Genomic DNA, 72,089 nt, shown 5'->3' with positions numbered 1-72,089 from the left:
AAGACAGTGAAGATGTTTGAAAAGCTGGCCAGGCCTAAGGTACAAAAGCAGAAAGCTTATTATCCTTCCTTTCTCCAACTCACTTTCTTCTTAGGCATGAAACACTCAGCCCCATCCTCTCCTGAACTTGACCAGTTAGCTTTACTTGTTTCTGTTCTATTCCCCTTGTCCAGTCCAAAATTTCTGCTCCAGTACATTCCTTTTATTTCCTTTACTCAAGAATGAGATTGCCCCAGCCTGTCCAACATGGTGAAACCCCATCACTACAAACAATACAAAAATTAGCCCGGCATGGTGGCACACACCTGCAATCCCAGCCTCTCAGGAGGCCAAGGCACGAGAATCGCTTGAACCCAGGAGGCGGAGGTTTCAGTGAGCCGAGATCATGCCACTGCACTCCAGCCTGGGTGACAGAGCAAGACTGTGTCTCAAAAAAAAAAAAGAAAGAAAGAAAGAATGAGATTGCCTCTACACGTTACCAGAAAGTAAAATAAATGGAAAAAAAAAAAGAAACCCACAAACTTCTTATTTGTGTTCCTACTCAAGACGACAAATGTCATTCTTGCAATTCTGAGCCAAGTGCCTAAGACAAAATGGAGTCCTCTTTAAACATGAGGGAATCTGGGGTGCCAGGTGAACTAGACTTCACGACATTCCTAGCCTACTCTAAGCAAGAAACAAAACATATAAGTTTCCCAGCAAACTAATGTGCACATGACAAGAGCTGTAATCAATAAGTAACTTGATAAAGTGGATAAAAATTGACTCGTGGGGAGTGAAACATCCTATTAAGCAAATTCAACCCAGACCACTTTCAGTCAGCCATACCAAGCTGCAAAACTCAACAACCAAAGTCTTTGTGGGAGAAGCTAGATCAATATTTTAAACCCAAGCTCCTTAACGTTGTACTACCAACAAACCAGGGGGGAAAAACATGATGCCTTCTAAATCCAAAGACAGAAAAAAGGATGGGGAAAGCAGGGGAGGGGCCAGAAATATGTAGGTTGTAAGTTACACACAACTCCCAGGGAATAAATCTGTCTTTCCTGAACTACACAAGTGCTTAAATCCACCAGTCCAGTCGCAAGCGATCCTTCATGAATACTGAAAGAGGAGAAGGAAATATTCAGGTCGCAAATTTATCTGATTGAAAGTCAGCAACTAAGTGAAGCCTGCAAAAGTTTGATTTCTTTTTCATTAATATTGGGGGAGGAAAGAAAATACTCTGAGACGCCAGGCACAGGAAAGGGAAGCATTGCCTGCTGCAATTTTTTTTCAAATTGCATGAATACCATCATATAAATATTTTCATTTGTGAGGAAAGTGCGATTCTGTGTAAAAGAGTTCTCATGAATAAGTACCAAGCATTCAAAGCAGATCTCCACTGGAATTCCAGAAGCATTTCTGCTGCCCTACCTGAGCACCAGCCTCTTCTTACCCAGCCACAATAGCCAATCAAAAAAGCAATTCTCAAAATTATAGTCTGCTGACAGAGGATATCAAAGGGCTAAGTTTTGCTGTGCTTTGACTGGATTCCAACTTATGGGGACCAGCGAACATCTGCTCTTATAAGGCTCTGACAAAGAGATGAAAAGAAACAATGTCAGCATGATCGCCAGGGTAAATTATTTTATAGCCATTTCTCCTCCACCTTGGTCCCCATCCAAAAGAAATCACCTAATCAAAACTACTTCCAATTGTTTTCATTTGCAACTCAATTTTCTGTGAACTCATTGAGGGCCTACTATGTGTGGAGCACTACAGGGTATGTGGGGGTGGGGGAATGCTTATGACAGGTCCCTCAGTCAGGTGATTCCAAAATTATCCAGTGAAATCCAGGTGAAAGAGAGGCAGCTGGTAGCTCCTAGAGGCCCCTTGCAGATGGGCAGTGGAGGGTCAGCCTGCCATCGGACATCGCCATTCAAACCCTAGGTGTTTGTAAACGTGGCTGAGTAGAAATGGCAAGGGCTTGAATGGGAGTCCAAGTCCTGGCCGTGCCACTGGATTTTGGCACGATACTTAATGTGTCTGGGCCTCGGTTTCTTCATCTGTAAAATAGAATAATACCTATATCATGGGGGTGTGGGGAAGATTAAAGTCATAGGTAGAATGCTAGGAAAGTGCTCGAAGCCAAGTAGGTGCTGAGTAATGGTCAGCTACTTCTCTTTTCATGAAGAAAGTCGTTAGCAAGGGCTCAAGGCTGGCACAGAGAAAACATGAACTCTATTCTCCCCGACCTCATGTCTGGTACAAGGACACCTGGAACAATAACAAGGCAGACAAGCTCTCCAGCCTACTCTGGCCCTGTCAGCTCACCTGCTCACTGCTGTAGGGCTGAGCAGAAAGACAATTACCTCAGAGTGGAGAGAAATTGGATCCAACCCTGAGAAAGATGATGGAGGCATTTCAGAAAGTGAAAAGCTAATGTGAATAGACAGTTTCCAAAGCCATTCCTCCCGCTTTGTAACTGAACTGGACAGCCGGCCGATCCTCAGGGAAGGGGAGGGTCTCTACAAAGGGTCCCCTACTTCACCCAGACTCCATGGAAACCTATGGGCAAAGAACTGGGCTAAGCACTTTTGTGGATAAAAGCATAGTCAAGAAGTGGTTCTGTCCCCCAAGGAGACTACAAGTAAGTCAGGAAAAGGAAATAGATATGGATTAAAAGTTATTTGTTTGGCCGAGCACAGTGGCTTATGCCTGTAATACCTGCACTTTGGGAGGCCAGGGCAGAAGGATCAGTGAAGGCCAAGAGTTCAAGACCAGCCTGGGCAACATAGCAAGATCCCATCTCTACAAAACAGCTTTTTAAATTTGTTTAACGTTATATGTTTTGTACACCAATGTTTGTAGCAGCACTATTCACAATTGCCGAAAGGTGGCAGCAACACAAATGTCCATGAACAGATGAATGAAGAGACAGAACGTTGCATATATGTGCAATGAAATATTCTTTAACCCTAAAAAGGAATGAAATTCTGATACATGCTAAAACGTGGTCAAGCTTTGAGGACATTATGTTAAGTGAAATAAGCCAAGCACAAAAGGACAATTATTGTATGATTTCACTTACGTGAGTTACTTAGAACAGGCAAATTCATAAATAAAATAGAGGATACCAGGGTCTAGGAAGAGGAAGAATGAGGAATTATTGTATTAAACCCTCTAAGGGTGCAAAGTTTCTGTTTGGGAAGATAAAAAAGTTCTGAAAATGGATAGCAGTGATGGTTGCACATGCACACACTGTAAATGTATTTAATAACACTGAATTTATACACTTAAAAAATTATTTAAAAGAAAATAATCCTGGGGCCAGGTGCGGTGGCTCACGCCTGTAATCCAGCACTTTGGGAGGCCAAGGTGGGCGGATCAGGAGATCAGGAGATTGAGACCATCTTGGCTAACACAGTGAAACCCTGTCTCTACTAAAAATAAAAAAAAGTAGCTGGGTGTGGTGGCAGGTGCCTGTAGTCCCAGCTACTCGGGAGGCTGAGGCAGGAGAATGGCATGAACCCAGGAGGCAGAGCTTGCAGTGAGCCAAGATTGCACCACTGCACTCCAGCCTGGGCAACAGAGTGAGACTCTGTCTAAAAAAAAAAAAAAAGAAAAAAAAGAAAATGATCCTAAAATTTGTGTGGGACCACAAATATTCGTGTGAATCTCAAATAGCCAAAGCAATATTGAGCCAAAAGAACAAAGCTGAAGACATCACACAACCTGATTTCAATATATACTGTAAAGCTACAGTAATCAAAACAGGATGGTACTAGCATGAAAGCGGAAATATACATCAATGGAGCAGAATAGTGAGCCCAGAAATAAATCCACACTTTTACAGTCAACTGATCTTCTACAAAGTTTCCAGGAACACACAATGGGAAAAAACAGACTCTTCAATAAATAATATTGAAAAAAATTTATCCACACGCAGAAAAATAAAACCAAACCCTCACTTTTTTTTTTGAAACAGAGTTTCACTCTGTCACTCAGGCCAAAGTACAGTGTCACAATCATAGCTCACTGTAACCTCTAACTCCTGGGCTTAAGCAATTCTTCTGCCTCAGCTTCCCATGTAGCTGGAACTACAGGCATGCACCATCACACCTGGCTATTTTTTAAAACATTTTTGAAGAGGCAGGGTATTGCTATGTTGCCCAGGCTGATCTCAAACTCCTGGCCTCAAGCAATCCTCCTGCCTTGGCCTCCCAAAGTGTTGGAATTATAGGCCTGAGCCACCATTCCTGGCCAAGAAAAAGCCACTTGACATTGATCTAGGAAATGATTTTTTTGGATATGACTCAAAAGCGCGGGCAGTAAAAGCAAAAACAAACGTGGGGTTGCGTCAAACTAAAATGTTTCTGCACAGCAAACAATCAACACAGTGAAGAGACAATCTGCAGAATGGGAGAAGATATTTGCAAATCATACATCTGATAAAGGGTTAATATCCAAAATATATTTTAAAAACTCAGACAATTCAATAGGAAGAAAACAAATAACCCAATTTAAAAATGGGCAAAAGGACCTGCATAGACATTTCTCAAAAGATGACATACAAATGGCCAATGGGCATATGAAAATATGCTCAACATTACCAATCATCATGGAAATGCAAATCAAAACCACAATGAGCTATCATTTTACACCTGTTAGAATGGTTATTATCAAAATGTCAAAAGATAACAAATGTTGGCAAGGATGTGGAGAAAAGGGAATCCTCGTACACTATTGGTGGGAATGCAAGTTAGTACAGACATTATAGAAAACATATGGAGGTGCCTCACAAATTAAAAATAGAGCTATCATGTGATCCAGCAATCCCAATTTCGGGTACATATCCAAAGAAAATAAAATCACTATCTTGAAGAGATACCTGCACTCTCATGTATATTGCAGTATTATTAGCAATAGTCAAGATATGAAATCAATTTAAGTGTTCATTGACAAATGAATGAGTAAAGAAAATGTAGACTACACATGCACACACACAAACATACACACACACACACAATGGAATACTATTCAGCCTTTAAAAAGAAGGAAATCCTGTAATTTGCAACAACATGGATGAAACTGGAGAATGTTGTGCAAAGTAAAATAAGTCAGTCACAGAAAAGCAAATACTGCATGATTTACTTACATGTAGAACCAAAAAAAGTTGAACTCATGGAAGCAGAGTAGAAAGGTAGCTACCAGAGGTAAAGGGGGTGGGAGATGGGGGGAGGATTGGGGAAACGTTGGTCAAAGAAGGGTACAAACATTCAGTTAGACAGGATGAATAAGTTCTCATGCCTGTAATCTACAGGCATGTAGATTTTATATACTACAATCTATTTTTATATGCTACAAAATTCCCAGGAGAGTAGATCTTAAATGCTCTCACCACAAAGAAATGATTGGTATTTGAGGTCCTGGATATGTTCATTAGTTTGAATTAATTATTTCACAATGTATACATATAACAAAACATCATGTTTTATGCCATAAATATATACAATTTTAAATTGTCAATTATACCTTAATGAAGCTAGGAGGAAATGGCTAAAATGGTAACTTTCATGTTATATATATTTTAGGACAATTTTTAAAAGGTATATGTCCACTACAGCATTTGTCAAGACCACTCCCTCACACAGCCCCCACCTCACACATTTTGTGCTATGTTACTTCCACCATCCCTAGCCATAAGAGATGAAACCAAGAGTGTTGAACAAATGAGCCAATTTATAGGTGTACAAGGCTTGTATGACGTGGCCCAAATGTAAGAGCAGGCTCTGAGCTTGTGATGGTTAATACTGAGTGTCAACTTGATTGGATTTAAGGATGCAAAGTATTGATCCTGGGTATGTCTGTGAGGGTGTTGCCAAAGGAGAATAACATTTGAGTCAGTGGGCTGAGGAAGGCAGACCCACCCTTAATCTGGGTGAACACCATCTAATCAGCTGCCAGCAAATATAAAGCAGGCAGAAAAAATGTGAAAAAGCTAGACTGGCTTAGCCTCAGAACCCACATCTTTCTCCCATGCTGAATTCTTCCTGTCCTCGAACGTTGGACTCCCAAGTTTTTCAGCTTTGGGATTCAGACTGGCTTCCTTGCCCCTCAGCTTGCAAACAGCCTATTGTGGAATCTTGTGATTGGGTGAGTTAATACTACTTAATAAACTCCTCTTTATATATACATATGTATACAAATATATCTCCTATTAGTTCTGTCCCTCTAGAGAACCCCGACTAATGCAGAGCCCATCCGATACTTGCTCTAAAAATTTAACTGGAAATGCAAAGGAATGGAGGTCCTTAGTAGTAGGAGCTAAAGCTGAAAAGTCATAATGCAGAAGACAGGACCATGGCAGACCATGTGCAAGCTAAATTTTGGAGGATATAAAAAGTATTAATAAGAAGGCAGAAAAAAATTAACCACTGTAGGTTGTACCTGTCAACCTACCTGTCAAGGTCCTGGCAGGCAAAGGACTGCACACTCAAACCAAGTAATTGAGAAAGGTTAGATGAAGAGCTCATGTTCAGAGCAAGGGGCAGGGTTTAGGGGAACTAATAAAGGAGGATGCAGTACTTGAGAGCTAGTCACAGCAAGGTCTGTTACCACCCCTGGGCCTGAGGGGCCAGGCAGGGAAGAGTATCAGAACCATGAGAGAGGAGCTGAACTCAGAGAGCTGCCTTAGGCAGAGGGCTGCAGCTTACCCACAGCAACCCCGCAGGAAAGGAGCTGGGGGAATGCCGCCTCAACCTCACCCTCCTCCTGCCTCCTTTTCTCCTGCCCTGCCTCTATTGGTCAAACCAAACCAGAGCCAGTGGACAATCCATTCAAGTGCGTCCTCCTTATAGTGGCACTTTGCAGAGGAGATAGCAAAACTGGGCTTGAGTTGTATTGCAACTGGTTCTGATGAGCTGAAATGGAGAATCGACTGTGAATTTTGAATGACTCAGGTAGGCCAGGCCCTTACTGGACCCTTCTACAGGTTCCTTCTTCACCAATGAACAATGGGACTTGTTTTAACCAATCGGGCCCACACCTAACAAGAGTGGTAGTTTTCCATCCTTAATTGAGATAACCACCCTGAAACCCTCTTCCTAAGTCAAAAAAAAAAAAAAAAAAAAAAACACTTGACTCTTCAATCTCTGAGAACAACTCAGTGGATTTATTCACTGGTGTGTATTCCTTTGTCTGGCAAGTTAATCAACTCAATTTGCATGTCTTGGCTTCTAATGGTCTTTGTTTTACATGGTCCAACCTCCCAGACACAGAGCAGGAAGGGAAAGGTGAAAGGTGGATCTGGAGGGCTAAATGAAGTTATTCAAGCGAACAAAGAGAGCCACTAAATGAGCAGACTGTGCGAGGAACAGAGTCCCCAAAATGATGGTGCACAGGTCCGTGTTTACAAATGCTTATAAACACCTTCAGGGCTCTGAGCTCCATCTCCAATCCTGCTCTTCTCAAGGCCTGGCTCTTTGGTCCCTGCCTGGGTTCCCATGACATCGTCCCTTAAATACCAAGATATCCATGATGCATGAGGTCACCTTGACTGCCCTTCTGGAGCTCCCTCCAGGACCTCTCCTCTCCACCTGAGACTTTCTCACCCCAGGACTCAGTGGGCCACCACTTGAGGGTCCTATGCTTTTTTCCTGCCCCCTCCCCACTGAAGTCTCCAAGGTGATGAGGTGGGGAGCCTTCCTGCCCCTTCACACTCTGTCCTCTCTCTCTCCTAAAAACCTCTATAAGGCTGGGCAGGGATTTGTGAGGTTCTTTACTGAAGAGTTAGGACAAGTTGCAAAAGGAAATATGACACAAGAGAGGACCAATTTAAGTTCTTAATAACTTAATCTTTCCCCAGCATCATCCAAAAAGAAATGCAGGAGGGTTTCTTCTCAGCTCCATCTTGGGAGCCAAACTCAAGAGGAAAGGGGACTTCCTATCTTTACATGGCTGCCCTTGGTTACCACAATGGATCATTCTAGAAAGGTCAGGATTTAATTTTCTTCCAGTGACACTTAGAAAAAGGCCCAGGATGTATGAGGACCCAAGAGGAATTTGGCCCTTGCAACCAAAAAGCCAGACTCAAACCGTGAGTTCCAAGGAAAGAGAGAGCACCATGGATGACAGGTGTCCAGGCCAAAGACCCTGCTAAATATGTCACGTTAAATCACCCATCATCATCCAGGCAGCAAGCAGGGGAAACCAATAACACAGCATGGTTGACTTGAGGATGGAGGGCAAGGAGGATAAATTTAAGTAGACACGTACACTATTTAATCTGCAACTGCAAATACTATGGCCAAAACATGTGGAAAGCAGCTCTGTGAGCAACATTTCACAGGGTTTTCATCAAAGAAACTCTGCTGCCTACTTCTCTTGGGCTTATTTCCTAGGAGAAAAGAAAGTAAAAGAATGCAGAATGCCCTCTGTGTCCTTGGCATTGCATATGTGTGTGTAAGAGACTGTGAGTGTGTAAGAAGGACAGGGCAAGAGAGTATGTATAAGAAAGTAAGTATGTGAAGACAGTGTATAAGAGAACGTGTGTGTGAGAGCAAGTGGAAGAGCGTGTGCATGAGGGTAAGAATGTGCAAGAGAGAGTGTGTGTGTATTTGGTATGTGGTACTTGTACGTATGGTGTGGTGCATTTGCACATTTGGAGACATGTGAGGGTAGGAGTGAGAACAATTTCAAAGAAGGCAGCTCCAAGAGGGGACACATTCAAGTCATGCTGGAGAATTAGGAGGAGTGACAGGAAGGAGCATTGGCTGTGGGTGAGCAGTGCAACCTGCTCCCTGGGGAGCCCTCTCACCCAGCTGCTCCCCTAAATTTTATCTCCTCCACTGACCTGCTGCAATGCCCAAATTCCCACCAGGAAATTCATCTCTGCCCTTAGATGATTTCCTCTGTTTCACAGCAAATATCGCTCCTAAAAATCTGTATAGGTGGTTCTCGAACTCCAGGAGGAATCGTCAGAAGGTCTGTTAAATCTCAAGGTGCTGGGCCCCACCCCCAGACCTTCTGACCCAGTAGATCTGAAGTGAGGCCCGAGAATTTCCACTTCTGCAAGTTCCCAGGTGGTGCTGATGCTGCTGCTCAGGGACCACAGTTTGAGAACCACTAGCCCACACTGATAGACTCCGATGGTTTCACTGAACTGGCTTCTGCCATTTGGCATGGGCAGATACTGCAGGGACTTGTAGAAGTGGAAATTCTCGGGCCTCACCACGGATCTACTGAGCCAGAAGCACTGGGGGTGGGGCCCGGCACCTTGGATTTAACAGACTTTCTGATGATTCCTCCTGGAGTTTGAGAATCACCCACACAGACTTTAAGGAGCAATATTTGCTGTGAATATTGCTCCTAAATATTGACGCTGGTGCTGTAAATTTCGACAGTGGATGCCAAGAAAGGTAGACTGAGGGAAGGTGCTGCTCCAGCTCACCTCATGACGCTCAAGGACCCAACCTGCACCAGCCAACTTGAGGGAGGAGGAACGCACTGCGGTATCAGGTAGGAAGTAGGGAGACTTCTGCTTCTTTTCCCTGCCAGGAGGCCACACTGCGAGCAAGCTCCCGGCATGGGAGCAGCCTACTGTTGCTGTCTGAGGACTCAGATTTGGCAGGTGTGGAGTGATCCCACGGTGGGGCTCCAGGGCCACTGCTCCCTTCTTGTTTGTGTTTACTGTTCATGTCCAAAGCTGCTTCTCCAGACTGGGCTCTGTTTACCCGAAAACTGCAAATAAGAGCTCTGCATGTGACTTCGAGACATCTGTTTTCCCTTTGCGTGTTTCTCATTCTGATTCTCCTATCCCGCCTCTTGTCTTTCTCTATCACAATGTAGTTTCCCAGAAATAGAATTTCGACAAGCTCCAGGAAAGTCCGAAGGGTAAACTACAGTCGAAAATCTTCCTGCTTGATTCATCCACTTTGAAACAGAGAGAGCACGTGTTCCTCAGAGTTGGAGACAAAAGGGCCACCCCGTCCCCCAAACCATACGACTCTGCAGGATTGTTTCAGGACTGCAATTCGAAAGGACTCTTTCGATTTTAAAAGTGGATTTCTAAATAGTCCATATGGTACTTTCTTTTTTTACAGACAGTATAACTTTCAAAGATCCAGCTAGCTAATCCTTTGTATATTAAAAAAATTTTTTTTAATCTATCACAGATATTCTCTGGATCAGACCAGGAACAAGGTTAGAAACTTTAAAGATGAGGAATAACTGACTGACCAGTGAAAGATAGTCATCACAGCTCAATACCTAGACACAGAAGGCAGCATTGCTGTACAATGCATAAGGCAAGATTGTGGCCGCATAGGGTAATGGAAGCGCCTGGGACAGGAGGGGCCAGATAAACTTACACCTGTTTCATTCTGCAGCTCTCTGGGGACCCAATTTTGTTTTGAGCAGCTTTTCAAGTTGAACACTAAAGCTATGAGCCCAAACTCTCCAGCTCCCACTTTCAAACCCCACATACAGCCGTTCCATGACCAAATGCTCATCTTGTCCCTGCATATGCCCTTGTAGGGGTCTCCCTTTATAGCCCTTTCCCTACAACCACCAAATCAGTCTTGCTCAAAGCAGCATGAGCCAAGTGAATGCACCTCCCACCTACACACATGCAAACATGTACACACATACACACACAGCAGCTATCTTTCCCCATCCTCACTATAGTCTTCATGAGATGTATTCCAATAACAAAATCACTGTGCTGTGTACTTCTTGGCATTTATAGCAACACCTTGTCAGGTTTCCCCAAATCCATAAATACCCTATCACAAAAGTCCCCCTTTATAGCCCAATATGGAGGAACTCAACCATCTGCTTTCAGATTTCAACTGTTTCCACTTTGTTTTATGGGAGGGGATTAGGCCTGGATTTCCTCAGGTGCCCGGGTTTCATTCTACTGCCTGTCAGTTTTTCCATCTTTAGCCACATGCGCAGGCTGATAAGCAGAGCTAGACACTCATCCCACCTAATGAATGGTCTTTGTCAGTGAACTTTAACCTCCTTCATGTTGCCCATTATGAAGCACATCTTTTACTCTCTCGGGGAAGCTAAGCAAAAAAAAAAAAAAAAAAAAAAAAAAACCTGCTCAGGAATGATGCAGCCAAATGTTGCTATTCAGCAAAGCACAACGGCTGGAGAATCCCACAGATAAGAAAATGCAGCTGTGGATGATTCTGAGCTTCTGAGTGAACAGAGTGGCTTTTGGAGAAATAAGGAGATGCCTCAAGAAACAGCAGTGGTGTCCTTGAACCAGGATGAGAAGAGTTCAGATCTACCTCCGGGTGCTAGGCAGGTGTGCTGTGGGTGAAGGGAGAGCCCTATTGCAGCTTAGAACAGAGATTCTCAAAGTGTGTACAGTCCTTGGATCAGCAGCATCAGCCCCGCCTGAGAGCTTGTTAGAAATGCAGGTGCTGCTAATCAGAAGGTGCCTTTAACAAGATCTCCAGATGAGTGGGGCACACGTCAAAGTTAGAATAGCACAGGCTCATCCGTCAGTGTGGGGTGGTGCATGTTGGCCCAGTGTAGCTTAGGGGCCAACTGTGAGTAGTATAATGGGGGAAGAGATTGGACTGATTTGGAAAGTCCCAGATTACAGGCCTGGTTCTGTTACCAGCTGGCTATCTGGGTCACTCACTTCACTTCTTGGGACAGCTGCAGAAGAACCCTGGTTTTCAAATTTGACTGCACTTTGGAATCATCTGGAAATTTTTTTAAATACAGGTCGGTCCCGCCTCCCAGAGATTCTGCTTTAATTGGTGTTGGGTGCAGCCTGGACATCGGGATTTTTTTCAGTCTCCCCAGGTGACCATAATGTGTGACTAAGGTTGAAAACCATTATACTAGATGGCCCTCAAGTCTTACTAGTTCTAAAACCCAATTATTTAGCCAATTCTATCTGGTTCTAGATACGTGTCAGAGGTTAAAAAAAATTGCAAAGACCTAAAGCTAGGACAATCCCTAGGACTTGATTTGTTTTATTACATCCATGATTTAAGTGGGCTTAAGAATAATAATAATAATTGAAAGCTCTGATGAATTGGGTTCCAGTTAATTGAAATGTTACTCTAATATATTTCTTTTAGTAGATTTCATATTTCATACAGGGAGATTCACAGCATGAACTCTTTCTCATTAGAATCTCCACTCCTAAATTTTATTTAAGAAATTGGATGACTTGCCTATTTTTTCCTTTGAAGTCAACTTATAAATGTATAGTGAGTGCTATCTTCTAATACCAACTTATGATCTTTTTCAAATTCACATGTTCATTTAGGTTAGAGGAAGATATTTTAAAATAAAGATGAGCTGTTTTCAATATCCCTTCTGAACCATTGCATTGCATTTCATCCCTTCCCATGTGGATTTCTTGCTGTTTTATTTGGGAAAAGAAGCTGTGGTTTTGGTCTCCATTGACTGACCTATTTAGCTTCCCCACTTTGGATAAGTTTGGCTAGGTGAATCAATTTCTATAGTCTCCTCTGAGTTGTCACTTTTAGTGACAAGCAGAAAATTGAAATTTGCAAGCCATTAGCTGTCAAGATGGTACATGAGATTTTAAGATTTGTTTTAATAAGAAAAAAAACGCAACTGTTTAGGAATCCTTTTTAAAAAAGAAAAAGCTTTCTCTGTATTACATGGTATATTTTTAAGAGAGCTTTAATAAATCTAAACGCATCTTAGCCTTAAGGGAAACTGAATCGTGGTTGGCAGAGCCATCAGGAACAAGGCAGCCCCCTCCCCTTTTCCTCAGGCCCTGCAGTGTTTGGGGGCTGCTCTCTCTGAACACCTGCTTCATCCCTCTCTGTCCCAGAACCAGCTTTCTCTGATTTCCCATACTCGTGACAAAACATGGCACCCCACCACTTTTGAGTTGAGTATTCTAATAATACCCATATTCCAGCAAATGGCCCCAAATCCATGTGACTCTCTCAGCCACAGCTCCAAATGCCCAGGAGAGAGGATGTGATAGCCTAGCAGGTGGTCAGGTGTGCACACCTGTTTCTGTCTCTGGCCACTGATGGGTGGGGGACAAACATGGCTGCCATTAACCACCATATTGGAGAATGAGAAGTAGAGCTCAGAGAACAGGGAACATCAGGAACTGGACAGATTCCCCAAAAGGGCTTACCATTGCTACCCACTTACTTGAATAATAGAGTTTCAGCAGCAGGTTCTCCAAGACCCACCATTATTCCTCCAAATTGGGCATTTATCATGGCTATCAGAGACACTGCCCCATTTAGGCCTCCCATCCTTAGCAGAGGAGAGGCAGTAGATCATCCTGTGAATCTATATCGTCTTAAGCATGATTTGCACGCAAAGACTGATAGTTGTCCCCAATATCCATTTCCTCTTCTGTAGAATTAGAACTCATAGTTAGGCACATGGCCAGCCAGAATAAAGATTACCCCTCTTAGCCCCTTTGCATCTTGGTGTGGCCATTTAACTAAGTTCTGGCCAGCAGGGTTTAAACAGAAGTGATTGAATACATTTGAGCTATGCTCAAAAAGGAATGGGGCTCTCCCTCTTCTCTTTCTCCTTCCTTCATTCTGCTGCTTCGAACATGGAATATGGTGAACAAACATCTTGGACTGTGGAGATGAGAGGACACGAAGGTTGGCGGAGCAGCAACACAGAAGTCCTGTCCCCTGGTGACCACAGAGACCAGACCCACAGTATTAGTTTTACCTTTTACATGGGAGAGAAATCCAGGTCTACCTTGTTTGAAACCACTGTTATTTTTTATTTCTGTCACACACTGCAGAAACTATGTCCTAACAAATACTGCTTGTACAATCATAAAGTTCCAGAACTTTAGTGTTATAATATAATTTAGAAATTATCCAGTCCAACCCTGCACAGTACGAATGAGGATTTTGTGACCCAGAAGAGAGAAGTGACTGTCCCATTACATATACGGGACTAGACCAGGTCTTCTGACCCCTCCCTACCTATTCCCAGACCCCAGGACTTTTTTTTTTTTTTTGAGAGAGAGCCTCACTCTGTCACCCAGGCTGGAATGCAGTGGTGCGACCTCGGCTCACTGCAACCTCCACCTCCCAGATACAGCGATTCTCGTTCTTCAGTCTCCTGAGAAGCTGGGAATACAGGCATGTGCCATTACGCCCAGCTAATTTTTGTAATTTCAGTAGAGAGGGGGTTTTGCCATGTTGTCCAGGCTGGTCTCGAACTCCTGGCCTTAACTGATCTGCCCACCTCAGCCTCCCAAAGTGCTGGGCTTACAGGCCACCATACCTGGCCCCCAGAACTTTTTCTATGGTACCATATTGATAGTAGGTAATGAATATTCAGCAATGTATGCTCAAATTTGGCTTTTAGAAACTTTTTTCCACAGACAAGATACTGTGTGAATGAAACAGTGGCAATCGTCTCCTTATCAAGGAACAAAAAGCTCTAGTCAAGAGCATGCCTACTTTTTATTCTTCACAGCAAGCACTTTGGGTCCTCACTGTCTCTGCACTCCCTCGAAGCCAGATTTAGCATAAGGTGGGTGTAGTGGGACATGCAGGAAGACGTTTAATATGCCTGGCCTCCCATTCCTCCTTTGAAAAATGAAACTGGACAAGATCCATCCGACTCTGAAATTCTAAAGTTCTGTTAAGGTTGCAGTCTCTCCAGTCTGATCCTGACAAAAATGTGATTTCTTTTGAAACCATTTCCCACCTTCAAAGGAAAAAGCTAAGCTTTTTAACATAAAGGCTTCAAGCACGGTGCATCTCATACTCCCCACTGCCCAGGCCTCAGGAAAGCCCTCCTAGAACTAGAGGAATGAGATATGGTCGGCAGAGTGACATGAGCCAATCAGGCGGCTCTCGTTGTGCTAACCTTGTATTTGCTCTTTTCCTTTCACTTGTTATTTTGTGGAATAGGATGGCGACAGCTGTGATTCACTGTCCCCCAGAGTGCTTCTTGGAAATTGGGACATTCCAGGGCAGAGGTGGAAAGGAAAGAGCAATGAAGAACTTGCTTTTGATCTTTCATTCAGTTTGCCCTTTTTGGTGTTTACAATAGTGGAACCTGGGTTGGCACTTCCATTTTTACCCATTTTGTGGGGAAGAAAAGACATGTATAGAATCTCTACACCCATACACACACACACACACACATACACACAATATGATGGTACCTTATCTCAGATTCATCACTTGCTTTTAGAAAGAAAAAACTAAATACATGGAGAGATGAGATCAGAAAAGAAGTAGGAAGAGTCCCCAAAAGTTGTTTGCTTCTACTTCCCAGTAGGAGTGAAGAAGGAAGAACACAGAGGAAAATCAAACCAGCACTCAACGATGTACACAGAATCATCTACTTCTGGGTTATAAAAATAATTAGAAATTAAGCCTTTAGATATTTGAATCTTTTTTTCTTTGCTTCTCACACTTTAAAGCCAGGAAATTGACATTAAAGCATCGGCAAGGCTAGGACATGTGGTAATCACACATCCACTAGAGAGAATTTATAAAACCCCTCAAAAGAGTTTATTTTTTTTTTGAGACGGAGTCTTGCTCTGTCACCCAGGCTAGAGTACAGTGGCGTGATCTCGGCTCACTGCCACCTCTGCCTCCCGGGTTCAAGCCATTCTCCTGCCTCAGCCTTCCGACTAGCTAGGACTACAGGTGACCGCCACCATGCCCAGCTAATTGTGTATTTTTTAGTAGAGATGGGGCTTCACCATGTTGGCCAGGCTGGTCTCAAACTCCTGACCTCAGGTGATCTGTCTGCCCCAGCCTCCCAAAGTGCTGGAATTACAGGCATGAGCCACCACGCCCGGCCCCCTAAGAGAGTTTCTAATCTGTAAAAATGCAGGCCTTGCTCAGAATCAAGGAAGACAAGACACACAGCTCAGTGAGACTCAGAGGAGTGTTCATCTCTACTTGGCCCTGGTGCAAAAGCAACAGCTGGATTAAGCCACATTATATCCGCTGCCAGAATGAGCTGCCTAGGAACCAGGTGACCTCTTGTATACTTCTGCTCTCAGAATACTTCACTTTCCCAGTTCACCTCTCAGGCCCTAGGGAATCATGAGTATTTATCTGCTGGGCCATTCATCTGAGACCCAGAGGAGGAATCCAAATGCCAAGATGCTACACTAAGTCCTAGCCCGAGCCTCTCCTTGCTGGTGGGTGATCACAAGATGCCAGCCTCTGCCAAAAGGAGAACATCTCCAAGTGAAGTACGAGGCTCTCTAAAGCAGGCTGATTTATCCCATCTCTCTTGAGAATAACCCTGCTTCTCTTTCTAAATGAGAGGTCGACCAGTTATGCTCTCAGTGGCTAAAACTAGGAGGTAGCTACAGCCTATGGCACTTAACACACATTATCTCATTTAACCCTCCATAACCACTCACGAGCTATGCATGATTGCTATCCCCATTTTGCAGATTCAGAGATTAAGTGATTCGTCAAATATGGTATGACCTGTCGGTGGTGAAGCCAGGATTCCAGCTCAGATCTGAGCTCTTTACCACTAAATTACAAGACCTGCCACAAAAGAGTCATCAAAGGGTACTTTGGAAGGCCGAGGCAGGCAGATCACTTGAGGCCAGGAGTTTGAGACCAGCCTGGCCAACATGGTGAAACCCCATCTCTAGCCAAAAAATACAAAACATTTAGCTGGGTGTGGTGGCACATGACTATAGTCCCAGCTACTTAGGAGGCTGAGGCAGGAGACTTGCCTGAACCCGGGAGGCAGAGGTTGCAGTGAGCCAAGACCGTGCCACTGCACTCCAGCCTGGGTGACAGAGCAAGACTCTGTCTCAAAAAAAAAAAAAAAAGTCATCAACGGGGCAGCTGTTTGGGCCTGGGCTCAAATGTATATTGTCATCCTCTACTTCCTGAAGGAAAGCCTCTGGGAATAGTCCCTAGGAGGCGATAGACAACTGGGACAGCCTGTTACCTTCCATTTGGGATTTGCTTTTCTTCCAACACTTTTGCTACATTGTGGATCGAGCTAATGAATTTTTTCCTAGGTTTCTCTTTCTGAATATTCTCCATTCTAAAGAACATCAGTTCTAGCAATTATCAATTGTTTCCATAATTGGGTTTCTCTACACATTTCTGAAAAGCGTTTTTAAAAAAAGTTGAAGTCATGACATTATTTATTTCTCTTGTCACATAGAATCTCTCTAAAATGATGCGTTATTTTCATGCCTCTTAGATACTCAGGCTTTCCAAAAAAAAAAAAATCTCCTTTGCAATCGGGTTTCAAAAATATGCCAGGAAGATTTTTACGTCCACACACTGGATCAAGATTTTGGTTGTGAGTCGGTCCAACCTGTGTTTACCCAGCAGGCACGTGGGCAGCAGGGGTCTCAGGGGACGGGTGCAGCTCCTACTATCATGGCCTCTGCCGCAACCCCTAGTCTCTGCTCCACCAATTGATACCAATTGCAAATAACTGAATTACGATCTTTCCTACTGAAGAAATTGTCTTTAAGAAAAGAGACTGTTCTTTATCCACTTGAGATAGCTACTTCAAATTTCAAAGCTAATACTTTGAAGAATGCTAAGGAAGCAAAAACAATCACTAGACAATGTTAATTAAACTTGAATCGAATTACTAATTAAGAACAGACCCAGGAAAACAAAACTTTCTTCAGCCAAATGGAAATCTATATGTGAATTACTAGTTGAATGCATACTGTTTAGCCTTTCAACTGCAGGTCATAATACAAATTCAGGAACGTGCTTATTGAGGACAAGCAGCTCCCACGATGCTATTCACTGCATCCAAATTCTAACATCCCCTTCAGGGGCAACATTTTATGAACTAAGAGGATAACATTAAAATAGCCTCCGCTTTCATAAATTCAACCTTGCCAGTATTTGTGAGCACTGAATCCCGAAAATTATGTCATAAATAAAAGAATTTTACAAGCCACTACCTCTTCTTTAAGCTCAGCCAAAGACCATAAAAAGATTATGAAGTTACATCTCTCCAAAATGTGCACAATCTCCGGGGCCAAGGTAGACTTCGAAGATCAAAGAGGAAGGTGTGTGGTCCCAGGGGGCCTGGGCAGCCTATTCCTGCAGCTCAGAGATGCCTCCACATCTCGTAACTCCTGCAGTTTTGCCCTTAAAATGAAACTTAGAAGCTAACAGCAACAGATATTCAGATTCAAAGTGAACATGGGCATAATAACCATTACCATGCGCTCCTAGTACTCAGATGCAATCTTGGAGACCTCACTCTTCTTCCAGCCATCCTTGAGTTAACTGACTTAGTGACTCAGTGGCTCAGGGGAGGGGATGGGTGCTTGGTGTGACTGGAGGCTCATAAGTAAACTACAAAATTGGATTGCATTCATTCATTCTTTCAACACTGATTTATCAAGATCTATTCTGTGCCAGGCAATATTGCATATAGCATAAGGACTTCCGAGTAGCATGAAGATCTGAGCAGGCTCTTGGAGCAGCCCTCAGAAAATCTGGGATAGGTAGGGAACAGCCCAACCTCCACTTACTCTTGGGGCTGCTTTTTCTCTCTCTCCCTCCCTCTTTTCAATGACAAATTCTCTTTCTCTCCCTGCCCCCTCAACCCTGCTTTGAAGAGGGTACCTGAAGCCAATCACTTCCATGCTGGGGACTTCCCATATACTGGCTTATTTCACATCCCCTTGGCTATGTATGGGAGGCAGCTTAGATTAGCAGGGGCTGCAGATGGCCACAGCTTCAGAATACCTTCGACAGAGAAGCCCAGCATGAGCCTGATAAAACCTCAGCCTGGCAGCTGCCACAGGCTTCTCACCTCACTCAGAGCCAAAGCTCAAACGTTCACAGTAGGCCCATGAGGTTGTGCACCATTTGCCCATTGCCGACCTCCCTGACATCTCCCTGCCTTGCTCTGCTCCCATTCCCAGAACACACCAGGCACATTTCTGCTTTAGGGCCTTTGTGTTGGCTGTTCCTCTGCACACTCTTCCCTGATGCCAGGTGGGCCCGTTGCTCATCTCTTCTAAGTCTTTACACAATTGTCACCCTCTCAGTGAGGCATTCTCTGACTGCCCCATTTAAAACTGCAACCCTCCAAACCCCGCCATACACACATATGCGCGCACACACACACACACACACACATGAACACACATACACCCTCTCTGTCTCCCACCCCCAATCATAAGCTCCTGTGGGCAGGGGTGTTTATCTGTTTTATTCACTGCAGTAGCTTCAGTCCTTGGAGAAAGACCTGAACACAGCAGGCATTCAGTAAACATTTATTTCATTAATAATCACATGAAGAACCTGTTTAAAACATAGGTTTCCTTCATTATTCTGTGGCCTCTTATGGCACTTCTGATGTGGTATAACACGAATGGACTTAAATGAGGCAGTAAGTCTGGATCAGGCCACCAATTCCTTACTTTCTACCAGGTTTTTTTTTGTTTGTTTTTGTTTTTGTCCCATTTGTTCTTGTGTGTACGGAAAGGGTCCATATGAAGAACAAAGCATGATGTGGGGTGCTGGGAAATTTCTGTGGCCTCTTTTCAGAAGCCACCCACAATATCATATGATTTAATGTGCAAAAGAGATCCCTGTTCCCAAAACCAAATCTCTCTTTGCACTCTTTAACTCTTGGTAATGGATAGAGCTGGTTCACAGAGACAGCAGGATCTCAAAACGTGTCGTCTATTTTTCTCTTTGTGTTGTGTGGCATATGATACTTCAGTTTATCGGTCCTAGAAGAAAGAAAGGGCTCTCCTGCCTAGTATCCATATAAGTCCCTGAGAAGCATTCTGATTGGCTCACTTTTGCCATCCCATGGCAAACATTGTAATTGACCAGGCTTGAATTTTATGTCCACTGCTATGGTCAAGACTAGAGGCAATGTCTCTGGAACCACTTAATGTAGAGAAACAATAGTTATTCTTTGGGAAATTGGACACTGCAATTCAAAAAAAAAGGATAAATAGAATAATGAGGAGACATTAATAAAACCAACAGGAAACCAGTACAGAGGTGCTGCATGCAACCCAACTGTAGTAAAAAAGAGGTTCTTCTGCATTAACTAAAGATTAATGGTGGGGGAAGGAGCCAAGATGGCCAAATAGGAATAGCTCCGGTCTACAGCTCCCAGCATGAGCGACGCAGAAGATGGGTGATTTCTGCATTTCCAACTGAGATACAGGGTTCATCTCACTGGGCAGTGCCAGACAGTAGGTGCAGGACAGTGGGTGCAGCACACCGTGCACGAGCCGAAGCGGGGTGAGGCATCACCTCACCCGGGAAGCACAAGGGGTCAGGGAATTCCCTTTCCTAGTCAAAGAAAGGGGTGACAGACGGCACGTAGAAAATTGGGTCAATCCCACCCTAATACTGCGCTTTTCCAACAGGCTTAAAAAACGGCACACCAGGAGATTATATCCTGCACCTGGCTCAGAGGGTCCTATGCCCACAAAGTCTCGCTCATTGCTAGCACAGCAGTCCAAGATCAAACTGCAAGGCAGCAGCGAGGCTGGGGGAGGGGCGCCCGCCATTGCCGAGTTAGTTGTTTGATTAGGTAAACAAAGCGGCCGGGAAGCTCGAACTCGGTGGAGCCCACCACAGCTCAAGGAGGCCTGTCTGCCACTGTAGGCTCCACCTCTAGGGGCAGGGCCCAGACAAACAAAAAGACAGCAGTAACCTCTGCAGACTTAAATGTCCCTGTCTGACAGCTTTGAAGAGAGTAGTGGTTCTCCCAGCATGCAGCTTGAGATCTGAGAACGGGCAGACTGCCTCCTCAAGTGGGTCCCTGACCCCCAAGTAGCCTAACTGGGAGGCACCCCCCAGTAGGGGCGGACTGACACCTCACACGGCCGGGTACTACTCTGAGACAAAACTTCCAGAGGAACAATCAGGCAGCAGCATTTGTGGTTCACCAATATCTGCTGTTCTGCAGCCACTGCTGCTGATACCCAGGCAAACAGGGTCTGGAGTGGACCTCTAGCAAACTCCAACAGACCTGCAGCTGAGGGTCCTGTCTGTTAGAAGGAAAACTAACAAACAGAAAGGACATCCACACCAAAAACCCATCTGTACGTCACCATCATCAAAGACCAGAGGTAGATAAAACCACAAAGATGGGAAAAAAGCAGAGCAGAAAAACTGGAAACCCTAAAAATCAGAGCGCCTCTCCTCCAAAGGAATGCAGCTCCTCACCAGCAATGGAACAAAGCTGGACGGAGAATGACTTTGACAAGTTGAGAGAAGAAGGTTTCAGATGATCAAACTACTCCGAGCTACAGGAGGAAATTCGAACCAATGGCAAAGAAGTTAAAAGCTTTGAAAAAAAATTAGACGAATGGATAACTAGAATAACCAATACAGAGAAGTCCTTAAAGGACCTGATGGAGCTGAAAACCAAGGCACGAGAGCTATGTGACGAATGCAGAAGCCTCAGTAGCCAATGCGATCAACTGGAAGAAAGGGTATCAGTGATGGAAGATGAAATGAATGAAATGAAGCGAGAAGAGAAGTTTAGAGAAAAAAGAATAAAAAGAAACAAAGAAAGCCTCCAAGAAATATGGGACTATGTGAAAAGACCAAATCTACGTCTGATTGGTGTACCTGAAAGTGATGGGGAGAATGGAACCAAGTTGGAAAACACTCTGCAGGATATTATCCAGGAGAACTTCCCCAATCTAGCAAGGCAGGCCAACATTCAAATTCAGGAAATACAGAGAATGCCATAAAGATACTCCTCGAGAAGAGCAACTCCAAGACACATAATTGTCAGATTCACCAAAGTTGAAATGAAGGAAAAAATGTTAAGGGCAGCCAGAGAGAAAGGTCAGGTTACCCACAAAGGGAAGCTCATCAGACTAACAGCTGATCTCTCAGCAGAAACTCCACAAGCCAGAAGAGAGTGGGAACCAATATTCAACATTCTTAAAGAAAAGAATTTTCAGCCCAGAATTTCATATCCAGCCAAACTAAGCTTCATAAGTGAAGGAGAAATAAAATACTTTACAGACAAGCAAATGCTGAGAGATTTTGTCACCACCAGGCCTGCCCTAAAAGAGCTCCTGAAGGAAGCAGTAAACATGGAAAGGAAAAACCGGTACCAGCCACTGCAAAAACATGCCAAATTGTAAAGACCATCAAGGCTAGGAAGAAACTGCATCAACTAACGAGCAAAATAACCAGCTAACATCATAATGACAGGATCAAATTCACACATAACAATATTAACTTTAAATGTAAATGGGCTAAATGCTCCAATTAAAAGACACAGACTGGCAAATTGGATAAAGAGTCAAGACCCATCAGTGTGCTGTATTCAGGAAACCCATCTCACGGGCAGAGACACACATAGGCTCAAAATAAAGGGATGGAGGAAGATCTACCAAGCAAATGGAAAACAAAAAACGGCAGGGGTTGCAATCGTAGTCTCTGATAAAACAGACTTTAAACCAACAAAGATCAAAAGAGACAAAGAAGGCCATTACATAATGGTAAAGGGATCAATTCAACAAGAAGAGCTAACTATCCTAAATATATATGCACCCAATACAGGAGCACCCAGATTCATAAAGCAAGTCCTTAGTGACCTACAAAGAGGCTTACACTCCCACACAATAATAATGGGAGACTTTAACGCCCCACTGTCAACATTAGATCAACGAGACAGAAAGTTAACAAGGATATCCAGGAATTGAACTCAGCTCTGCACCAAGCGGACCTAATAGACATCTACAGAACTCTCCACCCCAAATCAACAGAATATACATTCCTTTCAGCACCACACCACACCTACTCCAAAACTGACCACATAGTTGGAAGTAAAGCACTCCTCAGCAAATGTAAAAGAACAGAAATTATAACAAATTGTCTCTCAGACCACAGTGCAATCAAACTAGAACTCAGAATTAAGAAACTCACTCAAAACTGCTCAACTACATGGAAACTGAACAACCTGCTCCTGAATGACTACTGGGTAAATAACGAAATGAAGGCAGAAATAAAGATGTTCTTTGAAACCAACGAGAACAAAGACACAACATACCAGAATCTCTGGAACACATTCAAAGCAAAGTGTAGAGGGAAATTTATAGCACTAAATGCCCACAAGAGAAAGCAGGAAAGATCTAAAATTGACACCCTAACATCACAATTAAAAGAACTAGAAAAGCAAGAGCAAACACATTAAAAAGCTAGCAGAAGGCAAGAAATAACTAAGATCAGAGCAGAACTGAAGGAAATAGAGACACAAAAAACCCTTCAAAAAATTAATGAATCCAGGAGCTGGTTTTTTGAAAAGATCAACAAAATTGATAGACCACTAGCAGGACTAATAAAGAAGAAAAGAGAGAAGAATCAAATAGATGCAATAAAAAATGATAAAGGGGATATCACCACCAATCCCACAGAAATACAAACTACCATCAGAGAATACTACAAACAGCTCTACGGAAATAAACTAGCAAATCTAGAAGAAATGGATAAATTCCTCGACACATACATCCTCCCAAGACTAAACCAGGAAGAAGTTGAATCTCTGAATAGACCAATAACAGGCTCTGAAATTGAGGGAATAATCAATAGCTTACCAACCAAAAAAAGTCCGGGACCAGATGGATTCACAGCCGAATTCTACCAGAGTTACAAAGAGGAGCTGGTACCATTCCTTCTGAAACTATTCCAATCAACAGAAAAAGAGGGAATCCTCCCTAACTCATTTTATGAGGCCAGCATCATCCTGATACCAAAGCCTGGCAGAGACACAACCAAAAAAGAGAAATTTAGACCAATATCCTTGATGAACATCGATGCAAAAATCCTCAATAAAATACTGGCAGACCGAATCCAGCAGCACATCAAAAAGCTTATCCACCATGATCAAGTGGGCTTCATCCCTGGGATGCAAGGCTGGTTCAACATATGCAAATCAATAAATGTAATCCAGCATATAAACAGAACCAAAGACAAAAACCACATGATTATCTCAATAGATGCAGAAAAGGCCTTTGACAAAATTCAACAACCCTTCATGCTAAAAACTCTCAATAAATTAGGTATTGATGGGACATATCTCAAAATAATAAGAGCTATCTATGACAAACCCACAGCCAATATCATACTGAATGGGAAAAAACTGGAAGCACTCCCTTTGAAAACTGGCACAAGACAGGGATGCCTCTCTCACCACTCCTATTCAACATAGTGTTGGAAGTTCTGGCCAGGGCAATTAGGCAGGAGAAGGAAATAAAGGGTATTCAATTAGGAAAAGAGGAAGTCAAATTGTCCCTGTTTGCAGATGACATGATTGTGTATCTAGAAAACCCCATCATCTCAGTCCAAAATCTCAAGCTGATAAGCAACTTCAGCAAAGTCTCAGGATACAAAATCAATGTACAAAAATCACAAGCATTCTTATACACCAATAACAGACAAACAGAGAGACAAATCATGAGTGAACTCCCATTCACAATTGCTTCAAAGAGAATAAAATACCTAGGAATCCAACTTACAAGGGATGTGAAGGACCTCTTCAAGGAGAACTACAAACCACTGCTCAATGAAATTAAAGAGGATACAAAGAAATGGAAGAACATTCCATGCTCATGGGTAGGAAGAATCAATATCGTGAAAATGGCCATACTGCCCAAGGTAATTTATAGATTCAATGCCATCCCCATCAAGCTACCAATGACTTTCTTCACAGAATTGGAAAAAACTAGTTTAAAGTTCATATGGAACCAAAAAAGAGCCCGCATTTCCAAGTCAATCCTAAGCCAAAAGAACAAAGCTGGAGGCATCACGCTATCTGACTTCAAACTATACTACAAGGCTACAGTAACCAAAACAGCATGGTACCGGTACCAAAACAGAGAAATAGACCAATGGAACAGAACAGAGCCCTCAGAATTAATGCCACATATCTACAACTATCTGATCTTTGACAAACCTGAGAAAAACAAGCAATGGGGAAAGGATTCCCTATTTAAGAAATGGTGCTGGGAAAACTGGCTAGCCATATGTAGAAAGCTGAAACTGGATCCCTTCCTTACACCTTATACAAAAATTAATTCAAGATGGATTAAAGACTTAAATGTTAGACCTAAAACCATAAAAACCCTAGAAGAAAACCTAGGCGTTACCATTCAGGACATAGGCATCGGCAAGGACTTCATGTCTAAAACACCAAAAGCAATGGCAACAAAAGACAAAATTGACAAATGGGATCTAATTAAACTAAAGAGCTTCTGCACAGCAAAAGAAACTACCATCAGAGTGAACAGGCAACCTACAGAATGGGAGAAAATTTTTGCAATCTACTCATCTGACAAAGGGCTAATATGCAGAATCTACAATGAACCCAAACAAATTTACAAGAAAAAAACAAACAACCCCATCAAAAAGTGGGCGAAGGATATGAACAGACACTTCTCAAAAGAAGACATTTATGCAGCCAAAAAACACATGAAAAAATGCTCATCATCACTGGCCATCAGAGAAATGCAAATCAAAACCGCAATGAGATACCATCTCACACCAGTTAGAATGGCAATCATTAAAAAGTCAGGAAACAACAGGTGCTGGAGAGGATGTGGAGAAATAGGAACACTTTTACACTGTTGATGGGACTGTAAACTAGTTCAACCATTGTGGAAGTCAGTGTGGCGATTCCTCAGGGATCTAGAACTAGAAATACCATTTGACCCAGCCATCCCATTACTGGGTATATACCCAAAGGATTATAAATCATGCTGCTATAAAGACACATGCACACATATGTTTATAGCGGCACTATTCACAATAGCAAAGACTTGGAACCAACCTAAATGTCCAACAATGATAGACTGGATTAAGAAAATGTGGCACATATACACCATGGAATACTATGCAGCCATAAAAAATGATGAGTTCATGTCCTTTGTAGGGACATGGATGAAACTGGAAACCATCATTCTCAGCAAACTATCGCAAGGACAAAAAACCAAACACTGCATGTTCTCATTCATAGGTGGGAATTGAACAATGAGAACACATGGACACAGGAAGGGGAACATCACACACCGGGGACTATTGTGGGGTGAGGGGAGGGGGGAGGGATAACATTAGGAGATATACCTAATGCTAAATGACGAGTTAATGGGTGCAGCACACCAATATGGCACATGTATACATATGTAACAAACCTGCACATTGTGCACATGTACCCTAAAACTTAAAGTACAATAATAATAATAAAATTTAAAAATAATAAAAATAAAAAATAAAATAAAGTAGGCAAAAAAAAAAAGATTAATGGTCCTTGAGAAGGATGTCAGCAAGATGGCAGAGTAGGAGATACCAGCCCTAATCCTCCTAAAAAAAAAAAAACAATTAGACAGCTGTCCACAAGTGAAAATAGTCCTGGGAGGGCTCAAGGTTTCAAACAAGAACCTGCAGAAACACAGTGGAGCAAAAAATAAAGAATTGCCACACAGAAAGAATCGCTGGGGTGATAGACATACTTGAGACATCTGGAGATAGCTAGGAACAAAGAAGAAGGATAGGGGCTACCAATATCAGCCATATGGCAGGTGCCACCTTGGTCCCCAGTGGCCTGCTCTGCAGAGGACACTGGCAGCCTTCACCACTGAAGTAACCAAGAGCTATCACCACTGAGAACTTCTGGGATAGGGAGACACTGCTGCATACTCCTACCAAGAAAGAGCCATGTTGTGCCACCCTGGAACTGGGGTCACTACCCCCCAACCCTGCCTGAACCTTAGACCCCAGAACTGCGGTTGGTCCATGCATGCCCACACTCCAAACCCCAAATCCATGGCTGTACCATGCATGCCCGCATTCCAGACCCCAAATCCATGGCTGTATCATGCACACCTGAAGCTCAGACACAAGAGTCACCATGACTGTGGGCTAGCCTGGCCTCAGACCCCGCAGCCACTATCAGTCCATGTGTACCAGCATTCCAGACCCTGGTTCTGTGGCTGCTGTATGAGCACCAGCACTGCAGATGCAATAGCAACAACTGTAGCACCATAGCAACCGCTTCCCTGATCTCTGAAGCAGTGGTAGCTCTGCACATGCCCACCCTCCAGACCCTGGAGCCACCGTCAGTTCCACATGAGCACACACTCCAGACTCTGGCTCTGTGGCTGCTCTGTGGGCACAGAGCTTCAGATGCCAGTACCATGGGCTCCCATACCATGAGCCCACCATGAGCCAGCCTCAATGCCAAGAGGGATCCCCTCAGCCACAACTTTCCCAATGTGAGAAAAATATACCAAAAAATCTACAGCAGCCTTTAATGCTGGAGATTCCAATAACCCTCACTATAGCTGTGGATACCCACCACAGCCTTGGCCACTGAGGGTCTTTGGACTCTTTGCCAAACACAACTTCATCTGACAGAGCTGCATGAACACTATGCCACTCTACCTATATGGAGTGGAAACCCACCCAGCCAGTGCTCTCCTATTCACCCATTGGTGAAGTTCTTTCCCCACTGAAACTAGTCGGTAGTATCTGGAAGAGGTGACTGCTTCATCAAATGCACAGACATCAATGCAAGGCAACAAGCTATGAAAAACTAAGGAAACATGTCACCACCAAAGAAACACAATAATTTTCCAGTAACCAACACCAAAGAAACAGAAATACACAAAGAATTCAAACTAATTGCTTTAGGAAAGTTCAGCAAGCTACAAGAAAGCACTGACAGACAATTTCAACAAAAATCAGGAAAACAATACATGAACAAAACTAGAAGTTCAACAGAGATTTTAAAAAATAATAATTAAAAAGAACCAAATAGAAATTCAGGAGCTAAAGAATACAATGAATAAAATAAAAAATAGGCTGGCCTCTGTGGCTCATGCCTGTAATCCCAGCACTTTGGGAGGCCATGAGGTCAAGAAATGGAGACCATCCTGGCCAACATGGTGAAACCTCGTCTCTACTAAAAATACAAAAATTAGCTGGGTATGATGGTGCATGCCTGTAGTACCAGCTACTCAGAAAGCTGAGACAGGAGAATTGCTTGAACCCAGGAGGCAGAGGTTGCAGTGAGCTGAGATCTCACCACTGCACTCCAGCCTGGCGGCAGAGTGAGACTCTGTCTCAAAAACAATGAATAAATTAATAAAAATAAAAAATAAAACAAACAGCATCAATAGCAGGCTTGATTGAGCAAAAGAAAGAAAAGACAGGGCATTTTAAAATGTTCATTCAGAGGATAAAAAAGAAAAAAGAACCAAAAGGAAAGAAGAAAGCCTGCAGAATGTATGAGACACCATAGAGAGCTAACATTGCACTATAGGAATTTTAGAAAGAGAAGAGACAGAGAAAAAAAGAGAAAGCTTATTTTAAAAAATAATGGATGAAAACTCCCCCTGAAGAAAAATATTAACATCCAGGTATACAAAGCTCAAAGGTCTCCAATAATGTCCAACCCAAAGAAGACTTCACCAAGGCATATTACAACCAAATTGTCAAACATCAAAGACAAACAGAGAATCTTGAAAACAGCAAGAGAAAATAAATTCCTCACATATAAAGGATCCTCCATAAGGCTACTAGCAGACTTCTTAGCAGAAACTTTGCAGGCCAGGAAAAACTGGAATGATATTTTCAATTTAAGCCCTGAAAGAAAAAAAAAAAATCTGCCAACCAAGAATACTTTATCTAGCAAAACTATCCTTCAGAAATGAAGGAGAAATAGACTTTCCCAGACAAGCAAAAACTAAAGGAGTTCATCATCACTAGACATGCCTTACAAGAAATACTAAGGAAAGTTTTCAAGCTGAAACAAAAGCATGCTAGTTAGTAGCATATGTTTATGAAATATATATAATATGTTTCATAAAAACATATAAAAGTATTAAATTAACTGGTAAAAGTAAATATTTAGTAAAATTTAGAATACTCAGATACTGTAATAGTGGTATGTAAATCATTTATGTCTCCAATATAAAGGTTAAAAGCAAAACTATTGAAAATTATTATAGTGACAATAATTTTCTATTTGACAGGTTATGTAAAAAGAGTAGATTGTGACATAAAAAACATGAAATATGGAAAAGGGGAGTGAAAGTGTAGAGTTCTATCAATCAAAGCTGAGTTGTTATTGGCTTAAAATACAGTTATAACTATAAGGTATTATATGTCAGTCTCGTGGTTACCACAAAGCTAAATCCAGTAGATACACAAAAGAGAAAAAAAAAGAAATCAAAACATACCAGTACAGGGAATCAAAGCATAACAGTGCAGAAAATCATCAAATCACAACAGAATACGATAAGAGAAGATGGAAGGAACAAAAGATCTATACAACTGCCAGAAAAAAAGTTTTTAATGGCAACAATAAGTTATTACCTATCAATAGTTACTTTTAAAGTAAATGAATTAAATTATCCAATCAAAAGACATGGAGTGGCTGAATTGTTAAATATATATATATATAAAATGCAATTATATGCTGCCTACAAAAGACTCACTTCAGCTTTAAGGACATACATACACTGAAAGTAAAGGAATGAAAAATGATACTTTATGCAAAGAAAACCAAAAGAGGGCAGAGGTAGCTATACTTACACAAACTTGACTAATTCAAAAACGAAAAACAGACAAGGAAGGCCATTATATAATTATAAAGGAGTCAATTCATCAAGAGGACATAACAATTGGAAATATATATGCATTCAACATTGCAGCACCTAACTAGCTGAGGCAAATATTAATAGATATGAAGGGAGAGATAAGCAGCAATACAATAATTGTAGGGAAGTACAGTATCCCATTTTCAACAATCAATGAATCATCTGGACAAAAAATCAATAAGGAAATAGAGGATGTGAACAACACTATAGATAAAATGGATGGAACAGACATATACACAGCATTCCATCCAACAGCAGCAAAATGCACATTCTTCTAAAGTACACATGAATATTCTCCAGGATAGATTTTTTGCTAGGCCACAAAACAAGTCCAAACATGTTTTAGATTTAAATTATATCAAGTATCTTTTCTGACCACAATTATATGAAACTAGAAATCATTAACAGGAGGAAAACTGGAAAATTCACCAATATGTGGAAATTAACATACTCCTGAACAACCAATGGGTCAAAGAAGAAATCAAAAGGGAAATTTAAAAGTATCCTGAGACAAATAAAAATGGAGACACAACATACTAAAACTTATGTGATCCAGCAAAACAGTTCTCCAGGCTTTTTTCCTAAAGAGGACTTGTAAAAAAATTAGATACTGGGTTTCACTATGTTGTGCAAGCTGTACTTGAACTCCTGGGCTCCAGCAACCCTCCTGTCTCAGTCTCCTGAGTAGCTGAGACTACAGACACATATCACCATGCCCCCAGCAAAAAAAAGTTCTACAAAGGAAATTTATAGTGAAAATGCCTGCATTAAAAAGAGTAAAGATCTCAAACAACCTAATAATGTTATGCTCAATGAACTAAAAAAAAAAAAGAACTAAGCCCAAAGTTAGTAGAAGGGAGAAAATAACAAAGATCACAGCAAAAATAAATAAAATAGAGAGTAAAAAACAATAGAAAAGATCAATGAAACTGAGAATTTTTTAAAGATAAATAAAATTGACAAATCTTTAGCAAGACTAAGAAAAAATAGAGAAGACTCAAATAAAATCAGAAATGAAAGAGGTAGCATTGTAACTGATAGCACAGAAGTACAAAGGATCATAAGAGACTACTATGAATGCTTATATATCTACAAATTGGATAACTTAGAAAAAAAGAGATCAGCTCCTAGAAATACACAAACTACCAAGACTGAATCACGGAGAAAGAGAAAATCTGAACAGAACAATAATGAGCAAGGAGACTGAATCAGTATTCAAAAATTTTCCATCAGAGAAAATCTCATTTTAATGTGTTATAACACTACAGGATGATGATAGTTAACAATAATATGTGTTTCAAATAGCTAGATAGAGGAGATTGAATGTTAGAGGATATTTAGCAAATAAATGAAAAATGTTTTAGATGATGGATATACTAATTACCCCCAATCTGATCACTATACATTATATGTATTGCAATATCACCAAGTACCCCCAAATATGTACAATTATGTATCAATAATTTTTTTTTAAATTTTTTTTTGAGGCGCAGTCTCACTCTGTTGCCCAGGCTGGAGTGCAGTGGCGCTATCTCAGCTCACTGCAAGCTCCGCCTCCTGGGTTCACACCATTCTCCTGCCTCAGCCTCCTGAGTAGCTGGGACTACAGGCACCTGCCACCACGCCTGGCTAATTTTTTGTATTTTTAGTAGAGACAGGGTTTCACCGTGTTAGCCAGGATGATCTCAATCTCCTGATCTCGTGATTCGCCTGCCTCGGCCTCCCAAAGTGGTGGGATTACAGGCGTAAGCCACCGTGCCTGGCCTTTTTTTAAAATTTTTAAGCAAAGAAAGAAAAGCCCAGGACCTGATGGCTTCACTGATTAATTCTACTAAACATTTAAAGAATTAATATCAACCTCTCTAACTCTGTCAAAAAACTGAAGAGCATGGAATACTTGCAGACTCATTTTGGAGACCAGATTAATACCAGATCCAGATATGGACACTAAAAATAATAATAAAATTACAGGTCAATATCCCTGAGGAAAATAGATGCAAAAATTCTAAACAAAATACTAGCAAACTGAATTTAACAGCACACTAAAAGGATCATTCACAATCACCAGGTGAGATGAAAGGATAATTCTATATATGCCAATCAAAATATGTGATATACTACATGAACAGAATGAAGAATGAAAATGATACAATCACCTCAATAGATGCAGAAAAAGCACGTGACAAAATTCAAAATCCTTTCATGATAAGAGTTCTCAACAAACTAGTTATAGAAGCAATGTACCTCAACACAATAAAGATCATATAAGACAAGCCCATAGCTAACGTTATATTCAATAATAAAAAGTTGGAAGCTTTTCCTCTAAGATCAGGAACATAACAAGAATGCACACTCTTGCCATTTCTACTCAGTGTAGTGCTAGAACTCCTAGCCAGAGCAATTAGGCAAGAAAAAGGAATAAAAGACACCCAAATTGGAAAGGAAAAAGTAAAACTGTCTCTGTTTACATATGGCACGATCTTTTATATATATAAAACCCTAAAGACTCCACCAAAAAAAATTTAAATAAATGAATTCAGTAAACTTGCAAAGAATAAAATCAACGTAAAAAAACCAGTTGCATTTCAATACATTAAAAACAAACAATCCAAAAAAGAAATTAAGGAAACAGTCTCACTTATAATAGCATCAAAAAATTAAATTCCTGGGAAAAAAATTTAAACAAGCACATGAAAGATCTGTACATGAAAACTATAAGGAAAAACATTGAGGAAAGAAATTGAAGAAGACACAAAGAAATGGAAAGGTATTCTATGTTTGTAGATTGGAAGAATCAATATTGTCAAAATGTCCATACTACCCAAAGCAATCTACAGATCAAAATTTCTGCGGTGTTTTGCACAGAAACAGAAAACCAATCATGAAGTTCATTTGGAACTAACAAAAGACACTGAATAGCTAAAGCAATTTGAGGCATCACACTTCTTTATTTTAAATTATATTACAAATCTATAGTAATCAAAACAATATGATACTAACATAAACCAATGGGACAGAATAGAAAGCCCAGAAATAAACCCATTCACACCCAGTGTTCTAATCTTTGACAAAGGTACCATGAATACACAACAGGGAAAGGATAGTCTCTTCAATAAATAGTGTTGGGAAACTGAATATTCACATGCCAAAAAAAAAAGGGAAATTGGGTCCTTATACTATACACAAAAATCAACTTGAAATGAATTAAAGATTTAAACATAATACCTAAAACTACAAAACTTCTAGAAGAAAACAAAAGTGAAAAGCTTCATGATATTGGTCTTGGCAATGATATTTTTGGATATGACACCAAAAGTACAAACAACAAAAGCAAAAATAAACAAAGGAGACTACATCAAACTACAATATTTCTGCACAGCAAAGGAAACCATCAACCAAATGAGAAGCACCTCATGAAATGGGAGAAAATACTTGCAAACTGTATATCCAATAAGGGCTTAATATCCAAAATACATAAGGAACTCACAACTCAAGAGCAAAAATAAGTAAATAAACAAACCAATTTTTAAAAGGGCAAAGGATCCAAATGGATATTTTTCAAAGAGGATATACAAATGGCCAACAAATATATGAAAAAATGTTTGACATCACTACTCATCAGGGAAATGCAAGTTAAAACTATATCACCTCACACCCATTAAAATAGCTATTATCAAAGAAGAGATATCTGCACTACCATCTTTATTGCAGCACTATTCATAATAGCCAAGATTTGGAAGCAACCTAACAGATGAATGAATAAAGAAAACATGGTACATATGCACAGTGGAGTACTATTCAGCCATAAAAAAGAATGCGATCCTATCATTTGCAACAACATGGATGAAACTGGAGGTCATTAGGCTAAGTGAAATAAGCCAGGCACCAAAAGACAAACATCGCATGATCTCACTTATCTGTAGGATCTAAAAATCAAAACAACTGATGTCACTCATGAAGACAGAAAATAGAAGGATGGTTACCAGAGGCTGAGAAGGGTAGTGGGAAGTGGGAAAGAGGTGGGTATGGTTAAAGGGTACAAAAAATATAGGAAGAATGAATAAGACCTAGTACTTGATAGCACAAGATGGTGACTATCGTCAGTAATAATTTAATTGTATATTTTTAAATAAAAGTGTAATTGGATTGTTTGTAACACAAAGGGGATACAAACTATACAACTTGGTAAATACTTGAGGGGATGGATACTCCATTTTTCATAATGTAATTATTATGCATGGCATGCCTGTATCAGAATATCTCATGTACCCCACAAACGTATATACCTACTACGTATCCACAAAAATGAAAAATAAAAAATAAAAAATGTAATAAAAAGAAGAGCTATTATCAAAAAGTCAAAAGATAACAAGTATTGGTGATGATATAGAGAAAAGAGGACCCCTGTGCACTGTTCGTGAGAATGTAAATTGGTGCAGCCACTATGGAAAACAGTAAGAATGTTCCTCAAAAAATTAAAAATAGTACTATCATATAATCCATCAATTTCACTTCTGGGTATGATATCCAAAGCAAATGAAATAGTATGTCGAGGGGATAACTGCACTCCCATATTTGCTGCAGCATTATAAGATATGGAAACAACCTAATTGTTATATATATATAGCAATTTCTGTATTCATTCATACATACATATACATACATATGTGTATACATACATACTCACACATACATATACATGTATATATATTATATATATTATAAACAAAATACGATTCAGCCTTTCAAAAGAAGTAAATCTTGCCATTTGTGACAATATGTATAAACCTGGAGGACATTATGCTAAGTGAAATAAGCCAAACACAGAAAGACAAATATTGCATGATCTCACTTATATGTGGAATCTAAAAAAGTTGACCCATAGAGGCAGAGAATAGAATGGTTGTTACCAAGCGTTGCAGGGTAAGGGAAATGTTTGTCAAAGGGTAGAAAGTTGCAGTTATGAGCTGAGTAACTTCTGGATACCTAATGTACAGCATGGCGACTATAGTTAATAATACTGTATTAAATACTTGAAATTCCCTAAGGCAGTAGATCTTAAGTATATGAATATGTCAATTAGCTTCATTATGAATATCATTTCACAGTATATATGTATATCAAAACATTATATTGTACACCTTGAATATATATTTTTGTCAATTATATTTCAATAAAACTTTTCTTTAAAAAAAAAAGGTCATGTGTGGTAGCTCATGCTTGTAATCCCAGAACTTTGGGTGGCCGAGGCAGGCAGATCACCTGAGGTCGGGAGTTCAAGACCAGCCTGACCAATATGGAGAAACCCCGTCTCTACTAAAAATACAAAATTAGCTGGGCATGGGGCACATGCCTGTACTCAGGAGGCTGAGGCAGGAGAATCACTTGAACCCACGAGGCAGATGGAGGTTGTGGTGAGCCGAGATTGCACCATTGCACTCCAGCCTGGGTAACAAGAGTGAAACTCCATCTCAAAAAAAAAAAAAAAGAATGGTCCCCTATAACCTTGAAGCCAACCCAAGGTTTTCCAAGGTTTTCACTCTTTCCTTCCCTGCCCTTCTCAAAGATACTATCTAAAGTCCCAACTTAACAGTGATATGAGAACTCAATATCATAATAACATTTGTGTATCACTTTACTTTTCCATATGTTTTATTAAACTAGGTGTATAATATATGAGTGATGATACTTACAATTTACAATATGGAAACTAGTTCAGAGGCTCAAAAAGATTACCTCAAAGTCACTGGGCTAGCAAAGGCAGGACTCACATTCTGGTCTTCTGGCTCCAAGTCTGTGCTCTTTGCACTAAAGGGTGCTTTGCTTTCATCACAGAAACCTCAAATAATGTGTACTTAAGTGAGTGAAATATTGTACCTATTTTAATAGATATTCAGTGTTACGGGCATATGCCAAAGGTAAAGTTTCTTGCTACCCCAGAATTTGACAAGTCAAAGCCAGGATCCTCAAATCTACATAATATAATATTTTCACATTTAAGACAGAAAAAGCTTTCATACATTTATTGAGACACAGATGCAGCACTGGTAGCATTTAAATTATAGTGCTGTGCTCCGATGTGCCCCAATCCCATCGTTGTTTTTGTTCATTTTAAAAATGAGCACGACATTCCTGAAGATTTCTTACACATCTTTTTACAACTAGTTACGAATTCAAATCAGGTGGCAATCCCAGGATCCAGCTGTTGCTTCTCAGCTCACAAAAATCTCCGCAAACCTCCCGAGTGCTAAATTACTACCTCAGTCCTCTTCATTTAACCTCAAACTGGGTCACCCTCTAATCAAGAAAAATTAATGACTAGCAACATATTTTTCTTTTCCTCTTAATTAGAGTAATTCCACCCTGGCAGTAACTCTTAGACTGAACTACGCTAATAACGAAGTTTTAATTCAGAAAAAAAGCAACAAGCAATCAAAAGTAACTAAGCCATCCCATTCCTGGTTGACTGCTAGTCATGAGTTCAGGCCAGTGTCCAGTTTACCATGAAGCTAATGAGGCTCCAGCTTCAGGGCCCCAAGAAATAAGTTCACATGATCATAGGTTTTTGTAAGTTTTTTAGCAGCAAGACATTTTAACCACAATTGGTTATGACTCACCTCTCTTTCCATTGTAACTTTTCCTCCAGCCTACTTCCCCTCAGACTGCAGAGTACTGGAGTGGCTGCTAGCATTTTGGGAATCTAGATAAGGGTTCATTTTTAGTTTGAGTTTGGAGGGCTATATGTATGCAATCTGTAGTCACTTTCGTGTATAGGTAAGTTAGCGCTGGCTGTCCTGGTACAGAAATGGTTTTCATGAATACACCTGCTACTCACTGGGACCACTCACCCATGCGGCAAAACTGGGGGCAGAGGGCAGAAGTCACACTGCATTAGACTGCACATACTAGGCAAAATGCTTAACCTCTTGGAGCCTCAGTTGTCCACCTTTAAAATGAGGATAATGTCAGCACCTATCTCAAAGGTTGTGAGTTATTAAAATAGATTATTATTATTACTATTACTATTATTAAGACTAACATGACTTACTGTGTATCAGGCACAGTGTTACTTGCTTAACATACACAATCTCAATTAATCCCAAGTTTAGAGAAATGAAGTAATTTACCAAAGGTGACACAGCTTATAATCTGGGGAGCCACGAGATAAATATGGGCATCCTTTAACCCACGATGCTACTTACTTGTGGGCTAAATCTAGACACTCAATGTCATCATTAAACTGGGTCAAGCCAAGGCCAAGTGCTCACTGGAGATTGATGGCAATCAAGGTCAGGCTGGGAGCCACGTAAGACACACAGAAAGTCTAGGGTGTAGTCCAAGGATCAGGACAGGTATCATAAGCTGCAGGGAAACATTAGCAAAAACAACTAGTGCCAAGCACATTGTTAGGCATGTTACCTATGTGTAATTGGTATCATTTTATACTTATTAAACCACCAAAAGAAGTTTGAAAATAAAATAATAACATCCTGCTACATTCATTTATTCATGTCAGGTATATAAATTGCTACACTCTGCTGGAAAGCAATTTGACAATATATATATGGATCCATGAAGATATTCATACCCTTTGACACATTAATCCCGCTGTTGGAAATGTATCCTAAAGAAACCTTTGAAAGGAAGCAAAAAAATCTATTTATACAAAGACGCTCACTACAATGTTATTTGTGATACTGAAACTCTGAAAACCTCCACAGTGACCAAAAGGAGAATTGATAGGTAAGTGATGGCACATGACCTTGATGGATGATATGGGTTCACTGAAATGATTCATGGGGGTCTATGTGAGAACATGAACAAGCACATCCTATTATGTGAAAAAGAACTCAATGGCAATTACATTATTTTTGTCACTATGGATCTGTGTGGATAATAGCAGGAAATAAAACCAAACAACTGTCCTGGGGAGAGGTATTGTGGGAGATCTGCTTCTCCTTACACTTTATAATGTTCTTATTGTGATGATTAATGAATGTTGGGGTGCTATGGTTTGAATGTGTCCTCCAAAACTCATGTTGAAATGTAATGGCCATTGTGACAGTATTCAAAAACAGGACCTTTAAGAGGTGATTAGGTCATAAGAGCTCCACCTTCACAAATGGATTAATGCCATTTTTGAGGGAGTGGGTTAGTTATCTCAGGAGTGGGGTCCTGATAAAAAAGATGAGTTTTGCCTGATTTCCTCTCCTGATCTCATATGTTCACCAGGTGATGTCTTCCTCCAGGTTATGATGCAGCAAGAAAGCCCTTACAAGAAGCAGCCCCTCATTCTTGGACTTCCCAGCCTCCAGAACCTTAAGCTAAATAAGCTTCTATTGTTTATAAATTACCCAGTCTCATGTATTCAGTTATAACAGCAGAAAACTAAGATGTGGGGAAAAACAGAAAAATAACAAATAAAAGCCAGCTTGGGTGAGAGGAACAGTCCAGTGGATAAACGGCAGGACTGGCCCAGGACTAGAGACAATCCCAGCAAAGAGCTCAACTTGGTCCACCAGCCAGACCAGGACTCTGACCTTCCACCCTCCCAATCAGTAACACTTCTGGACAGAGCAGCACCCTCAGTTGCCCTGGGTTTGTTTCCTTCATTGTACTATTATACTTCAATGTGCTATTGCCTTTATCAGCCAACCTCACAGGGTTATTGAGAGGGTCCATTTAGATAATGTTGCACTTCACTTAAGAACATTTTCTGATAGTAATCCAAAGATATTTTTTGCAGAGTCAATGGTACAGCTTAGTCCTTCCATTCCAGATTTTGGGGTAGAACAGGTTTAATGACTGGCACCTAAGTCTCTACCTCTCAGTGTTCATATGTAATGATCTGGCCACTTCATATACTGTTGCAAGCCACAGGCTCAAATTAATTTACTTATTATGGGAGATGTCTTCTCTGCTCTTTCTTGTATACCTTTCCTGGCACACTGGCCACCCATCCTCTTCAGAATCCAACTCTGAACCACTCAGGAACACCATCACGGTGAGCTGAACCTCCAAACCCGAGCGTCATCTCTTCTTGGTGTTGTTTCCTCTCTGGTCCACAAAGCTAGTGGTGGAAGGAAGCGTTTGAGCAAAATGGCCTTCCCAAGTTGCTGCCTAGCAGACTCCAGTCATCTTCAAGGTTCAACTCAACCATCACCCTATAGCACTCTTTCTCAACCTTGACATTCATGACATTTGGGACCATGTAAGTTTTTCTTGTAGGAGGCTGCGCACACATTTCAGGTTATTGAGCAGCATCCCTGGCCTCTAGATGCCAGTAACAAATTCGATTCCCCTAGTTGAAATAACCAAAAATGTCTCCAGACATTGCCAAATATCCTTTAAAAGCCAAAATCCCTCCCCTACCGGCCTCTTCTCCACCACCCCAACCAGCAGAGGGATTTCCTCTTCTACCTTTTCATTCCTAGAGTATATATAACTAATATTTAAGTATCTCCCTTATAGCCCTTGTCATTTCATTCTATGATTAATTCTCTGCCTGTGTGTCACTGAAGGCAAACCTTAGTTTCCCCAAGGTAGATGCTGTATCTTGAACAGCATTACACACCCAATGCATAGCACAGGGCATGGCACAGAGGAGGTGCTCAGCACATCCTGTGAAGTTAAACCATGACTCCATGCATCTCAGGAACTTGCAGTGACAAACAAACATGATCCCAATCCAGGGCTGTAACACTTTCTTCTCTCCCAAACTGGGGTGGAAAGGAGAACTGGATGGTGTGTTTATTTACTGGAGAGGGAAAATACTACATTTTATACTAATAGAGATATTCAAGAAAGTCTGGGCTTGTGATGGCAATTATTTTCAATAAATTCTGACTTTGAGACCTTGCTAAACCATACCCACAGGGACTAAACTGCCTAATTCCAAGAGAAAAAAAAAACAAGAAGGAATAATCCCAAAGCCTCCAGGCATTGATTTATAGATGGTGAGACTCCCTAAATCTCATCTGACATTATTTACAATAAGATCTCCTGTGAGTCCCCAGTTGATAGACTGACAAGCAAAAACTTGCTTAACCCAGGACATGAGGGATTTGGGTGAGCCATGGGTGAAAGGCCACTGTAATCAGGACATGAGGCACAGAGCCCAGAATCAGATTCCAAGAAGATGGATGCCGAGTTGTGTCAAAAGCTCTTGAGAAGACAAAGCATTATCCTCCAGCAAATTCTATGTAAATAACCTTGACATAGAGCAACTCTGAATGAAATTGACCTTCTAATAGATAAATAAGACTTTGAGGAATTTTCTTAATTTTAAATGAGCTTAGAGAGTTTGTAGGCAATATCTCTGTCCCACCGTGGCTGGATTAATGGGTGTGCATGCACGCATGTGTGTGCACATGGGCCACACCCCTTTTTCTTGGTGGTGGGTTGGCTTGCCCCACCTTCATATATGGGACTCAAGGAAAAGGAATAGGTGGTTTTAGTGAGACCAGAGCCAGCAATGGGGTTAGAAAGCCCTGCTTCCTCAGGGTTCTCCACATGCTTGAGGCCTACGCCCCCTTCCACCAAGCTCCGGGATGGCAGAATGGCCCCAGGGGGAGCCCCTCCAGCCTCAGTGTCCTGCACAGACCTGTTGGCCCCAAAGCTTCTTGGCTCTTTTCTCCTACAGAATCACAGTCAGCCTACATTGAAAAAAAAGCTGGCATTTGGGAACCTGGGCTATACTTGAAGAACTCCTGGGAGACTACCCCAAGTTCAACCTGTCTGTAAAGATGAGAGCAAGTGCCCTCGGCCACCGAAAAAACATCTTCCCCAACTCCACTGGGCCTGGAAATCTCTTCAGATGAGACACAGCCTTTCGTCCCCCCATGAGAGCCAAGACTCAGGTGGTCAATCCACCAAGGAGATGTCATAAACCTCCCTCAGAACATTCACTGTGAAGCGTAAACCACTCCTCATTGAGATTGTCTTCTGCTTCCTCCCACGCTGCCTTTTCTCAAAGACAGAACCTTCTTATCCTTCAGGCTGGAGGTTAAATGCCACTGGCTCAGAGAGGCCTGTGAATCTTGATCATAGCTACTTGTGCATGTCCTTCATACCCCTCTGTGCTGGGCCACACTCTGGGTGTAAGTATCTACTCCCCCCTCAACTCTAAACTCCTTGAGGAAAGAGATTACATTCATCTTGCTCACCCATCCTACACCTATGCCCAGCACGGTGCCTGGGGCATAATAGGTTCTTCATGAATGTTGTTAATTTCATGAAAAAACAATAAAGATTCTTCTCCAGAGAAGATGCTGACAAGTGGGTAGGAGGAGATAGGACTGTGTGGTATGCCAATGCCAGGCCTATGGGGCATGCCAATGCCAGGCCTATGGGGCACAGTCCTCCCAGTTTCGTGCCACCATGAGTAAATAATTGGGTGTGCTAACACACCAAACATCATTATGTAATCACAATGCTACCTGGCATGTGTGCCTTCTATTAATACTTACAGCATAACCTATGACTAATGCAAGAATATGGCACTCTTCACATAGCATGGGTACCCAGAGCCATAATAATAAATCCCGGGTAACATAGTTTGCTAAAGAAAGTTTTTGCAAGGCTAGAATTTCATAGAAATGTTGATGAGAGCCCAGGAATCTGGGAAAGCCCAGCTTCAGAGCTTCTGCCAGCTTGTGGCATCTCCACGTGCATAGGCTGGTAACCCTCATCACCATCTGATTACCTCTCTTATGGTGGAACCCAACCTGATGTCAGCCCGTCTTTTTTGCTTTATCCTTTAAGCTCAAGGCTGTAAAGTATAATTTGCACAAAGGATATCTAAGTGTCTTTTTTTTTTTTTTTTTTTGAGACAGAGTCTCACTCTGTCACCCAGGCTAGAATGTAATGGCACAATCTTGGCTCACTGCAACCTCCACCTCCCAGGTTCAAGCAATTCTCCTGCCTCAGCCTCCCAATTAGCTGGGACAACAGGCATGCACCACCACGCCTGGCTAATTTTTGTATTTTTAGTAGAGAAGGAGTTTTACCATGTTGGACAGGCTGGTTTCAAACTTCTGACCTCAAGTGATGTGCCCGCTTCTGCCTCCCAAAGTGCTGGAAATACAGGTGTGAGCCACCGTGCCTGGCCTAAGTGTCCATTCTTAAAGCCAGACCTCCGTGAAACTGACCCAGTGGGATGGCAAGAAGGGAAGAAAACATGAAAGATTAAAGGAAAAAAAGGCATCAATTGATTCCTAAAAGGGTTAGAAAACAAACTCATTAAATCGGCTTGTTACCTGTACCCCCAGCTGCCCTGGGGAGCTAAAGAACTCAAAAAAAAAGGAACTTTGTGTTTACATCCTACTTCCCTGCTTCATTCCCACATGCATGGATTAATATGCAGGAGGACTGGTCTTCTGAAACATGCGTAAAACCACAGTGCAACCTGGAAATTGAAGAATGGGGCTCAATGAATCTATTTGAGACAAGCTCTGAATCAGACTCATGTCTCTAAGCCCAAATACTGGATCTGCAGTGACCACTGGATACCCCAACAGAGGACATGTTAAATCATCCAGCTATCAACAAGCTACATAATTTAGCAGCCAGTTAGAACATGGTAATAACCATGCCTCCGATGTGAGAACTATTCCAAATAAATCTATGGGCCCACAGAATATTAAGATTCAACAGGTTTCATTAATTTCCTGAAGCGTGCTTGTTTGTAAAAAACTGGATGGAAATTCTGTTTGGGTAATAATCTCTTTGAATCCTTAAATCCCACTTTTAGTTATCAGTCTCCAACAAATGAAGGAAGAAAGTGAAATTACTCAACTTCAAACCCCAAATATTTTGGCAACTCTGAGCCAACTGAAGGCTTCAGATGGGATTCTCTTTTGTCTTTCTCCGAATCTCCAAGTTCCATGGAAGGTTTCTGGTTGATAAATTAATATGGCACCAACTCCATGTAGCACAACCCAGCAGTATCTTGGCCAAGAATTTTTAAAAACAATAACGTCAGACTCTATTAAAGAACCTAGGAATTTTTTTTCTTTACTTACTTTTTCTCTTTAACATGGCATTGCTATGCAACATTCCTCAGATGGCTTTAACCAACTGCAAATAACTGAAAAGCATTTTAAATCTTATTTAAAGAGCTGCTGTTCTTATTGAAAATGCAAGCGAGTGACCTCTGAATTTAACCCATTACATCTGAGCCTTCCCAGCCCCAAGTATTTGTGAAATGCCACAAAAAAGATAAACAAGAAAACATCTAGGCAAAAACATGGGGAAACCAATGAGGAAATTTTCGGGAGCTTTGTTGAAAATGTATATTCTCTCTATCCAGACCTCAACACAAAACACTATTGGCAAAGTAAAGTAACATTTTATTATGACCTGAGATTTTCACGCTAAACTCCTCATGTTGAGTGCATCATTTTCCCAAATCCTAAATCAAGGCTCAGATTTTAACTTATTGATGCAAAGGTTTGCAAAAAGGCAACTTTAAGCACCTATTCTGCATAACAAATCCCCCAAAACTTAGTGGCTTAAAACAACCAGTAAGATCTTTTGCTCATGATCTTGTGGATCATGAATTGGGGAAAGGATCAGCTCAAGACTTTTCATCAGTTGCAGTCAGATGGTAGCTGGGGCTGCAGTCATCAGAAGGCCCAACTGGGCTGGATATCTAAGATGGTGTACTCCCATGGCTGGCAGTTGGTGCTGGCTGTTGGCTGGGAGCTCAGCTGGGGCCATTGCCTGCAGCAAGCACCTACACATGGCCCCTCTATGTGGTTTGGATTTCTCACAGCATGGTAGCTGGGTTCTGAAATGAAGCTTCCCGAGAGTAAGTGTTTCACGAAACAAAAGCAGAAGATATACAGCCTCTTCTTACCTAACCTCAGAAGTCATGTTTGCCACTTTCACTGCAATCTGATGGCTACAAATGGGTCACTGAAGCCACTGAGATTCAAGGGGAGAGGAATGTGTCCATGTCTCAATTTGAGAAGCATCAAAGAGTTTGTGGCAAGTTTTTAAATCTGCTACAGTGCTATCAGAAGTGATTGCACGAATGCTGAGGACACAGCTGGCCTGGGTTGCATCTTTCTTAGTCAATGCCACCCTTCCTCCTGTGTACTGTGTTATCTAAAAATCTCCTGGCCATGTCTGGGAACCAGGCAACAGTTCCTTTCTTCTACAATTCAATCGCATATATCCCTGATCCCCTCCCTGGACCCAGCTCAAGGAGGAATGTACCAGGTAGCACCACAGTGTACAGTTGTAAAGGTTGTATACTGCACAAAGGCAACCAGCCAAGTTGTGTGCCCTTGTCTAGTCATGCACCTGGCTCAGAGCAACATCCATGCAGAGAGGTTGTTTTGCCTTATTTGTACCAAGGTACTACAAAGGCTAGCAATCCAGGGTGCTCAGCTCTCTCTCAGAGATTTCCACAATCCATTGCCATCTACTTTCTAGTTTCTCATGTTCCTATGAAACTTATTGCTGTGTGAATGATAAGAGGAAGGGCAGGGAGCATGTAGTCACTGCATTGCAGTAGATAGTGATGCCACTAGAATGCACAAATTTCTGAGGAGTACAGATGGGAAGATGCCTCTGACTGAGGAGGTATAAAAAAGGGGGCATTCTTGCAAAGTTGACCTATAAACAGGCAAAGAAAAGATGCACAGTCTTTGAATTAGAGAAGAGGGGGATAGGGGGAGTCATTCCCAGCAAACAGACTAAAAGTATAAAAGGATAAAAGGGAAGATATAAGTAGATAATAGTACGGCAATGCCTTTGACTGAACCACAGATAGGCACAGAAAAGAGGGAGATATTAGTCAAGAGATAAATTAGATGGGCCCCAAGCTTCTATGGACAAGGGCTCTCCTCCTATAATAGCACCTGCCAGTGCCTCACCCAGATCCCCTCAGATGTCATGTAGGTTCTGTGTGCTCCTCCCCAGCTCCCATGTGCTTTGGTTGGCTGCCCCTGCAGGTGACAGCCCATGGGTTTCTAGCGCTATTTTGGTCACAACATTTGGAGACCCAGAAGTACCTGGGAGCTTACAGGGGGCTGCTCATAGCCAGCACCAGATTAGTGAAGGAATATGAAAGCCCAGCACCTTCACCTTAGTTGGTACAAACTCTGCGGGGTGATTTATGCTGCAGATCACTTCACAGATGAGGCTGAGGCTAGAAACATCACCTGAAATCTCACCCTGCTTAGCTTCCTGCTTGTTCTCCCTTGTCCTGCTTCCCACTCCCTTTGTTATCTCCCCTGAGAGCCCACCCTTCATTATCACTGCACACAAACCCTCATCTCAGGACTAGGAGCAGGACCCGAGCTGTGAGGAATGTGCCCATGTTCATTTCTGGTTTGACTTTAGCCTAAAAAGGCCTAAGTAACCTCAAACTATAATTAGCATAAGACTGACTCTACTATCCCTCCATCTTAGCCCATTGGGGCTGCTACAATAAAATAGCTGAGACTGGGTAATTCGTAAATAACAGAAATTTATTTCTTATAGTTCTGGAGGCTGGAAAGTTCAATATCAAGGCACCTGCGGATTCAGTGTTTGGTGAGGAACCTCAGTGAAAATTGGTGCTTCGTTGCTGTGTCCTTGTGTGGCAGAAGGGGGAAGACAGCTCCCTTCAACATCTTTATAAGGGCACTAATCCCACTTACGAGAACAGAACCCTCATGACATAATCACTTCCCAAAAGGCCCCACCTCTTAATTCTATCACATTGGGTATTAGGTTCCAAAACGTGAATTTTGGAAGGACACCAACATTCAGACCATAGCACCTTCCTACCTCCACCCTGCCCCACCACCCCCTCCCAAAAAAAAAAAAAAAAAAAAAAGATTTACCTCAGTAGAAACATTTGCTTCTATACCATTATGGCACATTGAAAGAACTAGAATAGCTTTTCAAGGTTGGCATCCTCTTCATTCCAGGGTTCCATAGAACCTTAAAAGTCACAGAGAAAAGAAGACACCAGTTACCATGCTTTGCCTTAAGCAAGTGTAATAGTCAAAAACGTTTAACAGTAGCCTGGCATAGGCACTAAAATTAGAATAGACAACAGCTATAAACAATCAGTATCTTATGGTTCTCTAATTGTTCTTGATCAAAGATGTCCATTTATAACCTGAAGTTTCCCAGAGCTCAAAGACAACATCTTAAACTTCCTTATCACTTCCCAAGTGCCAAGTTAAAATAATATCCCAGGTCTGTCATTTACTATCTGGGTGCCCTCAGGTAAGTTACTTAAACTTCTAAGCCTTTGTTGCTTCTCGTGTAAAGTAAAAAAATAATAGCACCCTTCGTAGGGTTGTTAGGAGGAAAAAAATGAGATAACGCATATAAACATTATAGGGGTAAGCTAAAGGGATACAAAAATGAACCCTAAAGGTAGAACACCTCAAACAAAATATTTCCTGTTTGCATGATAGGCCCAGGAATGTGAACCTGGTTGACGTTGTCCTTACTCTACATGGTGATTCAAGGGCCCATTCCCATTCCATCTTGTGTCTCTAGGGCCTTTCTTCAATCAGCAAAAAAAAAAAAAGAGAGAGTGGGGAAAAATCAGAGGATACACATCCATTCTTTTGAAGGCCTCACCTGGAAGTGGCACACATCACTTTCCCTCACATTGTCATGGAGAGGACACGCCATACCTCACTGCAAGAGAGTCTGAGAAATGTATAATAGTTTAGCCTTGTGTCTGGTTACAATCACATTACTCTAGGGGAAGCAGGGACTAGATTCTCATAGAGAGCTTCCATTATCTGCCCTAGTACTCAATAAACACAAACTATTATGACTATTTTTTCTTGTTAGATAGCCAGTGGGTACTTGCTGGATGCTTGAAGGATTCAGTGGAAATAAGAAAGAATAAAGAAAGAAAATGGATGTTGCAGGGCAGAAACAACAAGAAACGAGAATGAGTGACGATGGAGAGCGCTGTGTAAAGGGAGGTACACACAGTGCCAGAGTTAGAGGGGGCAACCCATGTCCACCGTGAGGAAACGCTACAGCCAGACCCTTCCTGAGACTTCTCATCAGCATCTCACACAAGCTGAGTCCACTGAGAGTCACCGCACCAGACGGTCTGAGAGTCCCCTTATGATTGCCACGCTCAGAAAATCCTCTCTTGCCTTAAACAACGTAAAGGTTGTTTTAAGTATTCTATCTGAACTAATTTGAATTATCAGCTTTGGGTGGGTTAAGGGCCAGAAGAAAAAGCCTGCCACTCTAACAGCATCTGAGGAGTGTACTAAATTCTCGTTGATGGTAATTAGCATCCCGCTTCTTTACTCTGCCCATACAGTATTTCCAAATCAATTGCTCAGCGTTAGTGATTCTGCTGGGATTGATTTAATAGTCTAATATGAAGTCTCAGCCCTTCTGTATAGGTTAATTACATGTGGTCTTATACATTCTAATTTAAAATACTGCCTTTGCAATTATCATCAGCATTAAAACAGAGCGCTAGTAATGATGATGGGCTTGAATTTTTTTTCCAGAAGTAATGAATTGAAAAACCAAAATGACTTTTAATTTTTTTGGCACTTACCATCTCAATCTCTCTTCTCTTCTATGGAAAATATAAATCAGGGTCTCCTCCGTATTTCAGACTTTTATGAAAACAGGCAAGATGGCCTTAAAGAAAACAGAAGTCTTTGATTTTGGAACAGCCAAGACTTGACTATCTGGTCAAGGGCTATCTGGGAAGGGCTGCCTTCCCCTACCCTAATCTCCCAGTTATGGATGTATTTACATGTAATTATATGATGTTTCCTATGAGGCAAAAATTGCCCCAGAGCTTTAAAAACAGCAACAATCGGCCAAGCACAGCGGCTCACGCCTGTAATCCCAGCACTTTGGGAGGCTGAGACGGGCAGATCACGAGGTCAAGAGATTAAGACCATCCTGGCCACCATGGTGAAATCCTGTCTGTACTAAAAATACAAAAATTAGCTGGGTGTGGTGGTAGGTGCCTGTAATGCCAGCTACTCGGGAGGCTGAGGCAGGAGAATCACTTGAACCCGGGAGGTGGAGGTTGCAGTGAGCCAAGATCACGCCACTGCACTCCAGCCTTGCAACAGAGTGAGACTCCGTTTCAAAAAAAAAAAAGCAACAACCACACAGGTACTATATGAGTTTTCTAGGCTGTGTAACAAATTACCCTGACATATAGTCACTTAGAACAGCAAAGACTTACCAGCTCACAGTTTCTGTGGGTCAGGAATTTGGGAAAGGCTTAGTTGGTGATTCTGGCATAGGTTCTCTCATGAGGAGACAGTCAACCTACTGGCCAGGGCTGCAGTCCTAAGGTGCTAGAGGATCCACTTCCAAGCTCACTTAGGTGGCTGTTAGCGGGGCCCCAGTTTCTCACCATAAGGACCTCTCTCTAGGCTGCCTCGCCACACATGACATCTGGCTTCCCTTAAAGCAAGTGATCAGAAAGAGAGAGAGAGGAAAAAAAAAAAGATAAAGGACAGAAAGACAAAGAAGAAAGAAAGAGAACAAAATTGAAGATGGAATATCTTTTATAACCTAATATCAGAAGTGACACACCACCACTTCTGCTGTGTTCTACGGGTCACACAAAAATACCCGGTACTACATAGCAGGGAACAACACGTGGGTGTGAATACCAGTAGGTGGACTGTGGCAAGCCAGGCTGGCTATTAATTGGTGTTATTATTGTTCCTGATTTACAGATGAGGCACAGACAGGTGAAGTCACTTGCCCAAAGTCGCTGTTAATAAATGGCAGAGCCAAGATCTGAATCTCGTTGGTCATTTTGGCTTCAAAAACCAAGCTCTTAACAACTATTCACACACAGAGAAAGGTGTCCATTCATGTAATTTAACACGTGGTTCAAAAGCAGTGTATAAGCCAGCCAATAGTGTTCGTTCTAAATGAATAGCTGATGGGAAACTTGCCGAGGATAAAATCTCTAAACTACTCAGCATCATCACAAAATACTCCTCAGCGTCTCCTAGCCTCTGTTGTTTGAGGCAAAATAATTCCATTTCCTAGGAATTCCTTACTTTCTTGGCAAATTAATCTAACAGCCATCATTATCACTATCACTAGATTCTTTCTAAATATTGCATCTCGTACTACACCACTAACCACGTCTTCCTGCTCAAACCGCTAAGGAGATGACCGCTGTAATCACAGTCAGCTCTATGCAATGATACCGCTGTGTTAAAATCCCACCATTTATCACCCTCAGCCTTCACACCCAAAGGCCGCATGACCTAGTCTCTTCAGGTGTCCCTGTTATCAGTTCCAGCTTCAGATGCACATCTGTACCTGTCTGACATTGCGGATAAGACTGGATCACAGACCTGGGTCCGAGGAGGATTGAGTATCATGGGATCTTCCACTGGATCATGAAAGAGATTTTGCTAGCCAGTATTCTAAGCACTTCACACACGTTATTTCACTTAATTCTCCTATATCCTAGAAATATAATAATGGTAATAATAGTAATAACTCATAACTATAGAGATTGCAAGCTTGCCATATGCCAGGCCCTATGCTAAGTGCTTTATAGACTTTAATTCATTTTATCTTCACACAAACCTGAGAGATAAACTCTATTTTTGTTCCCTTATGATAAATAAGCTCAGAAATGTTAAATGACTGGCCCAAAGTTACACAGAGCTGGGATTCAAACCTGTGTATGTCTTATCATAAATGCCATCTTTCCACCTTGACAAGGAACAGGCAGAACAGCTGGGTGCTGTTCCCAACCCGCCTTCGCCCTGTCCTTTCAGAATAAAATGGCCAATCCAAAGATTTTTCTTTTCTTTTTTTTTTTTTAAATGGAGTCTCACTCTGTCACCCAGACTGGAGTGCAGTGGTGCAATCTCAGCTCACTGCAACCTCCGTCTTCTGGGTTCAAGTGATTCTCATACCTCAGCCTCCCAAGTAGTTGGGAATATAGGCATGTGCCACCACGCCCGGCTAATTTTTGTATTTTCAGTAGAGACGAGTTTCACCATGTTGGCCAGGCTGGTCTCAAACTCCTGACCTCAAGTGATCCACCCGCCTCGGCTTCCCAAAGTGCTGAGATTACAGGTGTGAGCCACCATGCCCAGCCAGATTTTTCTAAACGAAAATAATTTCCTCCCTTCAAGAGATTCTGGAGTCAGGAGTTGAGATGCCTTTTTTGTTAACACTTCTCCACTAGCAAATAAAACAATATATTATCAGGGATTAGCAAGCCTTCTTAAAGGGCCAGATAGGAAACATTTTCAGCTTCATTTCTGGGCCATATGGCCTTGATCACAACTCCTCAATCTGCCACTGTAGCAAAAGGAGCCATGAACAATACATAAATTAATGAGCATGGCTGTGTTCCAATAAAATTTTATTTGTGGACACAGAAAGCTGCATTTCATATAATTTTCTCATGTCACAAAATAGTCTTTCTTTGACTTTTTTTCAACCATTTAAACATTTTAAGTCTTTTCTTAGACCACAGGCCATACAAAAACAGATGGCCATAGTTTGCTGATGCCCACAATGTACAGCAGAAGAAGTCAGAAATTCTCCCAATGAGTCAAGCGATTTGATTTTATCAAATCAACAAAAACCCAATTATTGAGCAACATATTGTCAAGAAGGGCTGTTCTGAACATAAATGTGTTATGTCAAAATGTAACACAAGAGACAAAATCAAGAGGATGAAGTAATCTCTCATGTTTTATACCCTTCTTAGAAGACTGGCTGGGAAAAGTTGATGAGGAATGTGATGTTCACTCCACCAAAATATGCCTTAATGACAGAGACTTGGATTTCCTCCTCATGTCTCCTGTTAGACTATAATAGGGCTGGGCCTACACACCTCTGTATCCCCATGCCCTCCCTCATGAGATCTCTCAATAAATGTTAAATTATTAAGAAAAAAAGAAGAAGAGAGAGTGGGGAGGGAAGGAGGAAGGAAGGAAAAGAGGACGGGAAGAAGGAAAAGGGAGAAAGAGAGAAAAAGAGGGAAGGAAAGAAAATAATATAAACTATTTCCTATCATGTTCTGTATTAGTCCATTTTCATGCTGCTGATAAAGACATACTTGAGACTGGGTAATTTATAAAGGAAAACAGGTTGAATGGACTTGCGGTTCCATGTGGCTAGGGAGTCCTCACAATCATGGCGGAAGGTGAAAGGCACATCTTACATGGCTGCAGACGAAAGAGAATGAAAACCAAGGGAAAGAGATTTCCCCTTATGAAATCATCAGATCTAGTGAGACTTATTCACTACCACAAGAAGAGTATGGAGGATACCGCCCCATGATTCAATTATCTCCCACTGGGTCCCTCCCACAACATGTGGGAATCATGGGAGCTACAGTTCAAGATGAGATTTGGGTGGGGACACAGCCAAACCACATCAGGTTCTTTCCTAATATATTTCAATAATTCATTTAAAAGGGAGCTGCTATCTAATAAAGTAAAAGTCAATGACTCACTTCTCATTATTTTTAAGCAATATACAATTTTTCAGAGATACCATGTTCACATTCTGCTTGACTACAGAATAAGGAAAATTATTTCTATTTATGCCTATGTCTAGGCATATACCTTGTAGGATTTTAAGAATATCAAAATTGTGTTCAATCTTTTCAGTCAATGTGTTAAACTGTCCCCTGGAACATAGAATATGAAAACCAGGCTTTCCACAACACACAGTACAAGTTCCTGGGACAATGGGACCAACCCCACTAGACACTAGGTTTTTGGAGGGCAGAGACTGTCTTATTCACTTTAGTACTCTGGGGATCTGGCACTGCAAGGCATTCAGTGTTTGTTGAATGAATGAAAAGTAAACGAGGGAAATGTTTCACCTTAAGAAAATTAAAACCTATTTTCTAAAAAGGCAATACCACTTGAACAAGGTGGGTGTTCCTGGGAGATAAGAGACACTCAGGAGAATTGTATAGCACAAAACAAAGGTGAGTGTTACCAAATGTCAGGGATCGCAAAACCAGAGGGTATTCCTATGCTTAGCACAAATACTCCCCTTTAGAGATGACTTGAAAATAATCCAACTAAATTTACCTCTTTGTTAAATGAGAAAATAAAATCCTAAATTGCCCTAGGCTCAAATGGAGCTGAGTTAGAATCAACATTTTTCAATATAAGGGGAAAAGCAAAGGAGTCAAAAGACCAGTGTCATAGCAAAGGTGGAGCTATTGTTAAAGTCATGTTTTTATTCAGCAAATAAAATTAATCCAGGCTACTAACATTAAAAATAAGAATAACCACTTTTTCTGAGTATGTGTTTAGGTTTTTCCTTTAGCCAATATTCAACTTATTTTAGCCATAATGATCTGATGCTTTTCTAACCTCTTAACCATGTCTGGGGCTTAGTCAATCATCACCAAATAAACACAGGTCAGAGATGAAAGAGCCAGTAGGTTCTCTGTCTAGAAATCAGTGCAGTTTCTCAACCAAAGCACCTGCAGGGCAGAGAAGGTAACTTTTGTATCAGGGAAGAGACATACCCTTCACACCATTGTTTATCTGCGCACCAGAATGATTCTTCACCTAGCTCAAGTCAGTCAAACCACCTTGGCAGGTGGGTGATCCTGCAGATGAGGCCATAGGGATCTGCCACATAGGGCTTGCGCTCCAGTCTCCACAACGGCCTGGCTTTGGGAGCAACATTATGAGATAAGGCTAAGACAAGCTGTCTAATCTCCACATCCATTTCCTCTTCTTCCTGGGTGCATAGTCAGACCACACTTCCCAGCATCCTTTGCTTTAGGTGTGACAATGTGACTGTGTTCCAACCAGTAGAATGTCAGTGGAAATGGTGTCTACTGCTTCCAGATGTGGCCCATAACACCATTCTCTTGTGATCCTCCGTGCTCTCCATCCTCCATCATCTTCTGGTAGACCAGCCCAAGGATCTTGGAAGTCATGTGTTGAAGATGGTAGAACCATAAGATGGGAAAAGCCTAGGTCCCTGATAACTCCCGGATGACAGCCACCTACCAATCATGAACACTCTTTTGGATGTTGTATTAGTTTGCTAGGGCTGCCATAATAACATACACACATGGAGTGGATTAAACAACAGAAATTTGTTGTCTCACGGTTCTGGAAGTTAGAAGTCCAAGATCAAGGTATTGGCAGGGTTGGTTCCTTCTGAGGGTTGTGAAGGAGAATCTGCTCCACAGCTCTCCTCTAACCTTGGATGGTTTGCTGGCAATATTTAGCATTTCTTGGCTTGTAGAAGCATCACCCAGTTTCTTGCCTTTATCTTCACATAGTGTTCTCCGTGTGTGTGTGTGTGTGTGTGTGTGTTTACATGCAAGTTTCTCCTTTTTATAAGGAGACCAGTCTTATTGGATTAGGGACCACTCTGATGTCCTCATCTGCAACAACCCTATTTCCAAAACAGGTCACAATCTGGGGTACTGGGGGTTAGGACTTCAACATGAATTTTGAGGAGATTGAACCCACAACAGATGTCATGTGTTAGGTCCCTGACATTTTGTGGTTTATTTCTTACAGAAGCCAGCATTTCATTAACTAAAACAAATAAGATAATACATATAAAGCACACAGCACAGTGCTGTACAAATAATGTTTACTCAGACGGTGTCTGCTACTATGGCCCTCTGGTAGAGCTGGATTTACCGCGAATCTAATAACACTTAAGCTTCAGGGCACCTAACTTCCAAGGGACCCTTCCAAGGGCCTGTCCTTAATTTTATACTCATAAGTTTGTATTCATTGACCTCCAAAGACAGCCTCCAAAATGATCTAAGCTTCAGACTCCACAGGACCTGAATGCACCCCACTCTCTGGTCCAAGTCTTCATTACTTCTTCCCTAGACAACGATATCCTAATTGGTCATCATCCCTCTAATCTGCTCTATATATCACTGCCAAATTAAGCTGTTCAAAACTCACATCATCTAACTGCTCAAAAATCTTCCTGGGCTCATCCCTCTTTGTGCATAAATTATAAAAGCATTTACTGAGCACCTACTGTGTGCCAGGCACAGTGCTAGGAGCTGGGAATACAACCAAGCACAAGTGAGTCTTGCCCTTAATGAGCTTACAGTAAAGTGGAGGAATGAATGAGTCAACTATTGCTCAAAAATGCTGCATGAGGAACTACCCCAGAATTTCAGTGGTTTATTTTTCTTCCTCACAGGTCTGTATACTGGCTGGGTGGCTCTGCTTGAAGCTACAAGTTGTATTTGGGTCTACTCTGCTCCCCATGGCTCTCTTTCTGGGGTCAGCCACTGTCCAGGGCATGCTCTTCTTAGAAGATGTGGCAGAAGCACAAGAGGGGCAAGTGGAAACAAGCAATGCCTCTGAAGGGCTGCACTCAGAGCTGGTTCACAGGCACTTCCACCCACGTGCCTTGGACCAAAGCAAGTCACGTGGTGTATTAATCTACTAGGGCTGCCACTACAAGGTACCACACACTGGGTGACTTAAATGACAGAAATTTATTTCCTCACAGTTCTGCAAGCTCCAAGTCCAAAATCAAGGTGTCAGCAGGTTTGGTTTCTTCTGAGACCTCTCTCCCTGGCTTGTAAATGTCTGCCTACTACAGAAAGGCCTGGTGTTTCCTCTGTAAGAGTCTGTGTCCAAATTTCCTCTACTTGTAAGGACACCAGTCATATTGGATTAGGGCACAGATTATTGACCTCTTTTAACTTAATTAGTTTTTAAAAATCCTATCTCCAAATACAGTCACATTCTAAGGTCCTGGGTGATAGGACTTCAGCATAAGAATTTGAGGGGTATGCAATTGAGCCCATAACACATGGCCCAACCCAACATCAATGGGGTGAGAAAGTGCACTCCATCCAGCACGGCATGGGTGGGACAAGAAGCAAGAACTGTGAGCAAAGTAACTGATATGGACAGTAGACAAAGAAATAGAAAAGGACGGTTCCCCGACAAAGACCCCATCCTCAAGGCTGGAGACCCACGGCCCTAAACGGGGACAGGGATTCCTGTTTTTGCACCCAAAAAGTTGTCTTTTGGCCTGCCATGCCCCCTATCTTGTACCCATACAAACCCCAAACCCTAGGCTCCAGTAGCAGATGAGCAGATGAGGAGACGAGGAGACAAGCAGACGAACAGCAGAATGACACTGCAGGAAAGAGAGAAGAGGAGGAACATATGAACACCAAGAGGAGTTCAGCTGGGGGCGATTGGAGAGCAATTCAGCTGCTGGATGGCCCAATTCCAAAGGAAGATCATCTCCCACTCCATACCTTTCCAGCTCCCATCCATCCCACTGAGCACCACCCCCACCACTCAGTAAAACCCTGCATTCATCCTTCAAGTCTGTGTGTGACCCAATCCTTCCAGGATGCTGAACAAGAACTCGGGGTACAGAAAGCTGTCACACCGGCCCTCTGCCCTTGCAGAAAGGCAGAGGGTCCACTGAGCTGGTTAACACTCAAGCCATCTGCAGACGGCAAGGCTAAAAGGGCACACTGTCACACATGCCCACTTGGGCTCCTGTATCTGCCCGTCTGTGTGCTCCCCCTCCTGTCAGGGGTTTGAGCAGTGGTGGTGACTGAACAAGCAACCCACACCCCTGTCACATGTCCTGCGAGGGGGATCAGGGAACTCTCCTGTTTCAACAGCATCTGCCACTGAGAGACAATGATGTTGCAATGTCATAAGCACCAAAATGGAAGAATAATGCAACAGGATAAAATCCAAACATGCCTGGCATTCAAGCCCCCTTAAAATTTGACCCCTGATTACCCCTCTCCTGCTCTGAGTTACTGTAGAATAGCATCGAGCCCCTTCCTCAGAGGCACACAAAGCAACAATGACAAATGCAGTAGGATGTAGTAGAAAGAGACGCCTGGATAGCTAAGACCTGTTATCTCGCATGTCACGCACTGGCTTCTCATCCAGAGTGAGCCAAAAACCACCTGTGTGCTCTTGGGGAAATCATTTTCCTTCTCGGAGCCTATAACCTGATTTCTAAGATGAGGAAAGACTAAGGTCCCTAAGATTGTTTGACCTGGTTTCTTTCCTTTGTGTTCCACAGAACATTAGTCCCAGGAGATGTCATGCAAATAAATGGTTCCATGAGCAAATACACTTGGAAAATGCTGCATACAATATCCCTTCCCTAGAATAGCAAAAGCTATGAGAAGTCCTGAATTTTTTTAAAAAATCCATTTTACTTAAACTGTCCCAGATGTATTTGCTCTAAGAATTTCTCTTTCTGCCCCTTCTTATAACTGGCTCAGAACCAATGACCTAACATCCTTAGCATGCATAGACTTGTAGAGTTGGGGTTTTTTTTTTTTCATATCTATGTCTTGCCAGGACATAGATTCCCTATACTTGGTGCTTTGTGAATTCTTGCATCTAAGTTGCAATGTCCCACAGACTGCAACGCAGCTACCTCTCACCAGGCCCCACAGGTCTGCAGCCCAGTCTTCTTCATTTTCTGAAAGCTCCGTAAACAGGGCACAAAAAGCACCAAGCATCAGCCTCCCATACCCAGCGAGGCCGATCCTCACTAGATACCTGGGAACTCAATGCACTTAGTCCCTATGTTACTCAAAAGAGTTTTGTGTCTCCTTTTTTAGGAATTTTCTCCAGAGTCTGCAGTGTGTTTCCCAAATATCCTCACTAATGGCATATCTTTGTACTTTGTGGAAAGATTTGAGTTTGGGAAGCAATAAAAGTCTTCTGGAGCCAAGTTTGGTGAATAACGTGGGCGATGAAACTGAGAAATACTGTTTTGCATACAAAATGTAGAGTACAATTCACCTCATCTTCCAGTCAGGCCCATTCCCATCTGGCTCCCAGGTCTCTGAAACCAGAATAGTCATTACAAATGAGATTTCCCATGCATTCCAAAATCTCCACACACCATATGCTGAGTGGTCTGTGGCTCCCTTGTATGGCAAACAATTATGTCCACTTGTTTGTTTTGTTCCTTTACTTGGCCCCTTGTCTGAACAGAGACCCATAATCCAGCGTTTCTTGCATTGCGAGTTCTCGTGGGGCCATTCATGTTTCTGTTGCCAGCTATTGTTCCGCATTCAGAAGACTATCCCCAAATTGCACATTCACATCTTTAATTGAACCAAAGCCATTTTAACACCTCCCTTTCTTCCCCTCTCCCCTGATCCTCTGCACATGATCGCTCTGCCTCTCCCTGGCTTTGATCCCAGGGTAAGAATTGTTTTGGTTTTTAATACTATTTCTGTAATTCAGTAGTCAGCTTGTACTTTTTCCTTCTTTCAAATAACATTTAATTGCTTTAACACAACTTTTTTAAGGTGCCAGAGGAGTGTTCTTTGAAGATCTAAATTATCCTCAGAGCTGGTCTCTCAACGTGGCTGAAATTTGCGCTGACTTTTAATAACCAGAACATGAAACAAAAGAAAGAAGTTTTATGCCACCTTTCTCTGAGAGCAGTTTAAGAGTGGCTATATAACCAAAGATTGTCAGAGGTAGAAGGTAATACAGAGGTCATAGATTCTTAGTGGGCCCTAAACTTCCTTAGACATAGAATTCTTTTCAAACAGAGGCTTTCAAAATCCCAGAATATTAAAGAAATAAAAGCAATGAGGGGTTCTTAGGACAGTTTAAATCTTCAGATTAGCTTTAAATGCTTCACTATTTACAAAGTATCTGAAGCTCCTCTGCCCTTGGATTTTGATTGCAGCTTAAAAACGCAGACATTTTACTGATGAGGAAAGTGAGGCCCAGAGAGACTCCATGAATACAGCAGAGCAAGAAGTAGAACCTTCGCCTCCTGAAATCTACTACCATTCATGGCCCTAAACCTGGTCATGCATCTGAAGCACTGGTAAAAACACAAATCTGGGCCGGGCACGGTGGATCATGCCTGTAATCCCAGCACTTTGGGAGGCCGAGGTGGGCGGATCACAAGGTCAAGAGATCGAGACCATCCTGGCCAACATGGTGAAACACTGTCTCTACTAAAAATACAAAAATTAGCTGGGCATGGTGGTGGGTGCCTGTAATCCCAGCTCCTCTGGAGGCTGAGGCAGGAGAATCACTTGAACCTGGGAGGTGGAGGTTGCAGTGAGCCAATACTATGCCATTGCACTCCAGCCTGGCACCAGAGTGAGACTCCGTCTCAAAAAAAAAAAAAAAAAAAAAAATTCTGGTTGAAAACACAGATTTGGGGGACCCAGCCTCTGAGAATTCTGATTCAGTAGATCTGGAGTAAGAACTTGGAATCAGAATTTTTTTTAAGTTCTCTGAGAGTCTAATGGAGATCTGGGTTTAGGAACCACTAATCCATACCATCTGGTCCTCCATGCTCAGGTACCAAAGAGTAATTGTTCTTAGGGAAAGAAAATACCCCCCACCCCCTCCCGACCCCCGCCACACAAACACACACACACACACAGAGAGAGAGAGCGTGCCGGAGAGAGAGAGAGCCCCTAGATTTGCTCAAAAAATGACCATCACTAAAAATGATAGCGTGCACTGGGACTGTTTCAATCAGATCCAAAAATTAATTCATGGGTAAATGGGTTATTTACAATGTACCACTCAAGAGGGAATTTGGCCAACATTTTCTGTTCCTAGATATTTGCTTGGCATTTTATAGGCACAATCCCTGAACAGTATCTTAAGATTGATCATGATTTGCCTTTTATAAAGTAGCCTGCTATGCATTATCTTTTTCAGTGCATTCAACAATCCAAAATATGGGTAAAGCAAGTCTTATTTTTCCCATTTTACCTACGGTACAACTGAGATTCACAGAAGAAAAATGGCATACTAAGGCTAGTATGGACTTAGGGCTAGATCAAAAACCAAAATCTTGGATTCTCTATCCAATATGCCTTCTTAAAGCATTAGAAAATAATCTACATTACCAGAGCTTCCTCTTTTCTTCTGACTCTAGCATAATCACAAATAATATTATAAAATGGATAACTCAATAACTCTAATAGCTATTTAAAAAAGAAAAACACTATTGATGCTCACAGCTCAGACTTCATGATGTTTATTCTAATGTCCTCATTTGCTACTACACTATCATTGTAAAATGAAAACCATTCGACAGAATTGTATCCTTTGACTTTCTAAAATCAATTTCTACTTAGTCTGGGAAGTACAGTAGTCAGTTAAAACTCAAATATGGGAAAAATCTGCATCACAAGTTATTCGTCAACAACCGTAAAAAGTTGATATTTATTTGAATTTTAAAAGGAAATAGAATTGCTAGAAATCAAAATAAAAGAACAATCTGCTTAAGAAATGTGAGCATTTCACACTTGGGTTACATTCAAGGGAACCAGGTTAGCCATGGCTTGAGTAAATTGATTATTTCTTTCTCTCATCATGATCAATTTTGCATCAATGAACTGCACTGAGGATGTTGCAATTCAGTTTGATTATTATGCTGGCTAAAGTCATTGCTCCACTCCAGGGACTGATCATTTCAGTCACAGGAACATTACTGTTGCCTGCTCGATTCTTTTTAGATATGAGAGGGAAGCAAATTGCTTTGACTGAACCTGAGGATGCCCCAGGCTTCCTACATGTGAAGTCAGCATTGCTCCCTCCCAGGAAGTAGGCAAAATTCTCTGGGTACCAAAATATTTTTAATCAGAAGGGAGTTTCCTAGTCCCTCTAGAAATCCCTCTAGATTCCCCCCTTTCTCCTGATATTTGCCCTGTATCTCTTGTTTTTTTGTTTTGTTTTGAGATGGTGTCTCGCTCTGTTACTCAGGCTGGAGTGCACTGGTGCGATCTTGGCTCACTGCATCCTCCGCCTCCCGGGTTCAAGCAATTCTCCTGCCTCAGCCTCCCGAGTAGCTGGTATTACAGCCACCCGCCACCACGCCCAGCTAATTTTTGCATTTTTAGTAGAGACAGGGTTTCACCATGTTGGTCAGGATGGTCTCAAACTCCTGATATCAGGTGATCCGCTCGCCTCAGCTTCCCCAAAGTGCTGGGATTACAGGCACGAGCCACTATGCCTGGCCCTGTATCTCTGTTTAACTGATTCCCTTAAAAATAGTTCTAAGGGTCTTGCCCTGCTCATATTAAAATATACCATAAAGGTACAATAAGTTAAACAATATAGTAAAGGTTCAAGAATAAACAAATAAAAAAATAGATCTCATTATCTTAGTGCAAGTCTCTCTCTCTCTCTGTCTCTCTCTCTTTCTCTCTCTCAATCTCCCCTCTCTCTCTTTTGTTGGTAGGCTGCTGGAGGACCAGTTCTCTTTGGTTCCCTTCTGAACCCCTAAACATAGAACAGGACAAGACATGGTAGCACTTAATGGGTATTTTTTGATTGAATGAATGAAATGTTGACTTTTCACACCGAAGAGGAAACATTCTACCCATAATAAAGGAGGTAAAAGAGACTCAAGGGAGTAGCTGAATGATACAAGGGGGGAAGGAGTGGGGAAATAGGAGAAGTCAGAAGAAAAATTTCTAATAGGAATTGTTTCTTGTTGTTGTTGTTGTTGTTACTGTTTCATGAACCATTATCTTTCTTGTGTCGCACTAATCTTGTGTCCCACAGCTTCACAAAACACATGCAAATATACCACATCTTCTGTGGGGAAGAGAGGGGCTGTAGTTGGAGGAGCACTTTCTTGAATTTTTATAACAGGCATATATTCATATACATTTCACTCAGGAATTCTAAGATTCATTCTATAAACATAATTGGATAATTTTTTAAAGGTACAAAAATGATGTTTATCTCAGAGTTATTTATAACAGTGAAAAATAAAAAACAACTTCAATATATATCAATAGAAAAGCTATTAAGTAAATTAATCCGTATCCATACAACTAGATTCTATGCAGCCATTTAAAAAATAGGGTGTAGATTTTTATGTATTTTCATAGAAATAAATTGACAGAATATTGGTAAGTTAAAAAAAGCAGCTAATGAAACAATAGTAAGTGTAATATGAGATGATTTTTGGAAAAAATATACAGATACTTGCTTAGGGAAAATCTGCAAGAATATCAACAGTGGGTCAGCTCTGGGTGGTATGTTTCTCCCACTTGAGCTTTCCTGGAAAAACTATTTTCCTTTTTCTAGGACATACAGCTAAATGCATTGTACTACATTTTTGCAAAGAAAAATATAGTTATTTTTTCACCTAGCCATCCAAATTTCTACATATAGAATTATATTTCCTCTCACCAACTATAAAAAATGTACCCCATCGATTACAAGGTGTTGATGTGAGAGGAAGATTCAAATACAGCTTCAGATTCAGTCTATTTGAAGGCCAGAAATAATTGTCCCTTTCCATCAAACACAGCATGCGTAGAATGTCCAGAGGTAATATTTTAAGCATTAGGATTAAAGATTTGCAAACTAATTGATGGCAAAAGTCCCACCTTGGAAGACTGAAATAGCTGAGACATTTACTTGGGAATAGCTAGTTTAACTCAAGGAAAGTTACAGCTTCCTTGTTTTCAACAGGGAAGAGACCCCAGGAGAAAATAGAAGAGATGCTTATGGCTTCTTATCATTCAAACCTACTCCTCCACAGCAAATCTGAACTTCACAGTTATTACAACCTCATAGGCACCTCTTCTGCTTGCATGCGGGCTGTTACCAGGGGAGACATTTCTCCGTTTCACTCCCACCCCCTAAAAGCATGGGGAGAATGGAAGATGGATAAGTGACAGGAGTTCAGGAGTTTTCTCCTCCCTGATCCCAGGACTGGCATCATCAACACCTACTCTCCTGGGTTTAATGGGGGAAAACAGATCCCCAGAAAAGTCTTAAACTCTTCCTTTGGTTAGAAAGAGGGATCAGAAGGAAAGAGAGTGAGGGAGGAAGGGGTAGGAGGGAGTCAGGAGGAAAACAGGAAAGAAGGGAGGGAAGGACGGAGGGAGGAAGAAAGATACCCATTCCTTTCTCCTGATACAATGTCCTGGCTGAACCTGTGTCAGGAGCAGAAATTGGTTTCACAAACACGACAGATCTAAGAAACAAAATCATCATAAGCTCATATGTTCCACTGATTTGATATGGTTATAAAAGTAGAATAGCCTCCGGATAAAAACCTGGTTTCTGAGATCATAGGCCCTATTACAACAAAATTTCCCTGTAACAATTCAGACCCAGGTATATGGAAAACACTTCACTTGCACAGTTTTCCACAGTGTAGTAAAAGTTTTATTTCATCCACAATAGAGCCTGTTTTCTCCCAGAAAGAGATATGAGAGGTTTAGTAAGGGAGTGGCTCTGTGGTAGTTGCTGACCCAGTTGATCGAGGCCAGTTTTCTCCTATCCAGGGACCAGGGATTCCTACAGGCATTGAGAAAGTCACCATTTCTGTGTTTCCCTGAGACAGCCTAGAACTGAGCCTACAGACAGCTTCAGCACCAAGCTCCTCACCCCAGAGGTAATCCCTTCCACATGCTGTCTGCTCCAGGCGTCTCCTGTTACTCTGACAAGGGCAGAGCAAGGTATGAAATCTAAGAGTTCTGGAAATGCCTAGGCAAGAGAGTATTGGTAAGCCTTCCTTTCTATGTCCTTTTCCTTATTCTAGGCACCTAGGATCCTTCCCATGTTAAAGCTTCCTCTTAGGAAATGAGCTTATATCAGTCATTGCTACTTTAGTGGGAATTAAAATATCTCCACTTCCAAAGGCACTTTAATTTACAGCCCTTCTAAGTGTGAGAAGGAACATTTTGTTTCTTATAGGAATCAGGCATATTTGATTAGATTATTCTGGGGGTGTGAGTGAGAAGGAAGACTTTTCCAGCTCCTTGAAATCCCACCATATTCTGGGTGGATACCTAAAAAAACATGACCCCAAAAGCAAAAAGGCCACAGCCATGGAGCTGCCCTTTGGAGAACTGCTTCTCGGTCATATCAGAGGGAAGTTATTATTTTTTTTTGAGACGGAGTCTTGCTCTGTCGCCCAGGCTGGAGTGCAGTGGTGCAATCTCAGCTCACTGCAACCTCTGCCTCCCAGGTTCAAGCGATTCTCCTGCCTCAGCCTCCTGAGTATCTGGGATTACAGGTGCGCACCACCACGCCCAGCTAATTTTTGTATTTTTAGTAGAGACAGCGTTTCACCATATTGGTCAGGATGGTCTCGAACTCCTGACCTTGTGATCTGCCCACCTCGGCCTCCCAAAGTGCTGGGATTACAGGCATGATCCACTGTGCCCAGCCAGGAAGTTCATTTTTAAGCCATCTCTTTAAATGGCCACCTCCCACACAGACAAACTCCGCTTCTGTTCCCCCATAACCCTAAGCAGCTCCCCCATGCTGATGGCTGGAATGAATTCCACCCTCAAGGAAATACAGTCTCACTGGCTGGAGAGTAGATACCACATAGTACAATCACCTGTAACTTTCAATGATGAATTGCATATTTACAATTATTTTAATTACACTTGAAAGGACAAAGATCAGGAACAGATGTCAGACATTTGAATTAAAATTAATGATCATTTGTTAATGGAGTGAAGAGTCATTCATCATTTTATTAGAACAAATTCTTAAGGCCATATGGGACCTTTTACAATGGAGCAAATCTTTATTCTCTTTACTATATTAAGACTTGATGAATAAAAGGCAGAAAACAGGGTTTCTCCAGTAACATTTCTTATTCTTTAATGTTTATAGTTACCAACTAGTATCAAAAACTGGATATGTTCCAATCAAGTAAGTATACAAATGTTGACCTTTCGTTGATCAAATGTTGACCAAGTTGTGTCTATATTTGCCATCTCTTCCTTTTTTCCCTCTGCCTCCCAGGTTCAAGTGATTCTCCTGCCTCAGCCTCCTGAGTAGCTGGGATTACAGGTATGCACCACCACACCTGGCTAATTTTTCTATTTTTAGTAGAGACAGGATTTCACCATGTTGGCCAAGCTGGTCTCAAACTCCTGACTTCAAGTGATCTACCTGCCTTGGCCTCCCAAAATGCTGGGATTACAGGCATGATCCACTGCATCTGGTCCCACCCTTCCTTTTTAAATTAATTTATTCAACGAAAGTTTATTGAGTGCCAAACACCATGATAGGCAAAGAGATATGATGATGATCAAAACTAGGCATGGTCTTGCCTTCCTGGGTCTAGCAGTCTAAAGGAAACAGATATTAATCAAACAATTTCATTCACAACTATAAAACTGCAACTGTGACAGGCGATAGGCATGCACACAGGCCCTGTGACAGAAGGTATCCTGGGGCATGCAATGAAAGGACGAAAGGCAAGACTGATTGGATAAGCAAGCCACAGGAGAGACCTGGTGTGAGAAGAACTAGAAGAGGCAGGTAGGGACTTGTAGGTTATGGCTGGACTTTTCTCTTTCCCCTAAGAACAATGGGAAGTTATTCAAAAGAGAGAGAATCAGGCCGGGCGCGGTGACTCATGCCTGTAATCCCAGCACTTTGGGAGGCTGAGGCAGGCAGATCACCAGGTCAGGAGATCGAGACCATCCTTGCTAACATGGTGAAACCTCGTCTCTACTAAAAAAAAATACAAAAAATTAGCCGGGCGTCGTGGCGGGCACCTGTAGTCCCAGATACTCGGGAGGCTGAGGCAGGAGAATGGCGTGAACCCGGGAGGCGGAGCTTGCAGTGAGCCGAGATCGCGCCACTGCACGCCAGTCTGGGCGACAGAGCAAGATTCCATCTCAAAAAAAAATAAAAAAAAACAGAGAGAGAGAGAATCAGACTCAGATTTGAATTTCAAGATCACTCTGGCTGCAGTGTGGAGTCTCAATGGGAGGGTGGGGGATAGAGCTGGTGTGCAAAGACCAGTCAGGTAGGATCTGCAGTAGTCCAGGTGCAGAATGGTGGATGCAGGAGAAAGATGAGGGGGTAGTCTTGGCAGAGTGCTGGTTGCGGGGCTGGGGATGGAAATGGAGAGATGTGCTTGGATTCAAGAGATGTTTAGAAGCTCTCCAGGACCAAGTAGTGGATTGGATGGGGACTGCGGTGAAGACAAGCAAGGTGTTGAGAGATGGCTCCTGGGCTTCTGCCTTCCAGAACCAGATGGGCGGTGGTGCTGTTTACTAAGAAACAAATGGCTGGGGGACACCCAGTTTAAAAGGGAAGGTTCTGGATCTCTGGGGGATAGGTTCATGCATGCTCTTCCCTGACCATGTCACCTCAACCAAAGCCACAGCTATGGTGGGGGAGATGGTGGTGTTAAAAAAGAACAATGAGTGTGGCCATCTTTATTTGTTTGAGGTCCCATGGTCTCCTTCCCTGGGTATATTAGCACTGGGAAGCATTTGGGGGATTATCCAGCCCTGCCCCCTCACTGGACAGGAGAGTGAAGGGATCTTCCTCAATATAACAGACCAGGGGGGCAAGAGGACCAGGGCCAGCCCAGAAAAGGGTGCCATAGACAGAAGGAATCACAGGAGCGGCCCTCAGAGACCAGCCAGCCACTCAGCAAACACGGCCTGGCCCCTGTTGCCCAGCACCAGCCCTGGAGAAGACAGGCGTCTTTTTTTTTTTTTTTTTTTTGAGACAGAGTCTCGCTCTGTTGCCCAGGCTGGAGTGCTGTGGCACTATCTCGGCTCACTGCAACCTCTGCCTCCTGAGTTCAAGCCATTCTCCTGCCTCAGCTTCCCGAGTAGCTGGGATTACAAGCGTGTGCCACCACACCCAGCTAATTTTTGTGGTTTTGGTAGAGATGGGGTTTCACCATGTTGGCCAGGCTGGTCTCGAACTCCTGACCTCAGGTGATCCACCCACCTCAGCCTCCCAAAGTGCTGGGATTACAGGAGTAAGCCACTGCACCCAATCAGACCAGCATCTTATAGGCAACTCAAACCCATTGTGATCAGGGCTGTGATGAGAGAGATAGAGGGTGGCATGGGTGTTCACAGGAGCATGGGCAGTTCCCAGGAAGGAGTCAGACATGAGTTCTTATGCTCACACCTGAGCTGAGTTGTAAAGACCGGTGGGGGTTATTTGAGCGTTTCCAGAAGAGCAAGTGGCGGGCCAGAAAGGATGGAGTATAACCCTGAGCAGGTTAGGCCCCTGGCGGTCCTCCTTTCCTCCTCTTCCGTGATCCTTGCTAGCATAATCCTCTCAAGAAGTTTGGGCTTTCAGGAAACAAAGCTAAGAAGAGTGTTCCTTCTCTTCAGTTAACTTCTGCTTTCTCCCCAGAAAACATAAGCCTCTCCTGGGGTTAAATACAAAGTCTGGATACCTCCTTCAGAGCGCAGGAGTCATAGTGACAGGGAAAAATATAGCAAAATAAAACACTAACGACTCTTTCAATATATCACCCTTCCATGAATGTTCTGGAAAGTTTATCTGGACTGCAGGATAGAGGAGAGATTGGGGAGAGGAATAGGGGAATTGTTTAAAAAACAGTGCTTCTGGGCACAAGATGGAAGGCCTGGATTGGGGAATTTAAGCACTTTTCTGTGACCAGTGAGCAGATATTTGAACAGGCCTGCAACGTCGAATGATTCCACATAATTTGCCACTCTGGTCTTCCCCACCGGAAGCTGTACCTACCCAAATAGGACACCAGGTTAGAAAAGGAGAAAAGCATAAGGCAAGTGGGAAAAGTAGACTTGGTTTCCACTCCAACCGAAGTGAGTATGTGAAGATGTTTTCTCCTCTCCAAGCTTCAAAACCCAGACCTCTGTGCCCTCTTGGATGCAGGGGGGAAAGCTCAAGAAACCAACCTCCCAGCTCCTTCATTTCAGGGAATTGAAAGGAGATCACAGTTCAGCAACAATGAAAGACAGGTCTTGCTCTGACTCCAGAGCAACGTGTGAAGTGGAGGGTTTCCAGGCTGACAGTAATGAAGTGACAGCAGATGTCAAAGTCTTGCCTCAAGCTAATCAAAAGGCTGCTGGCTGCCTCCATCAGCAATGCCTGTACCTCATGCAATCAATCTCCCTCTCCCTCCCACCTCCCCTTATGCACACATGCATGCACACACAATCATGCATGCACACACATTTATTTGGGGAGTTTAAAGAGGAAAAAGCCTTTGCTCTCAACAGACTCCAATGCCTTTCCGCTACCCAACTGACTACACCCGCTTCCTCCTTTCTTCCCCTCCTGTGGTCATACAATGAGGAAATTTTAAGATCGCCTCTTCACAAAAAGATGTGGGCCCCTACTATAGCAGATTGTGGGCAACGTGTGGGAGAATTCTATGAGGCCTAGGACCAGCCCAGCCACAGGATATCTTTTCTCCCACTGCTGCAGAGAGATGGGCCTTGCAGAAGCAGAACTGACAACAAGCACCAGTCCCTTGCAGGTCCCTGACCTCCAGGAGAGATTTGCCCCAAGGACAGGGCGCTGGTATTCTCTTGAGACTGATGCCTTATCCTTCCTACCCTTGGTTTTCTGGAGCTTCTCAGGAATACATTGGAATGCAGCCTGTGCTTGTGCAGTTCTCCCTTTTCAAATGCAAGGCAAAAATGAGTTTGTCAAGACTGAGCTGTTGAGCCCGCTAAAAACGTTCCTGAGAGTGAATACCCCAGGGCTCAAGCAATCAATCCCCCATTGCAGGGGCTGGGCCTGGACGTTAAGCAGCCTCAAGTGTAATTTAGGGCTGTGCTTATTGCAGGCTCAGACCTTGTTTGATGCACTGGAGTGGATAAAAGTTCCCTCTCTGCATGTGGCCATGTCCTATGTGTCTATCGTATCTTTAACAATGTAAACATCAGAAACAGATGGGGAAATCCAGGCCGATGCCAGGCCAAACAGCACTCTCTACAGACAATACATCATGGTGCCAAGACAAATACGTTCTGTCGATATCACTAATTTATAGCACACTGGAACCAAGCAAAACAAATAACAATTAAGGCCCAGAAATCTTAAAATGAATAACCTTTCTGTACACAAACTCAATGTCACTATTAAAAGGCCATCAACTACAACGAATATATGAAACATAACAATGAAATCCTTCTTATGTGAATAATTACTGAATAATTACCAGGAAAGGGGGCATTTCTCTAGCTTGCAGAGTCTGTGGGTTTTAAACATTAAGGCTTGCTTTTGCAGAGCACACAGACGCCTTCAAAATGCTTTTGCAGACTCGGCAACACTGTGATAACACTGGTAGGGGAGAGAGGGGGTACACAGGCCCTTATGCCCCCATTTTCCAGATGGGACACCTGGGGATAGACTGAAGAAGGGAACGGCCCAGTCACATTGCTTTAATGGACAAAACAAGTTCTCAAAATTAGGTCTCTTAATCTCTAGTCCAGTGTCCCTTCCACCACCATCACTTCCTCCCATGCCCCTCCCTCCATACTAGGTCTCTTAACTAGGGAAGCAAGTGCAAGAAACCTCTCAGGCCCTGAATGGGCAAAGCTGGTGGTACAGCAGGGACCCAGCCCTTGCAATGCCCAGATATCCTTCCAGGGATATTTGAGCCCTTGGGTATTCACTCCCATTCAGCCCATTGTCACTCCTCACTAGCCAATGCAGGTACCTTAGCAGAGATGAAGGCTACCTATGTAGCCACAAACTATGAAGCCAACAGGCTTCAGCTGAACGGCTTCCTATTTCAGCCAGGTATAAGCTTATCTTAGGGGTCACGGCTCAGTCTAGGGAGTGAAAAGAATTCACATAGCCAGGCGTGTGGTAGCTCACACCTGTAATCCCAGCACTTTGAGAGCAAGAGGTAGGAAGATTGCATGAGGCCAGGAGTTCGAGACCATCTTGACTAACGTAGCAAGATCCCATCTCTGTTAAAAAGAAGAAGGAGAAGGAGAAGCAGCAGCTACCTGAAAATGTAGCCAATCCCCTCTCTCTGCCTGCAGTTAGCCCACCTGACGGGTCACTTGCTTTATCTGGGCACAGCCCAGCAGCAGTACTGCCCATCTTGTATGGGTCATGCTGAGGAGATCTGGCTCCTGCCAGAAGAAGGACCCACTCACTGCATGTACCACAGCTCTGGAGAGTCATTGGCAAGCACAGTGAAAACTGTTCTTCACCCATCAGATTCACAGAACATGTAAAACAATGATCATTTTAACAGTGGCAATGGTATGGGGAAATGGGAACCCTTATAAATTGGTGGGAGGAAAGAAAATTCCTACAATATATTTATAGGCAATTTAGCAATTTTAATGAAAATATATTAGGCTGAACCATTTGAAATTGCCAATAACCAACCGTCTTTGGCCTACAAAAATTTCATATGGTTCAACCAAATACAGTGTGCTTGCCCTTCAATTTTCCATATTTGTGTCTTTGTAGCTACCCTAGAGAAATGTTGGCACATGTGCACAAAGATCTCACACAGTAGCACATGGGTGCCAGTAAGAGTTTGAAAACAACCAGGCCAGGTGCAGTGGCTCACACCTGTAACTCCAATGCTTTGGGAGACTGAAATGGAAGGATTGCTTGAGCCCAGGAGTACAAGACCAGCCTGGGCAACACAGTGAGACCTGTGTCTCTCCAGAAAAAACAAAAACAAAAATTAGCCAGGCATGGTGGCCCAGGCCTGTAGTTCCAGCTACCTGAGAGGCTAAGGTGGGAGGATCACTAGGGCCCAGGAGATGGAGGCTGCAGTGAGCTGCGATCGTGCCACTGAACTCCAGCGTGGGCAACAAAGTGAGATCGTCTCAAAAAAGAAAAGAAAAAAGAACAACCTAAAATGCCCATCAATGGGAGAACGGGGGAGAAATGACAGATCCCCACTGGGGAATACTATGCAGCAAGTAAAAACGTAGACCTTTTCAACGAATTAATTTCAAAGAGAGAGGGAGAGAGAAATGAAAGGAGAACGTATGGGTTAAAGGAGACTTAAGAGATACATCAGTCAATGGCACTGTGTGGATCTTCATAGGATCCTGATTCAAATAGTTTTTTAAACTAGATGAAGCCTGATATTAAGGAATTATTAATTTTTTAAGTGTGACAATGGTATTGTGGCTTTTTTTAATAGCCCTTAACTAGGGAGAGAGGAGGGAGGGGTAGGGAAGACAGAAAGAGAAGAAGGGAAGGGGTTATGATGACTCGCTTCAGCTCTCTGCTACCCAAAGGTAAAGGGGTCCCTAGCAAGCAAAGAAAACTTTCTTGAACGTTTCTTCTAGTAACAGCTACTCCAAAGTAAAATTCTCAGTTTGGAAGCCTAGGCTGTAACCCTGCACTAAGCTGATGATTCACTGGTTTGATCTGCACCCAATCTGCCCTCCATTACTCAGGATAGCAAAGAATTGGCTGGAAATTGCATGCTGAATTCTGCATAGAAAATAATGTGCACATCTGAAATATTATTCAGTTGTCTGAGAGCTGCTAGACTACATTCTAAGCTGACTTCATAGAGTATTTATTTATAACTGCCAAAACAAGTTATTTCAAAAATAAATACGGTATTTTTAGCCCAGTGTCGTTGATAACCTATTCTGCGATGTCATAAGCTCAGCTAAGACGCAACAGCACAGCTCCAGTCCCCGCTGGTTGCCAGGGATCATCTGCAGTGCACGGGCTGTCCAGCTCCCTGGGGTGATGGACCGAGGCCTGCCTGCCTCCGGGAGCTTGCACATTAACTCTCGACGGGCAAAGGAAGTCAGGCCAGATCTCTGCAGAAAGCAGCACTCACCCTCAGCTCCCCGTCCTCCTCCGTAGGCGATCAAAATTGAAGAATAAAAGGAAAAGAGCAGCAATGATAATGGAAAACGAAAAAGAAGCAGGGGGAGGAGAAGGGAGGGAGGGAGCCAACACTACCTCAGCAGATGCTAAGGGCAGCCAAGGAGCCAGAGGGGAAATGAAAGGCGAGAAGGCAGACAGGAGGGAAACCTAAGTAGGTTTCTCCATGACCGGAGTAACAGGGCCGCTTAAGGGTGCGGAAGACACTGTAGGAATCCCCGGCCCTGGACTGGAACCTGTGAACCTGAGATGGAGCTTTCTGGAAGGGGAGCAAGAACCCAGGGAGGCTGGGTCTTCAGCTCGCTCTAGTTTTTTGCCAACATTTTTCTCTCCTGCTGCTGCTCCTCCTGCTGCACTGTGATAAGGACTCTCCAGGAGGAGAGGATCAGAAAGTGTTGGCTCAAGCTGATCCAGTTTTAAGCCTCAGCTCTGCTACACAGCTGTGTGACCTTGGGCAAGTTACTTAACCTCTCTTGGTCTCAGTTTCCTCAACTATGATGTAGAGATGACAGTAGCACCTGACCTCCAGGGAGGCTGGGAGAATGACACACAGTGTTTATACAGTGTCGGCTACACAGTGGGACCCCAATAAGTAGAGGATCATGTCCTCATTACCCTTTGGCCTCCTATTCCCAGTCCCTCTCTCCTATACCACTAATTGACCCTCTTTATATAAGGTTAATATACATAAAGTTGTGGTCATTTGGCTAAAGTCTAGACAGGAACTATGGGAGGAGAGAGGAGCTCAGGAACTACTGTTTGAGAGAGGTCAACAGCACTGGTGATGATAAAAGCATTCCATGTTTCAGGCCATGGAGTCAGCCAATCAGCCACACCTGCTTTCAAATCCCACCTCTACCATTTACCAACTACATGGCCTTAGGCAAGTGTATTAGCTCACTATGGCTGCTGTAACAAATTGCAGCAAACTCAGTGGCTTAATACAACTCGAATGTATTCTCTTACTTATTATCTCTCTCTGGAGGCAGTAAGTCCAAAATCAGTCTCACTGAAAGCAAGGTGTTGGCAGGGCTGGCTCCTTCTGAACACTCTTGGGGAGAATCCATTTCCTCCCTTTTTCCAGCTTCTACTGGCCATCTGTGTTCCTTGGCCTGTGTCCCCCTCTTCCATCTTCAAAGTCCGTGGCTCCAGTCTCTACCTCCACCATCACACCACCTCCACTGACTCTGACCCTCCTTCATCCTTCCTGGAAGGGCCACTTGACTACATTGGGCTTACCAATATAATCTGGGATCATCCCCTATCTCAAGATCCTTGCTTTAGCCACATCTACAGAATCCTTTTTGCCATAGAAGGTAATATTTACATGTTCTGGGGAGTACAACGTGGACATATTTGGAACCATTATCCAAACTACCATTGCAAGTGAATTTATTTCTCTGAGACTTGTTTTCCTCACCTATACAAAGAAAATGATACCTACTCTAATAGTTCCTGTTACATGTCAACTTGGCTATGCACAGTGCCTAGATATGTGGTTAAATACCAGTCTAAATGTGGTCATGAGGGTATTTTTTAGATGAAATTGGCATTTAAATCAGCAGTCTTCGAGTAAAGCAGATTATCTTCCATGATATAATGGGCATCACTCTGTCAGTTGAAGGCCTTTTGAGAAAAAAGACTGATGTGTCTCAGCCCTGGTAAGACAATGAGGAACAGTTCCACGGCACGATGCTATGAGCATATATGGAGGTACAAGCAACGTTCACCATATTTAGGTAGGGGACATATTATAGCTGCTTCATTTTTCTTTCTTTTTCCTGTCTCCCTGCTTCTGTCCCTTGTGCCCAAGAAAGAAGGGATTTTGCCTCCAGGTTGCCTTCAGACTCAAGCAGCAACTTCAACTCTTCCCTGGATCTCCAGGCTGCGGGCCTGTCCTG

At 42.4% G+C, this 72,089-nt stretch overlaps 1 long non-coding RNA gene across 1 annotated transcript; it reads right to left on the bottom strand.

Moving 5' to 3' along the window:
* Positions 1-36,821: 36,821 nt before the first annotated feature.
* On the bottom strand, positions 36,822-46,271 carry LOC107971401 (uncharacterized). The gene is made up of 3 exons (XR_001716124.2): positions 46,199-46,271; positions 45,445-45,544; positions 36,822-36,970 (listed from the first exon to the last, which is right to left on the bottom strand). It is a non-coding gene; the product is annotated as an uncharacterized LOC107971401 (long non-coding RNA).
* Between the last annotated feature and the right edge of the window lie 25,818 nt (positions 46,272-72,089).

This window comes from Pan troglodytes, chromosome 13, assembly GCF_028858775.2.
Source record: "Pan troglodytes isolate AG18354 chromosome 13, NHGRI_mPanTro3-v2.0_pri, whole genome shotgun sequence".
Lineage (NCBI taxonomy): Eukaryota > Metazoa > Chordata > Mammalia > Primates > Hominidae > Pan > Pan troglodytes.
Note: the sequence above shows the minus strand (reverse complement) of the source record. Positions and strands in the feature narration are given on the sequence as shown.